The sequence below is a fragment of the Canis lupus genome, chromosome 9 (genome assembly GCF_011100685.1).
Source record: "Canis lupus familiaris isolate Mischka breed German Shepherd chromosome 9, alternate assembly UU_Cfam_GSD_1.0, whole genome shotgun sequence".
NCBI classification, from domain to species: Eukaryota; Metazoa; Chordata; class Mammalia; order Carnivora; family Canidae; genus Canis; species Canis lupus.
The window spans coordinates 19279776-19348693 of NC_049230.1; the positions used below are offsets into that span (position 1 = coordinate 19279776).

A 68918-nucleotide genomic window follows, 5' to 3' on the forward strand; every position below is an offset into this window, starting at 1 on the left:
TAGGCGTATCAGCCATTTGTTCTTTTTTATTGCCGAGTAGCACTGTTCCTTGATGATGATGTACCACAATCTGTTTACCATTCCCCTGTTCTGGATGTGTGCATTTCTACCCACGTCTCCTGCCCATGGACAGGTTCCTCCCTCGACGTACCTGTCCAACCCTCTACCCGTTAGATTCCGCCGGCCTCCCAAACAGTTCTGCACTTTCATACCCCAGCCTTTGCTTGTGCTCTTCCTTCTCTCTGGAATGAGTGTCTTCTACTCCTGCCCTGTAAAATCATGGGACTCAATTCTGGCAATTCCTCTTCTGCAAAGCCTCCCCAGGCCCCTTGCTGCACCGCTTTGGGCTCCTTGGATCCTCTCTGCATCCAGTTCCCTGGCAGTCCTCATCTGCCTACGCACCAGGCCCATCATCTGATGATGATCGCTTACCTGTTCCCATCCTTGATTGTGCATTGGAATCATCTGGACAACTTTCCAGCTACTGTTGTATGGCCCCGCCTCTAGAGTCTTTACCTTGTAACTGAGCATCCACTCCATGGCAGACACTGCCTTAGGTGCTGGAGCCCCTAAGAGATAAGGGGCTATCAATAAGATATAGTCACTATCTTCAAAGAACTTCACAGTAGTGGGAATAGGTGTTTGTTGAGTGGACTAATGAATATTTCAAGAAATGTCTATCAAGATACTATCTCGTGGAAATCCCTGTTGGAAAGAGTAGGAAGTTGTCTCCTTGGATACATATTTTGATAGAGTTGGAAGGGGATTCAGGAAGATAGTTCCAACTCCCAACTTCCCATTTTACAGATGAGAAAACCAAGGCCAAGTAGCTGGGTGTTCTGACCTGGAGGAGGAAGGTAGTTTCTGAAAGCCAGAAGGCTCTTGCATGAGGGCATCCCTGCTAGCTGCTCTAAGCTGTCAAGCCCAGTATCTGATGCCAAGTTAATAAAAGATTAGGACACATTAGTAGAAGTATTTTAATCAAATCTAGATAAATTCAAGATTACAGGGATGCACGGGTAGGTCAGTGGTTGAGTGTCTGCCTTTGGCTCAGGTCATTATCCTGGGGTCATGGGTTCGAGTACCTCATCAGGCTTCCTGCGGGGAGCCTGCTTCTCCCTCTGCCTATGTTTCTGCCTCTCTTTCTCTCTCTGTGTGTCTCATGAATAAATAAATAAAATCCTTTTAAAAAATCAAGATTACACTAAGCTGTGATGGATAACAGCAAAGGATCAGCTAGAAAGATTACCAATTGATTCTAGATGCTTATTTCTCTTAGTGCTGCTAATTTTATGCATTGTCTCAAATTAAGTCAAATTTAAATGCTATTTAAGTTCAGCAGTTTTTTTGAGTTATCATATTTTTGTAGATTGGAGAATAATTTATGGAAAATGAAGCAAGTTTCTTTACCAACAAAGCCTGCTAAGCGGAGCTCTGCCATTTGCTTGCTGTGGGATCCTGGACAAGTCATTGAACTCCTCTGTCCTTTAGTGTCTTCTTCTATGAAATGCTAAATGAAAGCTAAAAATAGTACCTATGAAGTGAGGCGCGACATTTACTGAGGCCACACAACCTGGGGTGAAATCCCAGCTCCACCACTTAGCATCGTCACACTAAGGGGGCGAATTGCTTAATCTCTCTGTACTCCAGGGGTAATAGTATTCCGCACCTTGACCAGTTGTCATGAGGATCAAAAAAATATATTCAGACAGAGAGACTGGAACTGCGTGTGGCTGAGCTCACACATGGCAGCGCTAGTGTGGGTGATGGTTAGAACACAGAGTGGCAGCCCACATTGCTGGAGAAGGTTCTGAATTATGAATAAGCTGTTGGAAGATCAAAGAATGCAGATTACACAGTGGGGTGAACTGACCAAGCAAATGCTCCAGATACAGTGGAAAGAAAAGATCTACCCCATTTCTCCTAACTCCATATCATCCTTCCTCTTTCCCCAGGAAGAATGGAATAGGGTCCATTGGCCGGCTGGCTAAGGGAGTGAGAGGCTGGGGCACATCCACGCTGTCAGAGGAGAATTCTTGTGGCAGGCCTTCCCGTGACAGCTCAGGACAAGCAGGCTTTGCGCATCAGCTGTGACCCTGAAAGTAGTGACCTAGGAAGAGCATTGGACTGGAACACGAGGAGGCTTTGGGTTTGAGGGTTTGCCACTGTGTGTCCTGGAGCTGTATACCATGATTGCTAGGGTTTCTTTGAAATTCTACTTTACTATTAGATTCTCTGTGAGCCAGGTTTAGGGGAAGGGTAGAGAGAGGCAGAAGGAATAAAAAAAGGAAGCTCTTGGGGTGCCTGGGTGGCTCAGTCAGTTGGTTAAGCTTCCAACTCTTGATTTCAGCTCAGGTGGTGATCTCAGCATCATGAGATCCAGCCCCGCATCTGGCTTTGCGCTGGAGCTTGGTTGAGATTCTCTCTCTCCCTCTCCCTCTGTTACTCCTGACACCCTGCCACTTGTACTCTCTCTCTTTCTTTCTGAAAGGAAGAAAGAAATAATGAAAGAGAGAAAGAAAGAAAAAGAGAAAAGAAAGAAAAGGAAAGAAAAGGAAAGTAAAGGAAGAAAGAAAGGAAGGAAGGAAGGAAGGAAGGAAGGAAGGAAGGAAGGAAGAAAGGAGGAAAGAAAGAAAGAAGAAAGAAAGAGAAAGAAAGAAAGAAAGAAAGAAAGAAAGAAAGAAAGAAAGAAAGAAAGAAAGAAAGAAAGAAAGAGGTACTTGGCTGGCTCAATTGGTTAAGCATTTGCCTTTGGCTCAGGTCATGATTCCAGAGTCCTAGGACTGAGCCCCGCATCAGACTTCCTGCTCAGTGGGGAGTCTGTTTCTCCCTCTCTATCTCTCTCCCTCTGTGTGCTCTCTCTCTTTCTCTCAAATAAGTCAGGAAAGAAAGAAAGAAGGAAGGAAGAAAGGAAGGGAGGGAGGGAGAGAGGGAAGAAGGAAGGAAGGAAGGAAGGAAGGAAGGAAGGAAGGAAGGAAGGAAGGAAGGAAGGAAGGAAGGGAGGGAGGGAGGGAGGGAAGCTCTTTAGAGGGCCAGGAGGTCAGAAAGCAAGTTGACTGGATTCAGGTCTGTGGGCACAGAGAATAGGAGAGGAAGGACAACTAGGAGAATGGGAAGCCCTCCAGGAATCGGTGCCATGAGGTTGGAAGGAAGGGGAGGATGTGTGCATATGTGTGTGCGTGTGTGCATGTGTGCGTGTGTGCATAAGAGGGAGGCAACCACCACAGGAACTCAGGTTTATTCAGGCTGAGAAGCTGGCTGATAGGAGCTCACATTCCAAGAGTATCATTGGGTTGAAGATTCAGTTAGGGGAGAACAGAACTTCAGGACTCAAAGTCATGCACAGTCTTTGGAGAAAATCCATTTGGACTCTTGAATTATGGCAACTGAATTTTTGATCGCAAGGAATCAGGGATTGGAGGGTGCTAAGTCACTCTGGTCAAGCCCTCCTCCAAAGAACTAAGATCTTTAAATAAATAAGAGAGGAAGAAAGAGAGGACAAGGAACAGATTGGCAGTGGGCTGTGGAGGAGGGTTCAGGAAAGAAGATGGTCAACATGAGAAGGGCTGCGAGGGGCCCAGTGAGTCTTTCAAGGTGCTTGAGAGGTGTCCGCCTCCATCTCCTAACCCTAGTCCCAAAATCACAATGGGAGAAGCAGGTTGGGGCTACTGGGGTGGGTGCTCAGAATCCCACAGTGGCAGAAACCAGCACTCCCCTAGCTCACACACATGCATGCACATGTACAACAGGCACACACACATGCACACAGACCCATGCAGGCTATATGTGTAGACACGCGTGCATGGGCATAGATATAGCATGCCATTCTGTGCACCTGTACGTACATCCACATAGACACACAAATGATCACAAAGACACTAGTGTGCACATAGACACTGCCACCTGAGCACCTCCTTTTGCCAGCCTCAGTGCTCATCTTTGAGTGGGGCAGGGGATGTCCAAGAGGGGCATGTCCAGGGTGTTCCTGCCATGAGCACTCACCATGTCCCCCACTCCCCGCACCTCCAACATAGACACTGAGACCCGCCACACAGGACCCACACACTCTCAGTCTGCTGTGTCTCAGTCTGCTGGGTGTCAGGTGACCATGAGTCTTCCTGCACTCTGTACTGATGGCGGTGATGGGGGCAGCCCCTCCCCCAATGGCTCTAACCTGGAGAAGGGCAATGGTGGTTGTGGGAGGCAAAGATGATTGAACTTCTCGCCCTCTCAGGGCCCACCTGCTCCCCACAGTAGCACAGGGCAGGCAGCTGGAGGTTGAAAAGCCAAAGAGTGTAGAGCCCTGTGGGATGTGTAGAAGGTCCCCCACTCCACCCTCAGACACCTCAGAGAGGAGAGGTGTGCAGCATGGGCCCAGCACAGTTGAACCTCAGAGCAGAGGGCAGCAGAAGATTCTGGTGGGGAGGCTTGAATCTGAGCAGTTGGCGCCAAGCATGGCTGTTGAGGAGGGGGGAAGCTATTGCTGTGTGTGTGTGTGTGTGTGTGTGTGTGTGTGTATGTGTGTGTGAGGGACAGAGAATGGCTCTGGGACTGGGACCTCCCTGCATTCCTGGGAAGGGGACATGGCCTGGGTAACCGGGCTCCCTGCCATGGTTCACAAAGCAGTTTTATATGGGTCATCCCCTCCTGATTATACGGAGTCTGTAAAGTGGATATTACTCAACTCAGGCCAAAGGACTTGCCTGAAGTCACCCAGCAAGCTGCCCTAATGCTCTCCACAGCCTCTGTCCCTGTCCCTTCTGTCTCTGCTCCAACCCACTCTACAAGTGCTCCCTTGGCCCAGGGCACAGGGGGTGGGAGGCAGCATGGGGTGTGTGCGCGTGTGTGCATACGTGTAGGCACTCCCGCACACGCAGCCCTCTTCCAGGTCAGCAGTTCAAGTGGGGACACTCGTCCCTCCTTTTTTTCTGTCTCCAAACAACAACCCAAGAGCCTCACACAGTCCTCAGGGCATACATTCCCACCATCTAGAGCCTCCCTCCACTCTCTTCCCTTTGACCCCTCATCCTGGCCCTGTCCAGGGCCACAGGAGCAGTCCAAGGCATAATTGGCTTGTGAAGGTCTCCAGCAATGGATACTGGGTTATTGGGGTGGCTAGCAAGACTCTCTCCCACTCTTAGGGTCTGCATTGCCTTTTGCAAGCTCATCCTCACTCTGATGATGGGCTACCTATTCCTGGTCCCCTTATACGGTGTTCACAGCAAAGCCCTTGGCAACTTGGTGGGGGAGGGCAGTGGAAGAAAAAGACGATTAAAGTGCGTGTCACAGATAGGGCTGGGCAAGATGCCACTAATGGTTGTGTGGGCAGCGGGAAGAGGACATACTATCCATACCAGATACCTGGGGATCCAGCAGCCCTGGGGTGGACCCCTGCCTACCCCAGGAGGACCTGAGGTCAGTTATGGGCACACCAGATGTCCAGAGACAGAGACTAAACACCCACTACCTAGATGGCACCCGGCTAGAGCCTGTTCAACACAGACCCAAAGGGCAATTGCATTTATGGAGCGCCTTCTGAGTGCCTTGCATTGTGGCAGTCACTGCCAAAGTGGAGGGAGTTATTCCCATTGTACAGATGAAAACATTGAGGCTCAGAGAGGTAATGTAACTGGCCTAGGACACACACATCACACACGCACATATACAGGCAGTGAGAGTTTCAAACTTTTTTTTTTTCTTTTTTTTTTCTATTGAGAGTTATAGCCACTAGGAAAAGTTTCCAGAACCAGACTGGCTGGTTGCAGGGCTCGGGGTTAGAGCTTGTGGGTGTAGACAGACTTGGGATAGCTGTTGGCGGCACCTGCTGGCCATTATCGCGTGTGCAACATGGCTTTATTCACCGCCAGATCTGCAGGGAAATTCAGAACAGCAGCTTTGAGTTTTATTTCTCTCCGTGTCCTGACTCCCAAAACCCTGGGATGAGCATCCACCAGAGGAAAACCTTAATTTTAGGGGAAGCAGAGACACTCTGCATCCTTGTGATCTGAGGAGGCAGAGAGGAAGACTGAGCTAATTACAGACCACAGAGGGAGAGGACGCTATCCCCCCTTCACCCCTCCCCTACTCTCCTACACTCCCACGCCCCCACAGGACGCGCAGCCTCGAACTGCCATGGGATGCATTTTGAACCCCTCCTACCTGCGTCCCTTCTCAGATACTCTATTTCCCATCAGTAGCACTCTCATTCCTTGGGGCCCACTTACTGCGCCTCTGTTAAGACATTCGCCTATACCACCAGAAAGTGCTTTTTGTGTCTGGCACTGGGCGTCTCCCCCACATCCACCCTAGACTGTGAGCTCCAGGAGATTAGAAGCTACTGAACCTGGCACCAAAGCTGGTATCTTAGTATTACTGAAGCTGGTACCTTGTCTGAAACAGAAGAGGAGCGTGGTACTCTGCATCAAGAAATTCTTCTCCCCACACCAGAGCCTCACCAGGCTCTTGGGAGAATCAAACAATTTATCGGCGGTAAGGTCCTGAAAAGATGTGAGGGGCTGGCATTCTGTAAGACCCTTTTGGAGAGATACTTGTTGAATGACTACAAGGGGATGTGTGTGGGGGAGGCAATTTGTAAGAATAAAAATTGGATTCTGGTGGGCCAGAATCTGGGATTCCATCTTGTCTTGGGGATCCTGAATGGAATTGAAGATTTGCTGTAGGTTGCTATGGCATAATAGTTGTCTGATTGAAAAGAGGTAATTCATATTTCAGAGGGATTCAAGACCCTTCCACTTCCCAACCAAATGCAATTAGCTGAGTGATTCTCAGCAATTAGCTGAGGTGAACAGGTGACAATGGAGGGTAGCCTTCATAATAGAAAGGAGACTTTTTTTCTGAGTTGGATTAGGAGGATCTTCCAGTTTGAGGGCTGAGGAGGTTGCAAACAGTGTGCTCCCCCAAGCCTTGGATTGGAAACAGAAACCTGCAATTCCATTCTCCACCATCTGGGGTCACTAACTTTCTTCTCCTCCCTCAGTAAGGGGAGAGAGCAGGGAAATGTCAGGCCTTTCAGCAGTTTGGTCTGGTTTTATGCTTTCACCTGTATTTATATGGCCAAATTTATGCCTTCCAGAACTCAGAGGTGAACTGAGTCTCTTGTGGTCTTTGGAATCCCTCAGTCCCCCGCTTCCTGGCTGGATTCCCAAATCAAACCCATTTCTGAGATTTCTAAGCAAATGTCAGGATGCAGTCCATTTCTCTCTCTCTTTCTTTCATTTTTAAACAGATTTTCTTTGGGGGATGCCTGGCTTTAGAGCATGCTACTCTTGGTCTCAGGGTCATGAGTTCAAGACCTCGTGTTGGGCATGGAGCCTACCTAAATATAATAAAAACAAATATTTTATTTTTAAGTAATCTCTACACCCAAAGTGGGACTCAATCTCACAACCCTGAGATCAAGAGCATCAGGCTTCACTGACTGAGCCAGCCAGGCACCAGGATCCATTCCTGGTTTTAGGAGCCTAGCTAGCAAGAAAGAGGAATAATCTCTGCATGTTCTGGAAGGCAATCAAAGGGGGTGGGGGACACTGAGGTCAGAGAAGTATTGCAGCTGGCCCCATATGCTAGGCTGTCTGAGCCGAAGGGTGGTCTCCAGGCTGACCCTTCGAGTATCCACACTGTCTTTCACAAGCAGGTCTGTGGTGGAGCTGGAGGAAGCTGGATGAAGGCAGACACTTAAGTGGGTTTAACACTACTTCTTGGGATCCCTGGGTGGTGCAGCGGTTTAGCCCCTGCCTTTGGCCCAGGGTGCGATCCTGGAGACCCAGGATCGAGTCCCATGTCGGGCTCCCGGTGCATGGAGCCTGCTTCTCCCTCTGCCTGTGTCTCTGCCCCTCTTTCTCTCTCTGTGTGTGTGTGACTATCATAAATAAATAAAAAAATAAAAAAACTAAAATCTTAAAAAAAAAACAACAACACTACTTCTTGAAATGGAACTCTGAGGAAGGATAGCAAATTACTTCTTTCTGTATTCTGTAGACAGGGGTATGGACCAGCTCTCCCGTCTAGACTTAAAATAAGATCTGTGGATGCCTGGGTAGCTCAGTGGTTAAGCGTTTGCCTTGGCTTGGGTGGTGATCCTGGAGTCCTGGGATGGAGTCCCGCCTCGTGCTTGCCGGGAGCCTGCTTCTCCCTCTGCCTATATCTCTGCCTCTGTGTGTCTCTCATGAATAAATAAATAAAATCTTTTAAAAAAAGATCTGGAACTCCCTCTCAAAGACGTTTCCTCGTCTTTGCAAATTCTTCTAGAGAGCCGGAATCCAGCTATCCACCATCCGAGTCCTTGGAAGCTGCCGCTGAGTCTAAGACCCTGTGGGGATGGGTCTCTGGCGCCTTTGGGGATCTCCCTAAACTCCTCCTGTTCCTTTTCCCAATTGGGAAACAGGATAACGGGGGAAGGTGAAGCACGCCCGGAATTGAAAGGCGGCTCTAAGCTGAGAGAAGGGAGCGGCGCGATCTTTCACCATCGCCCTTTTAAGGGATCGCGGGGCGCCGAGGGCCGCTAGTGGGAACAAGTGCTGGCCCGTGCTGCCCCGAGTGGAAAGCGAGCGGGGGGATCTTGGGCTGTGCGGTTTCTTCCAAACCACCACCTCCCCGCCTGCCCTCCACCTGCACGGAAAGGCTACTTTCTCCGGCTTTTCCCGCGACAGCCAGAGCCCCCTCCCTTCCTCTGGGCTCCCCGTCTCCGCCCCCTCGCGCAGAGGAGGCCTCGCCGCTTTAAGAGCCGGGGTAGCGATTGACAAGCAATAAACGCGGAGCGCCGGGCTGCGCTGGAGCCGCACCGAGCCGGGGGCTGCCCGGGGCGCAGGTAAGCGCCCCCCGACTCCCGGGCCAGCGCCCACCCCCAGGGCCCTTGTTTCCTCTTCGTCCTGGCACAGCACCTGGGGGCCGGTTTCCTGGGTCGGGTCTCCCCGGGCCCCTTCGCTCAGCCTGGTCCCCTCCCTCTCGCCGCCGGCCTCCCTCCTTCCTCCCCGGCTCCTAGAGAGAAATCAGAGCCCGCTGCTCCTGGCTGCTGGCCCGCGCGGTTAGGGCTCCAAGCCGGCGAGCTGCGCGGGGCTCCGGGACCCGCGAGGCCTCTTCGGGGGCTGTGCGCATTCGGGGGACTCCGGGGCCCGGCATTACGTAAGAACCGCGCTGTTCGCGCTTCCGGGGTTGGGGGCGCGAGACAGAGGTTGCACGGGTCCCAGTGGCCCCCCGCGACCCCCTTGGGATGCCAACACCTTAACCTTCCCCGGGAGGGGTTCTTGGGAAGAGGGGAGCGCTGCTTCTTTCTCCTCCCTGGCTGTAGGGGGGGCGGGTCGTGGTCGGGGACTAGGGTTACGGTTTGGAGACCTGAGAGGGGATCGGTGCCAGGAGCGAGGAGCCGGGGTCAGAAAGTTAGGTCAACTAAGGGGTGGGGGCGGGGAGAGTGAGGACGGGAGCGGGGGGCATCCATTCAGTGACCTCATCCCCCGGTCTCCCGCGGGCGCGCTCGCAAAGAGCCTTCTTTGATGGCTCGCAACACGCCCCCCTTCCCCCAGGTCCTAGCGCGCAGCCAGTTAGGGCCCGGCTCGTGGGGCCGGGGGCTCTCCGATGGTGGGGTGCGTGCGGGTCCGCACGTCTCTAGACCCCGGTCCCTCAGTCTGTCTACCCCTCCCCTTGACCGGTCGGTCTTCAAAGCGCCTTTGTCAGACCTTTCTCTCCAACACCTCTTTGTATGCTTATTAGTGGAGGGGTGGGTGGGTGGGAGGTTGCAGGAAACCTCCCGCTTTCGCGCCGGGGCCGCATCACCTACGGACCCTGGGTGGTGTGGATAGTCTGGAGGTAGGGGTGAGAGGACACCCGAGGCCCAGGCCTTTGGAAGCCGAGGTGCCCGTTCCCAGAAGCCTGGGCCCCGGACCTTGGCCCACAGCCAGACTGGCTTGCCTGGCACTGCTGTTCTCATGTGGGCACAAGCCAGGCCCCGCCCTCCCAGAGGCTGGGGTGGGGGTGGGGAAGAGCTAGCCGATGCTGTGGGAACTGATTACCCAGAGAAAAACCCAGGCAGGCTGGGCAAGACTCCAGGGGACAGGATCCTCCCAGCCTCTTCTCACCTTCCAGTCTCTAAGGAAGGAGGATGTCTGGAGTCCCCTCTGCCAGTAACTGACTGTCAGGGAGAACAGCTCCAGGTTTCAGGTGGTCAGGACCTTGGATGAGGGAGGAGGGAAGGAATAGGGACAGCAGGGGGCGGCACAGGGGCACTGGCTGGCACAGTAGATCCTGGGCATTTCTCCCAGCCTGGGTGCTAGCCCGACAGGGGATGCCTTTCTTTTCCCTGAAAACTCCTTTCTTCCATGTCTTTAGGGGAAGATCCAGAAAGAAGGGGAGTCATCTTCAGACCTTTGGAATTTCTGCTACGTGAGCTCAGGTGACCAGCTCTGGCCTGAGGGTGGAAGGGATGGAACTAGAGAGGGTTTTATCAAAACCTGGTGATGGTCCCTCTGGGAAGAATCCTTTTTTTAGGGGGAGGTGAAGTTGTGGCTTCCTACCCCCAGGGCCCAGCAGGCATTCAGTCCTAAAGTGGGCACTGCCAGCTGCTTTCCTCTTCTCCCCCACCCCTGCTGTGAGCCACTGCCTCTTGTTGTCATGGCAACTGGGAATTAGGGTTTTCTCCTGCAGTAAGTGCCCAGGAAGGCAAAGGGAAGAAGGGTAGTGGGGTCTCCCCTGCACCCTCCCCTGGAGAATAGGGAGCACCCTGTTTCCTTGTCCCAGCTCTGGACTGAGAAGGGGCAAAGGGAGAAAGAGGAAGTCAGAGAGGCCTCGGGAAAGTATGACTTCATTTCTGTAGGCCAGCCAGATGAGTGTTTGTTGAGCATCTACAGTGGCTAGGTTTGGGATCCAGAAGCAAAATAAAACAGATGCAGTTCATGACTTCATGGAGCTTACAGTCTAAGAATGCCCATCTTTCCTGCTTTGACTCAAGTTCTGGACTCTTACCACCCCCAAAATAAATAAAGGACAAACAGCAGGCAGAAACACAATTTTTTAAAAAGAGTCATAAAACCGGGGATCCCTGGGTGGCTCAGCAGTTTAGCTCCTGCCTTTGGCCCAGGGTGTAGTCCCAGGATCGAGTTTCACATCGGGCTCCCTGCATGGAGCCTGCTTCTCCCTCTGCCTGTGTCTCTGCCTCTCTCTCTCTCTCTCTCTCTCTCTCTCTCTCTCTCTCTAGGTCTATCATAAATAAATAAATAAAATAAATAAATAAATAAATAAATAAATAAATAAATCTTAAAAAAAAGATATATACCTTAAAAAATAATAAAAGAGTCATAAAACCTGGATTTTCGATGTAGCTCCCTTTATTAGCTCTGTGACCTTGAGCAAAGCAATTAACCTCTCTGATCCTCCAGCTCCTCCTCCTTGGAGAAATGGGCATGGAATACCTGCTCTTCCTGCTTCCCAGGACTGTGCATCATGCAGTCTCTGGGGAGTGCCCTGATCCTGAGGGGAGGCCCTTCCTAATTCCTTCTGCATTGCCTTGCCGTTGTGCTTTCTCATTCTTTTCTCTCCCTTTCTCCAGGAGAGACATTTCAGAGCCCTTGCAGACCTCACCATGCCAGTTGCTGCCACCAACTCTGAGTCTGGTAAGAAGGGGCTGAGGATGTCCGTTTGTATCAGTAGCTTGGAGAGTGCTGGGCAGGGACTTAAGGGGGGGATAGTAGCAATTCAGACATGGCTGCTCCATCCTGCCACTCAGCCTTTCCTTCGAGCAGCTTCTATGGCCTGGCTGCACCTGTTCCAGGTTGGGGCTGGAGATATAGCACAACTCACCTCCATGGAGGACAGGGGCATGCAATGCCCCAGAGATGATCCACAGTATTGCTGGGGGGTGGGGGTGGGCAGTGGCCTGGGGCCAGGCTGGTTGGTGAGATGGCCCTTAGGACCTGGCCTTTGGAAGATGGCTTGGGGGTGGAAGGATTGTAGTAGAATAGCCTGGGGCTGAGAAGTCCACCATGCTGTGCCCACCAGATGGGTGGAGGAAAGCAACATGTTTGGGAGATGGGGGTGGTGTGCTCCCTGGGGTGCAAGAAGCTGTATTCGGAGAATGCTAGTTCAGGAAGCCTGGATTTGCTTCTGTGGTAGGTCTTAGGCAAGGAGCAGGTCACCCAGATGAGCTAGGAAGTCTCAGGACCAAATTACTTAACTCTTTGGAACCTGTGTTTCCTCTTCTATAAAGAGGTGGATATGAAACTCTAAGTCTATGATGGGGAAAGGATATTCCTATAATTGGAGTATTAACAGTTACTGTGCTGTGCAGCTGGGTTATTAACTCAATTAGCCTGTGACCTTGAGTCCTTTTTAGGACCTAGGTATTCCCATTTGTAAGGTAAGATGATTGGACAAGAGAAGTGTTCTTAACTTTTCTTGGTCCTGGATCCCCTTTTGAGAATCTGATAGAGCTGTGGGTCCTCACCATAGACAAATGCTTCTGTGCTCAAAATCTGCATTCCACTCTGGGGGTTCATGGGCCCTGGTGTGCATTTGGGGACTTTCTTGGTGAAGTTAGGAGCTAGGAGCCCTAATGCTGCGATCCACTCTGGTTGAGCTCTGAATCGTCTGACATTGCCCTGCCTGGATGCTTCCTGCCCGTGTGTGGCCCCTTCCTGTGCTCTGGGCACTGCTGCTGCCTCTGCAAGATGCTCCAGGTCTGCCAATTTAGTTAGAATGACTCTCCTGTCTGAGAAAGTGAACCAGGAAAGTGAAAGCTACTCTAAGTGGGCCAGACCCTACACTGTGACACCCTCATCCCCCAAGAAAGGCCTTTTCTCCATGTAGTAGAGGAACTGTAGTAATGTCCCCCAGCTTTGATGGCCTTAGAGGGCTCAGCATCCCCATCTTGTGTCCAGCCTGCTGACTCCCTGGGCTCTTCTGCTGTTCCAGTCTGCCTGGGCCCCACTGTAAGCTGCTTAGGGGTTAATTAAACCCATCTCTGAGCCTCTGATTAAGGGCCTCTCAATCTGGGGCTATCCAGTAAACCCATTAATAGTGCCTGGCAGGGGTGTAGAGGGAAGAGAATTTGACTTCTCTGCTGCAGGCCACTTGATGGGTGCAGTGGGGATCAGGCAGGGAGTGGAGGCCAGGAACAAGGGTATAGGCCTGCTTCCTCTGAGGACTCCTGGGGCCCCTGATCTCCTGGGTGTTACGCCATGGCTACTTCTGCCTTCTTGCATCCAAAGGAAGGAGGACAGGAACAAGCAGCTTAACCTCTTGGATCCTGAGTTTCCTCTTTTATAAAGGGATGATGTGTGACCCAAAGGCTATGAGTCTCTTGGCCCTTCCTGCAGGTGGCCCTCTCTGCCCACCCTAGTCTAGATTGGCTCTTAGCCTCAGAAATCTAATGATGGGTCTGCTGCTTCTCATTTGGTGGCCATTTCGGCTTCCTACAGGCCAGACAGCTGTGCTACCGCCTCTGGGGTCAGGGTCACCCTCCCTCTCCCCACTCCCTTCCCGGGGAGATTCCAGCTTTGGGATCTGCAGAGTAAAAGCTAACAATTCCCTTCCCTATGGATCAACACGAACCTCCACATTGTGGAGGGGAGATGGTGTGAATGTATTCTTGCAGAGACCCAACTTTACTTCTAGTAAGTCGAGGGCCCCTTTCCTGAGGGTTGGGGATGAGTTGGGAAATATGTGGGCTATGGCATCAGCAAGTTCAGAGAACTTGCCTCTTGAGTCTCCAGACCTATAGCTCTACACTCTCTTCCCTCTTTACTCCACTTCCTCTTTTCTTGGAATCAAGGCTGGGATGTGGACTGTTTTGAGGTGGAGCTGTCCCTTTAAATTTCTCTTGCATCCCAGGGTTAATGTCCTGGTGTGTAATCCCTCCTGCTGCCATGGCAACCAGGGGTGCGTTCCGACCTGGTGCCACTCCTCTGGGAATGGCTGTCTGGTGGCAGCAGCAGCTGGCGTTGTCCTCATGGGTACAGGGTATCAGAGGAATGGAGACACTGGGTTGGGCTAACTGCCAAGTCCTTTGCTCCTGCCCACCCATGTCCCTGCTGCGAGAATGCACCTATACATTTTCCCTTCCAAGATGCCCGACCTGCCCACCGGGCAAGGTCCCTAACCTAAGGGGAGGAGCTAAGGAGAGGTGGGGAGGGGAGGGGCGGCTGCTGAGATGTGGGGTCAGACTGTGAGGCACCCCCTCCCAGCCCAGGGGGGTGTCCCTCCCTACCCCTCCTTTTCCTCCCTGCCCGCCCATCTCGGCTCCCCATGGCTAGCAGTTAGGGGGAGGCATTTGGGGCTTGAGGTATTTGCCCCAGGCCACAGGGGTGTCCCAGCTCCGGACAGAGCACAGAGAGTCATTCTTGGGCGCTTCCTTTGATCCTGAGGGGGGTCATCGTAAAGGAAACGGGGCCTGGAGAAGGAACATAGAGTGGAGGTCTGCGGGCAAGAGGAGGAAGTGGCACGTGTGTATTAGAGGAGAGGCTTCCAGAAGAGGGGGGCGGGAACAAGCTGGGGCCAAATCCCCACCCCGCCCCGGTTTCCCCCAGCGGGGCTGTGAGAGGAGGGTCTCTGAGCACCCGCCGCGGTTCCGAAGGGGCAGCAGAGTTACCCCCCTGCTCCACAAGCCTCCCCTCAGCCGCCCCTCCTCACTCCCGCTGGTGCCAACACGGGGTGCGGTGGGGTCGGGGACCGGGCGCCGCGAGGACCGGGACTCTCCCACCGCCCCACTCTCAGCCCTTGTACCGCCCCCTCCCCACCGCGCGGCGCCCGGCGGGGCTCTGGCCAATCAGCGAGGCGGTCAGGGAGACCGAGCCTTGCTATTGGCTGATCCTGCAGAGGGCGCTCCCCGAGTCCCGCCTCCTCGAGCGCTGCCCCCGGCGGGCTGGGGCGGCTGCGACCGCTGCGTGGAGGCTACTCCGGGAGCCCCCGAGCCGGGGGTGGGGGCAGCCATGGCGGGCAGCCCGGGCAGCGAGGCCTCCTTGGAGGGTGTATCCCTGGGCTCTTCGGAGGAGGCCGATCTCCGGAGGGAAGGTAGGGAAAGGCGGGGCGGGGAGGCTGGGGGGAAGCTGGCCCCTTCATCCGTCCTCCTACCTCGGGGTTTGGGCGTCCGGAGAGGGTGCCCTGGGAGCCGGCCTGGGCAGAGGGCATTGACGCCCCCGGCTCTGTCCTCCTTCAGGGCTGACAGGTTCGTGAGTCTGCAGGTGAGGATGGCTGGGGAGGGTGGATCCTAGACACCCTGGCGGAGTGGGAAGGGTCCCTGCGCTGGCTTCTTTCCGAGGCCATTAAGGGCCTTGCAGGTGTCTGATCAATACCAAACCCAGGCCTGGGCAGGAGGGGTCTAGAGGGTGGGTTTGATGTTGTTTCTGGAGAAGGTGGAGAGGAGGAGGAGGGGAAGAGAGGGTCCCTGAGCCATGTCTGCCTCTCTAGTTTCAATGGCCCCTCTTCCCCATTCCTATTCCTCCCTGGAGGAGGGGGTTCTGACAAGAGTGGTGAGAGGGAACCAGGGACTGTATCCATCCCACCACCCTCCACGGCTTGAGTGCTGTTATGTAGATACAGGCGTGGGTGGCTGGGTGGCAGAGTAATGATAACCCCTGCCCATCTCTGCCCCCAGCTGGGCACACTCTGCTCCTCCCTTCCTCCCTGTAGAACCTGCCACAGCCAGGAGCTCCCACCTCCGTGGGTGCTCCATGGGTAAAAACAACCCCTACCTCAGATCTCAGCAGCCATTGCGGTGGCCCAGTGTCAGGTGATCTCATGTACTTGGTTGTGTCCCATGGCTGGCTGAGGGTTTGCTGATCCCTGGGTTGACTTAGACTAACGTCTGACCTTTGGTGCCCACAGTACTCCAGGGTGCCTATCTCCCCAGCTCCTGTCAATATTCTGGGCCGCAATTTTGGCTTCCTATGATCTATATTAACTTCTCAATGATAATGGGTCAGTCTCTGTCAGAGCTGAAGGGCCTGTAGACACTATCCAGTTCCACCCACCCATTTTACAGGAGGGAAAGACTGAGGCCATTGGGGAACCCTGACTTTTGAAAAATCACACAGGATTAGTCATGCTTTTTACTGTCATAGGCTGTAGCCTCCTTCATGGCCGCTTGCTTGACTCTGGGCCTATACTCAGGTACACGCTCCAAGTACTGTCTCTCATATCCCTTAGCCCTTTAGATGCAGGGGGCTGAATCCTGAGACTTCCGCCCATCCAGAGGTTGCTTGAGGCATCTATGGTTCTCTGGCTCAGGGTAGAACCTAGAAACTGACAACTGCTCCCCACCTCGGAGTCCATTTCCTGCTTCCTAGAGCCTCCCACCTGCCCAGGCATTACCTAGGGCCTAGAGAATAGGCCAAGGAAACTGCCCTCCTCCTTCACCCCTAGACCAGGGGCCTGGAGTGCCTGTGCTGCACACGGGGGGCAGTGCTGCCGGAGAGGGACTGTCTTCTGTGGGACACAGGGTAGGAAAATGGGGTTGCTATGTTGTGTTTTGGTCTCCTGTGCCCAGCTGGTACCTGTGTCTCACTGCCTGCCCCTTCTCCCCAGCCATGCAGCAAGTTCTGGACAACCTGGGATCCCTCCCCAATGCTACAGGAGCTGCAGAACTGGACCTGATCTTCCTTCGAGGCATTATGGAAAGTCCCATAGTAAGATCCCTGGCCAAGGTATAGTGTTCCAGGGAGGTGGGCATAAGGGCACTGTGCCTAGGGAGTTTATGGGGTGTTGGCCATAGGGTGCCTGGAAGTGGGGCAGGTGGCACAGAAGACCTGTAGAAGGGCTCTCCATGAATATCCATGCCCAGGTGATGAATGTGTGTGACTGCAGGTGGCGGGCTGTCCCATGCCTGGCTGGTGAGAGTGTGGACATGCCCCTGTGGATGGGTGTGCCTGCCAGCTTGTGAAGGGTGTTACTGGTGAGGGGTGGGCATGCCTGTGCATTGGAATCTCTAATACACAGTTTGTCCTGCCTGTCCTTCTACCTTTGGGCATTTTGTGCAGATGTCTTTTTAAGATCACCTGCCACGCATCAGGTGGGGGAGAAACTCACAAGAGAAAGTTATGAAACAATTTGGTAATGGCCATGATAGAGGCAGATGCAGTAGGCATTTTGGGAATATAAAGGCCAGATGCCTAACCTGGCCTGGGGTAGCCAGGAAAGGCTTCCTGGAAGAAGGGCTACTTGAGCTGAATCTGGAATACTGAGGAGGAGGGGGAGGGCATTTGGGGCCAAAGGAAGAACTTGAGCAGAAACAGAGGTGAGAAAGAGCCAGAAGTATGTGGAGGACTGTAAATGTTGGTGTGAGGCTGGAGCTTCAGGTATGAGATAGAGAATGTAAGCTGCAGAGATGCTGACAGGGTGTGGAGGGAACTGGGGGCTGTGCTGAGGGCTTGGGGCTCATCCTGTGATGTCCTGTGAATGACATGGAGCCTCTTGTGGGTTTTAAGCAGGGGTGTGATGATACAGTGTTTTAGGAGCATCCCTCTGGCAGCACATGGAGGATGGTTGGAGGGTCATGGCTGGAGCTGGAAAGACCAGAGTTAGGGATGACTCTGAACTAGACCAGTGGCAACAGGAGGGGAGGATGAAAGAAGTATTTAGGAAGTGAATTGGCAGTGTTTGGGGTTTGGGTGTGGAAGGTGAAGGATGGGGGTAGCAAGGCACCCAGGATTCAGCACAGGGGAAGTAAAAGGCTGGTGCCACCCCGGGCTCAGAGGTGGGGTTGGGGGAGTAAGGGTGGGGTAGAAAGTTGCCCCCTCCCCTGGGATGGAGGCAACAGAGTTGTAGGGAATCATGTCTACTTGCTCAGATTTTTCCAGAGAAGGGGGCAGTTGTCTGCTGGAAATTGGGGATCAAGGTTGAGCAGGACCATTTGGAAATGAAGATTCAATTAATTGCTGAAAGGAGAGGAGAGGGACCCCACCAAAGCCAGGGAGCAGGATTGACAGGGTCCCAGATGGTCCGTGGCAGGTGTGTGACTTTCTGGGGTGGGGTGATTCAGTCCCTGGATGTTGGGAGTAAAGGAAGTGGCTTTGGGTCAAGACTTATGCTGGGTGTGGGCTGTGGAGGCTGAGATGCAGGGGAAGGTGTGACAGAGACAGGGGAGAGGGAGCAGCTCAGAGCATCACCTCTGGGGCACAGGGTGGGGGGGTTGGGGGGGTGTCAGGAGAAGACAGAGAGGCAGGGCGAAAATGGAAGTGAAGGCCTGGGGGCTCCCTGAGGTCACAGAATGTCTGGGGAGAGAGTGGATAGCTGGAAGAGAAGTCAGAGGTCAGAGAGAGGGAGGTGGGAGGTTTCCAAGGAGGACAGCTCTGGGGCGGGGGTGATGTGACAGTTTAGGGTGTGGCTGTAGTGGACTGGGAGGTCAGTGATGTTAAGGAGGCCCAGAAATGGTAGGTTTGCATGTGGGATGGTGTTGGACCTAGGGTACAGTGGGCATTGGGGTGGGAGAAGACTGAGGCGGGGCCCAGGGTCCCAGGGAATGGTGGTGGGGTGACCAGGAAGTTGGTGGTGACGGTGATGAGGCAGTGGGAGAGGGTGGTACAGCCAGGTGGCAGCTTTTCCACAGGGTAGGGATGGGGACTGGGTCACAGGACAGCTGTGGCTGGCTCTGTCATAGAGTGTGGAGGGGGACCAGGAGAGGGTCCAGGCCCCACCGGAGGGGACACCGTGTCCTGGAGACACAGCCTCGTCATGTGGAACGTTTCATCTGTGGAATGGCTGAAGCTTGGGGAGGTTGCTAACCACGGAGGGTGAGAGTGGAATGTTCTGGAGAGGGAAACAAGCAGACTTGGGGGAGCGGATTGGAGAAAGGGAGAGTGCTTTTCATTCAGTAGTCAAAGACCATATTCATGTATTAAACATAAACACAAGGAATCATGCATGTTTCAAACAAAGAGAATGTGAGCAGCTCCTCAGGGGCAGGGGTGTGCCTAGGGCCTAGAACAGTGCCTCACACACAGTAGGTGCCCACTGAATGTTTGCTTAATGAATGAGTACAAAGAGTATAGGAGAAAGCCTACCAGTCCTCTGAGTGTCATCTCCAGGATGGGAATGCTGGCCATATTGTCTTATGTTCTTGCTATTTCTTTGGGTTTTTGTTTTGTTTTTTAGAAGATTTTATTTATTTAATTGAAAGAGAGAGAGAACAAGCAGTGGAGATGGAAAAGCAGGCTGCCCATCAAATAGGGAGCCTGACCCCAGGACCCTGGGATCAGAACCTGAGCCAAAGGCAGCCGCCCAACCGACTGAGCCACCCAGACGCCCCTTGCTATTTCTTTGTAAGACAGAAGTAGTATGATGCAGCTAGTGACTCTCTTTGTCTCACACTCGCTGCTTTCTCTCCCCGCAGGTGACTGCTGGCTTGGGGTTGATGATGTCCTACCCCCTGAATGTTTGCCCACCTCACCTACAGATGTATTTAGGTGTAAATAATCCACCCCTATGATAGGGGCTTTTAAACTTTCTGTAATGGGATAATAGCATGAGCCACTTAGGTTTGTGAGAGTTCTAGTTAAGGAATGTGATTATTGACATAAGTATAGATGTAGACACGGGTAGATTCGTTTTAACTGTTGTGTGGTGTTCCCATATATGAAAGAGAGCCCGGTGTATTTATTTATTGCTTCTCCTGCTGAGAGACAGGTATGTTGTTGTTGATTTGCCTCTACTAAGGACTTCCTCACAGTCCTCTGCTTCTGCACACTGTGAGCGTCTCTCCAGGGTGGACACTTGACCCTCCATACCTGTAACCTGCCAAAGCTGATTTCAGAGTTGAATTTGTTAGACCGCATCACCTCTGGGGCACGTGAGCTGTTGCCTCTACAGTGAGACAATGAGATAGGGAGCTTTCCCGATAGCAGAACCACAGGGTTGGAAGGCGCCCTGCAAAGCACCACTGCCCCCATAGTGTATTCCGTGTCTGATCCACCCGCCAGCTCTCCAGTGCGGAGGACTTTGTCACTCCCTCAGTCATCCATCTTCGATTTGACGAACGTCTAGTGCGCGCTCACCGAGTACCCATGGCAGTGCTAGGGCCCTGGGAATGAGCTATCAGAGAGTTTGTTCTCCCGAGGGAGCCCCAGTCTGTTACCCTGGTATACAGCACAGCTGCACTGAGAAGTTATTGATGAGTGGATCAGATTGTAAACATCAACTCCCTTCTCCAGAATTGTTCTTAGAGATGAGCTGGTCAGAATTGCCTCCCCAAGGATTCCCAGGAGGCTTCTAGATGCATAAAGCACAAGAAAAGGTAGCATGGACCTTTCTTTGATACTGAGACTCCCAATAAGAGGCTGATGGGCTAAGGGCACCCTGTGGCTTCTCTCCATCGAGCTGTGAGAGGAGCAAGAAGTGTTATCTCCGTAAAGGCCTGTCTGAGCTCAGTAAGAATTGCTCCCGTCCCTGTACATGTGACTCTCTGCAATGGAATTTTGTCACTTCCCTCATCAAAAGATAGAGTTTCTCCACTCTTCAGTCTGGGCTTGACCACATGACTTGCTTTGGACAACAGGACTTACTTTTCACTCCTCATTAATTTTAGTGATTATAGGTACAGAGATACGTTTCTAACCTAACAGACGAAGCACTTGGATCAAAGATCTAGTTGCAAAAGCTTGGTTCTCCTGGTGCAGTGGCCCATCCACTCAGGAGTAGTCAAGCTGGAATTGCCTGGAGTAACTATTAATCTCCTTCTCTTCCTCCTGTGGAGGGAAGCTTGCCTTTCCTCTGGGGCTGTGCAGATAGCATGGGAAGGGCTCCTTCCGCTCCTCTCTGGGCCTGAGGGGACAAACCCAGAGGGTAAAGGCTCTGGAAGGAAGTCAAATCTGGCCAACGGATCGTAAATCCAGGGGGTTGGCTGCAGACAACAGGTGGCAGCCCTAACAACCGGGTGACATCTGGATCCAGCAGCAGGTGTTCCAACAACAGGCAAGGCTAAGGTGAGGAATCCAAGTCAAGTGACATTCAGAAATTCAGGCAAACCGTTACAGTGGGGACATCTGCCAGCTGGAAGGCCTGTGATCTAATCCATATGACACGAGGTAGAAAGAACATAGGATTTGGAGTCAGAAGAGTCACTGGCTGGCTGTGTGGTTTTAGTGTGTCTGATAATCTTTAGTTATTTCTTCTGAAAAGTGGGGATAAAGATGTCTCTCTTTCAGAGTCATGGTGGGGATGGGGAAAGTCATAGATGTAGAAATGCTTTTCAAATCATAAGGAGTTGTTACGAAGCAGTCTTGGCCGTTGGACCGGAGTTCACTGGGAGGACTCCACTCCTGTGATAAGGCCAGGGTGAGAGAGTTGGCAAAGCAAGATAGTGTCCTAGAAGAATGAAGGATGAGGTGGGTGGGGGAGGTCACTGAAATAGAGACTCTGACCAAGAAACATGACAAATGGAAGCTACAGTGGTGGGGAGCTCAGTATATCATCCAGCTTCTGCTGCGTAACAAACCACCCACAATTTAGTGGCTTAAAACAACCATGTTTTATGTCTCATGATCTTTTTGATGGCTTGGGTAGTTTTTCTGGTCTAGATTGCTCAGTTAGGGCAAGGTGTTCTAGGACATTCCCATTCACATGGCTGGTGTCTCTGGTGGGAAGGCTGTGATGTCTAGGATGTGGTCTGTGATGTCTAGGTGTGGTCTCTCATCTTCTAGGGAGGGGTCCAGTCTCAGCAGCATGGGAAGACAAGCCCCAAGTCTCAAGCATTTTCCAGTCCTCTGCTTGCATCACGTTTGCTAATGTCCCATGGACCCAAACAAATTACATTGTCAATTCCAGATAGAAGAGTCACTTTACCTTCTGGCACACCATTCTCTGGGACTTTTTTTTCCAGTGTTTGAGCTATTTAATTATGAGCCTAGGCTTCAAATGAGAATTCCTTGTCTTCTGCAAGATCAGAGAGGTTGGAGTGGGAGGGCAGAGGGAAGAGCTCTCTAAGAAGTGGCTGTGTGGCATTTCTGCTTTTGCAGTCTGCTTACAGCTGTGGATCAGGAGCTGATAGATTGGGGTTCAAGCACCAGCTGCACCATTAGCCAGCTGTGTACTTGGTCCAGTCTTCTGGTCTAGAATAAACTTGAGTCCCTGCTGTGCCAAAGATGATTTTCCGAGCAGAATTCAACAAATAGTTCCCACAGAAATTCAAAACCACTCTCCTGGTAGTGGGGCCTGGTGCATCTAATACTACAGGGTGTGCACGTACCAAGAGCATGCTTTCTAAAAATAAGTGCCTGGATAGTGGCACCACAGCAGTGGAGGCGCTCAGGAGTCAGGAAACTTTGACCAGAATCCCTGCTGTACACCAATGAGTTGTGGACTGTGAAGGAATTCATTTGACCCACTCAAGCCTCAGATACTTTATTGTGAAAATGGCCTTGAGACTACTAATCTCACAGGGTCATTGTGATGTTTAAATGAGATATTTTGCAAATATGCTGCTTTACCATTGAGCATAGATGTACCCATGGCCCAGCCATTTTGTTCCCGGGAGAAACTCTTACACGTGCACCAGGAGATACAGACTGGAATGTTCATAGCAGCACCATTCACAATGGCAAAAACCTGACATGACCCAGCTGCTCTCACCCAGGAGAGGAGATGAATAAAATGTGGCATAATCGCACAAATGGAATATAATATAGTGGTTAAAATGAACGACCATGATGGGAGGGAAAAGAATGAATTATAGAAGAATAATATTAAGTGAAAACTAGTAGGTGAAACAAAGTGAAACAAAGTGAAATGAAAAATGAGAGTAATTCTTAGCCAAGTAATAGTGGGTAAAAAAAAATAGTACGGAAAATAATTTTTCACTTACTAATGTTAAGTGAAAAAAAATCGGGTCCCCAGGAATTATGTATAGCACAATTCCCTGCTGTTTAAAAAAAGGTAAAAATAACTAAAAATGGTATTAGTTTTAGGAATATGTACAATACAGAAATACAATAAAACTGTAAAATGGGAAGCTAGAGCATGATGATCACAGGGAATCAAGATGGTGATTTCTGGGAGTGGATGGGTGGATGGTGCATGTGGTTTTAGATGTAGGATATTGCCAAGATCCTCATTTATGATTTGAGTGGTGAGTTCTTAGATCCCTGTTATGCTACTACAAAAATGTCTAATTCACTACCAACTCACTAAAAAGAAGCCATGAGCAAACCAATATCATGAAACACGGATAGGGTTCATCCACTTCTGGGTTTTCAAAGTCCCAGAAAAGTGTGTTGCAAATTATAGTACATGTTAGGTGTTCTTAGCACTGGTCACTCAGCTGTTTAGATCATCCTGCTGTAGTGTTTCTTTCGTTTTTGGATGATTGGATGCTTAAATTTTCCTCTGGGCTGTGAGGGTTGAGCTTGGAGAGCTGTGCTTTTATATCTGTGGGTAAGAAGCCCAGGGCAGCCACAGGAGGATGAATGGACCAGCCTGCAGGGAAGGATCATTAAGTCAGAGATGGGAGGTAAGCAGCTTGGGAGTGGCCCTGGCTTCGGCTTAGTTAGGTGACAGCTCCTAGGGACATTTGTTTTCCCCATCAGTGGAGCAGAAGATGCTGAAATGGGTGACCTTTGTGCTCATGTTACCAGGCCATGGTAAGATGGTCGTGTCCCTGAGTGCCTTTGTTTATTCTTGAAACATAGTTGCTGGGCTCCCAGCATCATCCTAAATGCTGGTAACTGAAGCTTGGTGGGCTGTGCTGAACTAAATGACAGGATCACATAGGTTTTGGTGGAACCTTCCGAGGCATGCCTCTAATGTCAGAAGAACCTCAGGGTGTAGCTGGTTCCTGAGTGCTACTCTTTGCCACTTCAATTGTCTGTTCCCCCAGCAGGAGGGCTATGCCCATCCAGGCTGTGGGAGTACGTCTGAAATGCTGCACACCTGCCAGAGGACGGTTTAGGTCACTGTGGGGCTAACATGCCTCTCCCCCGATGTGTGATGATCTTCACCCCTGTTTGGGGAAGAGAAGACAGAAAGAAGCTAGTCTTTATTGAGCACCTGTTAAGTGCCAGGCACTATCTCACTGAATCCTCAGAATATCCCTGTGAGGTGTTATTAAAATCTTCCCATCTCATGGGCTTGCAAAACTTTCTATCATGGAAAATTTCAAAAATGTCTTCCAAACTCGCATCATCCATTACTTTACTTCAACATGTAACAACTCATGAATAATCTTGTTTTATCCATACCTCCACCTACATCCCTCTTTCCTAAGTTATTTTGAAGCAAATCTCAGACATAATTTCATCTGTATCTCAGTACATATAGCTAAAAGATAAATATTGTTTTTTTTAAAGACTGTATTTATTTATTCATGAGAGACACAGAGAGAGAGAGAGGCAGAGACATAGGCAGAGGGAGAAGCAGGGTCCTCGCAGGGAGCCTGACGTGGGACTGATCCTCAGACCCCAGGATCACGCCCTGAGCTGAAGGCAGATGCTCAACCGCAGAGCCACCCAGGCATCCCAAAGATAAATATTCTTAAAAAAAAAATCATACTACCATCATCACACATAGAGAAAAAAATTTTTTAAAGATTTTATTTATTTATTCATGAGAGACACAGAGAGAGAGGCAGACACAGGCAGAGGGAGAAGCAGGCTCCTCGCAGGGAGCCCGACGTGGGACTCGATCCTCAGACCCCAGGATTACTCCCTGAGCTGAAGGCAGATGCTCAACTGCAGAGCCACCCAGGCATCCCAAAGATAAATATTCTTTTTTTTTTTTTTTCCAAAGATAAATATTCTTAAAAAAAAATCATACTACCATCATCACACATAGAAAAAAAATTTTTTTTAAGATTTTATTTATTTATTCATGAGAGACAGAGAGGCAGAGACACAGGCAGAGGGAGAAGCAGGCTCCATGCAGGGAGCCCAACGTGGGACTCGATCTTGGGACTCCAGGATCAGGCCCTGGGCCGAAGGCGGCACTAAACCACTGAGCCACCAGGGCTGCCCCACACATAGAAAATTAAACAATAGGGATCCCTGGGTGGCGCAGCGGTTTGGCGCCTGCCTTTGGCCCAGGGCGCGATCCTGGAGATCCGGGATCGAATCCCACGTCGGGCTCCCGGTGCATGGAGCCTGCTTCTCTCTCTGCCTCTCTCTCTCTCTCTCTCTCTCTGTGACTATCATAAATGAATAAAAAATTAAAAAAAAAGAAAATTAAACAATAACTTTCTGATGGACTTTTAATAAATGGTATTAGGATACCTGGATTGTCATTTAGAAAGACATCAAAGCAGATCCATACTTATGCCATACATCAGAATAAACTCAAAGCAGATAAGAGATGTAATGTGAAAAAAATAAACCACATATATTCTAGAAGAAAACATGGATCTGTGTGTGAGGAAAGCCCCCCGTCCCCCCCCCCCACTTAAACAAAGCCTTAAAATTCAGATGCATGTATTAATAAATTTAACTAAGTTAAAATTTTTTTGTATTGACAAAAAGCCATAAGCAGAATCAAAAGACAAGCTAGAAGGGAAATATTTGCAAGAGGTATCACAGATAAAGGGCTTATCTTTCCAAAATAGAAAATATGTTAAAAATGAGAAAAAGAAAAAAAGAAACAAGACCTGATAGAAAAATTGGCAGGAGACAATTTACAGGAGAAGATATAAAGATGGCTCTTAAACATATGGAGGGATGCTCAGCTTCACTCAATAAGCAAAATGGAAACCGAGTCTCACTGAGAGATTGTTTCTCATCCACGTGATTGGCAGACATTTCGGGGGCAAGGTTTCAGGGAAGTCTCTCATCCAATGCTGGTGAAAGGACAAAGCAGCCCAAGTCCCATAGAAGGGGGTTGTCAATATCTAAGGAAATTATACTTGTATCTCCTGCTTTATCCAGGAGTTGACATGGAAGGCTTCTCTACAGATAGACAATAGCTGTGCTGAGTTATTCACTGCAGCTTTATTTGCAATAGTAAAATATTAGAAACAGCTTAAATACCCATAGGATTGGTTGAATAAATTATGTTACACAGTAAGTCAAATATAGTAACTAAAAATAATAATAAGGAAGATCTCCACATAGCAGCATAGAGTGATTTCCAGGGCATATCGTTAAGTAACAAAAAACAAAACAAAACAAAACAAAAAACAAAAAAAAAAAAACCAAACCAAGCCAATTAAACAAACAAACAAACCTCAAGGAATCAAAGAGTGTGTATAGTGTTCTAGCTTTTATGTAAAAAAGAGAAATATTTACTTATTTTTGTGAAAAGAAATAGAATAAACCAGAACTAATGAAAATTATTACCTCTAGAGTAGAGACACAGGCAGAGGAAGAAGCAGGCTTCCAGTGGGGAGCCCAATGCAGGACTTGATCCCAGGACCCCAGGATCATGACCTGAGACCAAGGAAGATATGCAATCACTGAGCCACCCAGGTGCTCCCAGAAAAGGAAATTAACCCTAATACCTTTTTTAAAAAAGATTTTATTTATTCATGAGACACAGAGAGAGGCAGAGACATAGGCAGAGGGAGAAGCAGGGTCCTTACAAGAAGTGCCATGCGGGACTCGATCCCCAGAGCAGGATCACACCCTGAGCCAGAGGCAGATGCTCAACCGCTGAGACACCCAGGCATCCCAACCCTAATAACTTTTGCTCACAATCTTCTGACTTTATACCCGATGTGAGATATATTCTTAGCCACCAGCCTCATGTATTTATTTAAATACTTAAAATGAAAATAACCCAAATGCTGATATAAAATTAAAAATTCAGTTTCTCAGTTGTACTTATCATATTGCTCAACAGCCACATGTGGCTCCCACATTGGGCAGCACAGATATAGAACATTCCCATTAATGCTGTAAGTGTCTATTCTGAGAACAAAAAGAACTGTAGATAAATCTTGATTCTTAAGTTTGTGATAGGTAGTAGCAGTAGTTCAGCAATTCTGAAATCTTTCTGAATATTATAGGACAGAACAAATAAGTAAATATATTAAATGTTATTGGGAAACAAATTCTCACTGAGGGAGAAGGGAGGTACAAATATGGAATGGGAGAAGATGAGGAAAATCCTGCAGTTAGATTTTAGTTGGAACAATCAGTATTGATTAATGGCTTTTAAAGAAGTGACACCCCAGAAGCATTGAGTACCAACTGCCCTCATCTTGGTTTCTAAATTCCCTGCCGAAAGGAATATGAATTCCTAGGAGAAATTGTTGAACCCAGACCTGGGATAGGGAAAGTACAGGATGAGCCTGTGGCAGAAGGAAGAAGGTGCTCAAGGACTGATGGGGAGATGTCAAAAGGACACAGGTGTGTTTGGGGCTCCCACTGCACAAATCTGGGATAAATTGAGACAATGAAGATAGTGATGGTGATGGTTTAGAATACAGAGTGAAAAGAATCCATAGTGAGACAGAGAGGGGGGTATAGGCAAGAGGGAGGAGGGGTGGGAGAGGGAAAGGACAAGCTCTTTCTTATAGTAGAATGCCAACTAGTAAATGTAGAAGTAGTAACAGAGGTAGAAAATCACCATTTTGCAACCTCCCATTTAAGAACTGACTGGGGCACCTGGGTAGCTTAGTCGATTAAGTGTCCAACTCTTGATTTCAGCTCAGGTCATATCTTAGGGTCATGAGATTCAGTCCTGCGTCCATCTTTGTGCTGGGCAGGGAGCCTGCTCGGGGCTCTCTCTCTCCCTCTTCCTTCCCACACTCCCCTGTTAAAAAAAAAAAATTTGATTTACGCAGGAGTCATGAATAAATGCTAAATTCATCAGTGAAAGATTGTTGGGGAGCAGAATAGTCACATGGTCTCAAGGCATGGGAAAGACACAAGATCACTTATGTTTAGAACTCTTGCCAAAATGATTGGCCTGAATTTAATCATGGGGAAACTATCAGAAGATCCAGTTGTGGGGCATTTTACAAACTACCTGCCTGAACTGTAAAATGTCCCGAAAGAGCAAAAGCCACTGGGATCTGGTCTAGATGAAAGGGAATAAAAAGATGTGACAACCAAAGGTAACACATGGTCCTTGATGAGATTGTCCATCAGAGAAAGAACAACAACAAGGAACCGATAAGGATATTTTTGGGACAATAGCTAACATTTAAATAGAGGACTATTAGATGATATGATATCAGTGTGTCAGTGCTGAACTTCTTGCGTGTGATAATGGTATTTTGTCAATGTGGCAGATCTCCTGTGTGTTCTTAGGTGATGTGTGGCTGAAGTACTCTGGGGTGAAGTGATTTATTTTTCAAATGACTCAGAGAAAAAAAGTCTTCACTTATATCCCTGAAATAGCACTCCTTACTTCCTGACCCAACTAACATAACTGTCCCAGCTGGGCTGGTCTCTGGTGAAAGCTTCCTTTCCCCTTTTTGAAGCATAAATAAAGTCATAAAGTCCAGAGTCAGTAGAGCAACAAGTAGGTACAGTGCCTTCTCTTGATACCATGGACAATTGGCCCTTGAATGACACGGGTTTGAACTGTGTGAGTTCACTTATGTGTGGATTTTTCTCAGTAAAGATAGTACAGTCCTGTAAATATATTTTCCTTAATATTTTCTTTTCTCTAGTTTACTTTAAGAATACAGTGTATAATAATAGAACATACAGTATATAATAATAGAACATAGAAGATATGGTTTACCAACTTTTTATGTTATCCATAGGCTTCCAGTCAACAGTGGGCTATTAGTAATTAAGTTTTCATGAAGTCAAAAGTTACATATGGATTTTTTTTGACTGTGCAGGGTTGGTGTGCCTAATGCTGATGTTGCTCAAAGGTCAATTGTGTTGATTTCTTATCCCCTCCCTCACTGGGAGCACTGGCCTCAAGGTCTGGAGACCCAAGTTTGGGTCCCTGTGACCTCCACCTCCCTGGCTTCCTCGTCCTGGGCTACAGGATGCCCAAGACCATGATGTCAGGTAGAAGAAGCTGTCCTTGAATTCACATGCTTATAAGGTCCTGGGGGGTGGGGTGGTGGTGGTGGTGCTGGGGACAGCTTGATCATTTTAATGGCCCTCTGTGACAAGAGGATGGGAATGAAGGATTGTCCTTTGTATTTTCCCTTCCATAAACTGGATCCTAGTCTTCATTTTGGGGAAATAAGGAAACAGCAAGGTGTGTCTGCACATGAGCGAGCGTGCTTGTGTCTGGGTGAGTGAGGATCTGATGTAATGCTGAGGGTGAAGTCTGAAGTCAGGATCTGAGCTGGTAGGGGACAGTATTTGGTACCCTAGGGTTCTCAGGGAGCTTCAGGTGTCACCTGTTCTGTCCTTACCCTCCAGGCGCACGAGCGGCTGGAGGAGACCAAGCTGGAGGCGGTGCGGGATAACAACCTGGAGCTGGTGCAGGAGATCCTTCGGGACCTGGCACAGCTGGCAGAGCAGAGCAGCACAGCCGCAGAGCTGGCCCGGATCCTCCAGGAGCCTCACTTCCAGGTTCCTGCTCTGGGGTGGGGTGGTGTTTGGGGCAGGCTGCCCAGATGGGGGCTGGCAGGACGTTTCAGCAGGGATGGGAAGGGACCATGGGACATGGTCCCTCTCTTTCCACTGCCTCCTCAGTCCCTCCTGGAGACCCATGACTCTGTGGCCTCAAAAACCTATGAGACACCACCCCCCAGCCCTGGCCTGGACCCCACCTTCAGCAACCAGCCAGTACCTCCAGACGCAGTACGCATGGTGGGCATCCGAAAGACTGCTGGAGAGCATCTGGTGAGGCTGCTAGGCAGGGCTGGAGGTGGGATCTGGGGTTGGGGAGGGCACTGAGAATAACCAGTGGGGACCAAAGCTGGTCAGGAAAGGGCTGAAGACCAAGATGGGACCAGCTTTGCCCAGGGACGGGCCCATGCAGCCCCAGGAGACCACAGACACGGTGCATCCGAGCTGCACACATGTACCAGAACCCTCTCCACTCTGCCCCCCTCTCCCTCCACAAATGCCCCTCTAACTGAAGAATTTGGGCAGAAAGATGGGAGAGGAGGACTCTGCGAGGCCGGGGTGGAGGGGATGAGGATGGGAATGGCGGGGCTTCTAGGAGACCCATCTGAAGATTCTGGCTTGGAGCATCTGGGGCCTCATCATACCTGCTCTCTGTCCCCCAGGGCGTGACGTTCCGTGTGGAGGGCGGTGAGCTGGTGATTGCACGCATTCTGCACGGGGGCATGGTGGCTCAGCAAGGCCTGCTGCACGTGGGTGATATCATCAAGGAGGTGAACGGGCAGCCTGTGGGCAGCGACCCTCGTGCGCTGCAGGAGCTCCTACGCAGTGCCAGCGGCAGCGTCATCCTCAAGATCCTGCCCAGCTACCAGGAGCCCCATCTGCCCCGCCAGGTGGATCCCTCCGGCCCGAGGGCCAGGAGGCAGCTGCCAGGGTCACAGGCCCGGGGTGGGAGGCCCCATCTCCCACATGCTCGTGCATTAGCCCCAGTCTTGGGCACTCATACGCACATGTGAGGGACATGCGCACATTTAAGGCCTGGGATATACATGTGAGCACCTGTTTCAAGGCAGCCCTAGACCAGCCTAAGTGTACTGGGTGCGCGCATGCGCAGTGTCAGGCTGCGGCGTGGCCTGTAGGGCTGCCGCCTGGTTGGTGGACGATGGGGATCTGGCTGAAGTCTCCCTTCTCCTGTTGGCTCCCTCGTCATCTGCCAGGCCCCCCTGTTCCAAGCGGAGGGTGTGGGTGGACTGAGGGATCCTGCATTAGGTGCCAGGATTGTGTCCCTTCCCCAGCGATCCTGCCTTCTCCTCAGGGGATGAGTCCCTGGCCCCAGGCCTGAGCAGAGGCCCCATCACTCTTGAGTCCTTTTGTTCTAGATGGAAAGGGAGGCTGGTACCAGAGAAGTGGCCGGGTGGGTCTGGGGGCATCATTCCTCGAGAGGGGCAGTGCCAAAGCCTCTTTCATCAGGGTAGGAGGAAGATGTGGACTGGGTGACACACCCCATTCCCTCAAGAGGGGGAAGTGGTGGAGGGGGGCTGGTCTGAGAAGGGTACTGCCCTCCAGCCTTCCCTTCTTCCCTTGACGCTTCTCTAATCCTCCATGCAGGTGTTTGTGAAATGCCACTTTGACTATGACCCTGCAAGAGACAGCCTCATCCCCTGCAAGGAAGCGGGCCTGCGCTTCAGTGCTGGGGACTTACTGCAGATTGTAAACCAGGATGACGCTAACTGGTGGCAGGTGAGTCCTCTGTGTCTGTCTCCAGCTGTGGTTTGTTGGGGGTTGGGGGTGGGTGGGTGGTGAGGGCCTGGGGAAAGTATCTTCTCACTCAGGCAGATCTTGGTCCCATGTCCATTTCAGGCATGCCATGTAGAAGGGGGCAGCGCTGGGCTCATCCCCAGCCAGCTGCTGGAGGAGAAGCGGAAAGCCTTTGTCAAACGGGACCTGGAACTGACACCCACCTCAGGTAGGAGGGTCCCCCATGTAACCCCTAATCTGGGATCTGACACAAGCCTGCCTGGCCTCACTTGCCCATCTCTGTGTGGCCAGGGACCCTATGTGGCAGCCTTTCAGGAAAGAAAAAGAAGCGGATGATGTATTTGACTACCAAGAATGCAGGTGGGTGTTGGAGGCCCCTTCCCTGTCCTGTTCCAACATGGCATGCTCACTCCCTCCACCTGCCTTGACTGGTGCACATGCTGTCCTGGTGCTGATGCTGCCAGTCAGGTCCCTAGGCCTTGCCTCCTTCTCTCCACTGCCCCTGGCCCCAGCCCTCTAATCCTTGGCCCCTGGCCCCACCCATGCCACCTGAGTAGCCTGATGACGCTGTCTCCCTGTGTTCAGAGTTTGACCGCCATGAGCTGCTCATTTATGAAGAGGTGGCCCGCATGCCCCCCTTCCGCCGGAAAACCCTGGTGCTGATCGGAGCTCAGGGTGTAGGCCGGCGCAGCCTGAAGAACAAGCTCATCATGTGGGATCCAGATCGATACGGCACCACGGTGCCCTGTGAGTGGGAGCCTGGCCCTGCTGGGTGGGGAGCAAAGAGCAGGGGCTGCCCTGGGGGCCAGGGCTGGGTCCACGTAGGGGGGGGGGCCTCTGCTTGGGCATTGAGTCAAGCAGTACTTTTGGATGAGGTGTGGGGGTGCACCCTCTGCGGGTGATGGGGGAACTGCAGGCTGGAGAAGGTTTGGGAAGCGGTCCTTTGCAACTGCGGCCTGGGTGGGCTGGGCAAGCCTTGCCATTCCGTCTCTCATGTTCCACTTGCTAAAAGCCCAGTCGGGAACCCATGTGAAACAGGGCCTCATGTAGCCTTGTGGAAGACAGGGCTTGTTGGTGACAGAAGCAGGGGGTGGTGAGAGCTCCTGGTTGGGAAGCAGGAACCTGAGTGCTGAGCCCAGATCTGCTTGACCTTGGTGTGCACATTGCCCTCTCTGGGCCTCAGCCCCCCATATGAGAGCACTGGGTTGGAGCAATGAACCCTGAAGGTCCTCTCACTATGGACATCTCCGATCTGTGTGCGTGCCAGTGGGGAGGGTGAGGGTACGTGTGTGGGAAGGCAGCCATGCTGGGGAGTGGAGGGGCCACAGGACCCATGGGCGTGTGTCCGAGGTGGTGCAGCCTGCCTGTGCTCATTCAGCCCCTCCCCCCCAGACACATCCCGGAGGCCCAAAGACTCAGAGCGGGAAGGCCAGGGCTACAGCTTTGTGTCCCGCAGCGAGATGGAGGCTGACATCCGTGCTGGGCGCTACTTGGAACATGGGGAATACGAGGGCAACCTGTATGGCACGCGTATTGACTCCATCCGGGGTGTGGTTGCTGCCGGCAAGGTGTGCGTGCTGGATGTCAACCCCCAGGTACTACCCCAGCCTACTTGTTCTCATCCTGCCCACATCCCTTCTGGACATTCTGCTGCTCCCCCAGCACTCCCCACAGATCTCCAGGCACTGGTCTCCCAAGCAGCCGCCATGGAACCCCTCAACTACTGCTAGGGACCCAACCCACCTAGAACCTCTTTCTCAGCGTCCCAGGCCCCCCACTCCTCTAGGTGTCTCTAGTTTTCCAGTCCCCAGCCACCTACCAGCTGTTCTTCTACTGTTCATCTTCAGGACTCAGGTCCTGGGACCCCAGGTACCCTTTCTGCACCATGCCCAGGTAGCTGTTCCCCCAGCTATCCTTCCCCCCACCTTCTAGGATGTCCGTGGGGATAGACTCCCCCATCCCCTTCTTTTCCTGCAGGCAGTGAAAGTGCTGAGAACAGCTGAATTTGTCCCTTATGTGGTGTTCATCGAGGCCCCTGACTTTGAGACCCTACGGGCCATGAATCGGGCTGCACTGGAGAGTGGGGTGTCCACCAAGCAACTCACGGTGAGGGCTCTGACGTGCAGTGGGAGGAGTCTGGTGGCTGCCTTGGGGGAGAGGACAGGCTAGAGCTGATGAGGGGAAGAAGGTGGTGTTGGGGAAGTGGAGAGGAGCCTACCCTAGGTACTAGTGAGGTTGGACTTGCGATTCCCACTTGATAGGCGTGGAAACAGGTCTGAGCAAGGAAGTGAAGTGCCCAAAGTCTCACAGAGTCAGGGATATGGCTAGCCTGGGGTGCGGGAGCTTTTGCCACGCCCACAGCTTTGTCCATTCTGTGGGGACAGAGTGCTTGCCAAAGGGAATCCAGAGGGCCAGTGGGAGATGTATGGGCAGAATGGGTCAGGTGGGCTCAGGTTGTTTACAGCTGGAGGGAAAGTCTGAAGGGAAGGAGGAAGCTGGAGACTGGAAGGCTGGCCAGAGGATGACTTAGCAACAGGGAGGAGGCAGAGCTTGGAGAAGAGGCTTCAAGTCAGGTGTTACAAGACCCCAGGGCACCTACCTCCCCACCAGCCCCTTGAACAGCCTTCCCGGGTAGTTGTAGGGTTTGCGGAACTCTGAGCTCAGGGGTCCATCTGCTGGCCACACCTGGTACTGCAGTTCTCCGGCCCCAGGTCAGAGCTCTGCTTGTGCCCTGAGAAGGACTGTCTGGGCTGGGCTCCCTACTGAAGTCCCCTGGCCACAAACATAGACAACTGGGGCCACTGGGACAAGGCTGGACTAGCCCTAGAGCTTCCACCTTGGCTTATTTAAATCAGCATTCAAAGTTCCCTTCCCACCCCTGCCTGGCAAGCTGGCCAGCTTTGACTAGGTGTGGGGTGTTGGTTGGTGGCCCCCCAGCCCCTGGGATTGCCCTAGTAGTGGCACTCTTGGGAAGCATTTCTCAGGCTGCAGAGGTAAGGGCGCCTGGTCAGAGTGGAGTGAGTACTGACTTTGGAGTGAGGCAGGTTCTGTGCTGCTGATAACCAGGTGACCTCTCTGTATCTCAACTTTCTCTGTTAGAAATTGGGAATAATTAGCCCCACCTTGCAGAGCTGTAGTGAAGATTATGTGGGTTGCAATGCAGTTAGTGCCATGCTTGGCATGCACCAAAGGTTATATCCTTCCTTCCTCTTTTCACCCATTTGTCTGTCCGTGGTTGCAGGAGAGCTGCCTTGGGTTGTGTGGGGAGGAGCTCCTGTGTCCCTGGCCAGGGAGTCAGTACCCCATCTGGCTGGGCTCTGGGGAGGGCAATAGAGAGGGGAGGTGGCAGATTTCCCCCGATGATGGGGTGATGGGGACACTGATAGCTGGGAGGTCCCCTTGTGCCAGCAGGAGGCGGACCTGAGGAGGACAGTGGAGGAAAGCAGCCGCATCCAGAGGGGCTACGGGCACTACTTCGACCTCAGCCTGGTCAACACCAACCTGGAGAGGACCTTTCGTGAGCTCCAGGCTGCCATGGAGAAGCTGCGGACGGAGCCCCAGTGGGTGCCCGTCAGCTGGGTGTACTGAGACTGTTCATGTGGACCTCACCCCTCTGGGTTGTGCCCCAGAACCCTGAATTCATCCCCTTCCCCAGCCATGACCCCCAGCCCTGATCCTTAGCCCTGATCCCTGGTGGTCTGGCTCTCCCTGGGTGACGGCTCCTAGCAGGGCCTAATCTGGCTTCAGCACAGATGCGTGTACTGCCAAGGTGGTGGGTGTTCATGGGGTACCTCTGTGCCCAGGTGCTGCCCACTCCCGATGCCCACTGGCCTCCAGATGTCCCTCTCTGAGGGCCAGGCTGTGCCCAGGAGTGTGTCAGGGTCACCTCTGTAATGCTCAGTCCAGAGAAGAGAAAAGCTGCTATGGGGCCATGTGGTCGGTAGGTACACTGCCCCCTGCCACCTCTCTCCAGTCACCTTTTCTCCTTGGACTAGTAACACCCTCTCCATTCCTGGGCTCCTCCCACCTCTCACCCCTGTGGCCTGGGAGCAGGCCTTGGGCTGTTTCCACATGGTCCCAGTAGCCAAGCAGTCCTGGGCTATGGTGCCAGCCTGGTGCCATCCTGAAGGCTGGAGGAGCCAAAGCACGAGCCAGCTACCACAGCCAGGGAGCAGTGCCGTCCCAGCTCCCTTGTAATGAGGCGGGGTCCTACACGTGGACCCTGCCCTGTCCTTCCCTCATCCACAGCTTTTCACTGCCGAAGTCTCTCCACAGACTTCTCTGATGTGCCCCGGACAGGTCAGCTCTGCTCCCCGCAGGGCAAGGTCAGCAGGGGTTGGTGGGCTCAGCGAAGGTAGGGGTGAGCTGAAGCCTGAGCCGTGTGACAGGGAGCCTTCTACTACTGACCATGGCCCACGATGGGGCACATCTGGGCTCCCTGTTTGTGACCATTGTCCATGTTGGTCTCTCTGGAGGGGTCCAGGTGGCCCGCTCACATCAGGTCTGCCTGGGTGTTTGAGGGGCTGAGGATGCGTGCAGAGGGGAGCTTGTGAGCTGGCCATGGAGCATGTGGCTGGCAGAGGACATCTGTGCTCTAGGCGGCTCCTTGTTGTTCAACTCCAGGGGGCGCTATCCACACTGTTCCTGCCTGCACAGCTTCTGTTCCACAGGCTGGGGCACCTGGTCTGTGTCTGTACTGTTAGCGTGTGTGTCAGTCTTGGTTTTGGGAGAGGAGAAGCGAAGGGTTGTTTTGCTTTGGAGGTCACTCTTTGGGGCCCTTTATGGGGGTTCCCCATCAGCCCCCATTTCTTATGAAACCCTTATTCCAGATTCCAGAATCTTGACCCCCCATGTCTTTCTCCCCTTTCCTATTGTCACCCCATCCTAAATGACACCCTTGAGTCCTTGGGGAGGACAATTGTGTAAAATAGGAGAATCTCTTTTAAGAATGCCGTCCTCGACTTCCCCAGGCATCTGGCCCTTGTCCCTCTCTGTGAGCCTGTCTGGGGTGAACCTGTCCTTGCAGGGACCACCCCCTCATCCCCACCACCTGCCCCTGTGCTTCCCAGTTCTCTGAGTGTCTGATCCGACTTCGCTGCAGGTTCAGCCCGAGCTGGCCCCTGAACCACTGTGTGCCCATTTCCTAGGGAAGGGGAGGGAGAAGAAACAGAATATTTATTACAAAGTTAGAAATATATTTATTATATTAGGGATCTCATTTGCATTTGCATAAGATATGCAAATGAGATGTCAAGGTCAAGCCTGCTCCCATCTCATTTGCATAGCTCTGCATCCACTATGCATTCGCCTTTTTACTCCTCTTTTCCCTCAGTTCAATTCTTCCTTGCATCACCCTTACCCACAGCCCAAGGGGACCAGGAGGGGGAGGAAAACCGGTTGCCGCTCTCCTGCTGGTCAGAGGCAATGGTATCCTTTGCCAGTTCCCACCTTACCTGGGGCACTTGGGAGTAGAAGCAAAGAAGGCATCTTCAGATGCAGCCCCCCCAACCCTTGGTCAACCTCCAAAGTCCCCTGATGGAAACAGCATGCTCTGATGGGGGTGGAGGGAGCTGGGGGCTGGGCATCTTGCTGAGGAGTTGGCTCCTGGCCCTGTAGGGCAGATCTCCCGTGTTGATGCTGTTCTGGCACCTTCACATCTAGTGATGCCCTGGAGGCAGGGCTGGGTCCCCCCTCTCCTGTCTTCATCCCTCCCTGAACTGCATCTTACCTCCCCTACACAAGCCCCACTCCCTGGCCCAGGGCTGGGTCGGAACAGGTGTCACCCACCATGTTACCTCTCTGACCCTATCCTCCTTCCCTGGCCGCTTGCATTTGAGGAACCTCGGGATAATGAGGACTCTGCCCCGCATTGTCCACACTCCGTGCCAGCCCTGTTGCCTTTCCCCTCTCCCCTCCCTCAGCTTTTGCTCTGACTGGTTTTCTTTCTTTTCCTTTGATTAAATGTGAAAACAAAGGCTTCTGGGCTCTATTTGTCTTTGGTTGGGGCCTGGAGGATGGCTTTGGTACAGGGTGAGAGTGGGGAGCCCAACACAGATGATCTGGAATGAATGTCAGAGTGACTTGTCTTGTGTCCAGTGACGTCTTCCAAAATTTCCCATCCCACCATTCCATATGCCCCGTCCCCAGAAGATGCTCATTCTAAATGCTTGTCCAGGAGTCTGTGAGCTTCGTGGGGGGCCAGGGGACTCAGGGACTCCATGGTTAGTCCATGCCACTTCATTCAGAACTTGCCTTCAGCAGGTCCTTGTGTGTGTGTGTGTGTGTGTGTGTGTGTGTGTTTAAAGATTTTTTATTTATTCATTGAGAGAGAATGCACACAAGCAGGGGGAGAGGCAGAGGGAGAGGGAGAAGCAGACTTCCCGCTGAGCTGGGATTCTGATGTGGGGCTCAGTCTGAAGACCTGGAGATCATGACCCACGCCAAAGGCAGACTCTCAACCATTTGAGCCACCCAGGCGCCCTGGTCCCTGTACTTCTTAGGTTCATCCTTTATAAAAATGTCATGGACTCTCCCAGTGCTAATGCTGGGATTGGTTCTAGGCGTTCAACAATACATGCCATAGAAAGCTGGTTGAAATGTCACCTAGATGTCACTATGGGTGTGTGTTTGTGTGTGTGTGTGTGTGTGTGTGTGTGTGTGTGTGTGTGAAATCTTTCAAAGTTAAGGCATCAGCCTTCCTTCCCACCTTGAATTCTTCAGGGGAGGCCAAAATGTTCACTGAGGATTCTCAGCAGGGGACTTTAGTTCTTCCCTTCCCCCCCCGCAACTACCAACTGTGGAACTGGCTTTCTTTCTTTGATTTCCTGATGAACGTGGGGCCGACTTCACTGGTGATTTGGAGACAACACAAGGACTTATGTCTCTCACCTAACAGGTCTGACAAGAATTTAGAATTGAATATTAAATACCCTAACTCTGAAATGTTCTCTGATCATTCCCAGCACACAGAATATTTTTCTGAGGAGTTGGCTCCTGCCTCCCTCCGTGTTGCTGTGTTGCTCTTCATGTCATCTTTTTTTTTTAAAGTAGGCTCCACACCCAGCGTGGAGCCCAATGCAGTGCCTGAACTCACGACCATGAGATTAAGACCTGAGCTGAGATCCAGGGTTGGACACTCTACCAACTGAGCTACCCAGGCGCCCCTCTTCCTCTCATTTTTGAACCACCTTCTTCCGGTCTCCGAGGTGTCCTTGGAAAATGGATATGTCATGATCTTACCTAGCAACCCCACGCTTGTATCTTTGTCCTAATCTAGTGGTTCTCAATCCTGGCTGCCCATTAGAATTGCCTGAGGGTTAAAAAACAAACGAAAAAATAATTTCCTGGATTCTACTCCAGATCTATTAAGTCAGAAGTTCTGGAAAGGCTGATTACTATAACTAACATAGTTGTTTATCATTATTGTTGTTATTGTTACTGTTATTTTAAGATTTTAAAAACATTTTATTTATTTGAGAGTGAGCACAGACAGAGAGGGAGCAGACTCCCAGCTGAGTAGGAGAGCCCCACATGGGGCTCGATCCCAGGACCCTGAGATCATGACCTGAGCCAAAGGCAGATGCTTAACTGACTGAGCTACCCAGGCATCCCTAAGGTTTTTATTTTTAAGTAATCTCTGCACCTAAAGTGGGGCTTGAACTCATGACCCTGAGATCAAGAGTCGCATGCTCTTCAACTGAGCCACCTGGGTGTCCCCAACACAGCTTTATTATTAATTTCTTGCTCACATCATATTTGATGGGAATTAGGTGGCACTCCTCTCAATGACTCAGGGATCTAGCCTCTTTCCATTTTTTTTTTCTCTTTCCATTTTTGACATCACCATCTTTAAGAACAAGCTCCACAGGTGTCATGGAAGAGGAATAGAATGTAGGAAATTACTCAGGAATATTATGGACTAGGCCAGTCAGTCCGCTTCCATTGCCCAGAATCTAGTCACGTGGCCCTGGATTGTTGCAAAGGAGCTTGGGAAATGTAGTCTTCCTTGGTACTCAGGAAGAGGAAACAGAATCTAGCCAGCCTCCACTAGGCTAGGAGTGGAGTTTCAGAAGCTATGTTTTAAAAGTTCCCCAAGTGAAAAAAAAAGTTCTCCAACTGATACTATGTGTAGCCAAGTTTCAACCACTGCTCATCTATTTTCATCATATCTTTGGGAGTGGAGGAACTCTCCTTTAAGCCCCAAATTAGCATCTGGATAGTATCCTATTAAAGAGAGTTGAATTTCTTTTCTTTTTCTTTTTTTAAAGATTTTATTTATTTATTCATGAGAGACACGGGGGGGAGGGGGCAGAGACACAGGCAGAGGGAGAAGCAGGCTCCATGCAAGGAGCCCCACATGGAACTCGATCCCAGGACTCCAGGATCACTCCCTGGTGGAAGGCAGGCGCTAAATCGTTGAGCCACCCAGGGATCCATAAGAGTTGAATTTCTAAAATGAATTCTGCTACCAGTTTTTTTTTTTTTTAATTCTTTTCCCTTCCTGGCACAATAGCATATGGTTAGTAAGGCAGAAAGGATTCTTAATCATCTTATAGTTGGGTAGCTGACCTACAGAGGTGATGAGCTTTGTCCAATGTCACACAGAAAGTCATTGGCAGAGCTGGAACAGACCCCTGGACTCCTGGTTCTCAGGCTGGCGCTTTCTATCCATGTGCTGCCTCCCAAAGATGGAAGGGGATTGATAGAGTCCTGGGTGGGGACACTCAGGCGAGGAAGGCACTGCTGGAGGAGGAACATGGGATAAAAAAGGGAACCATGAGGGGGGCGTGTGGGCTATCTTGCCATCCCCAGAGTCAACTCTGGAAGAAATCCAGGCAACTTCAGGTGGTTGAGGGTATCAACAGCCTAAAGCTTACTGAGCTCTGGCCCCTCCTCCCTGGGGACTGGGTTTGGTGGTGACCCGACAGCTCTGGGAGAGACCTAGCAGGCTGTGTAAGGGAGCAGGGAGGACTACCTAGCTTGTCCCATTGATCTATTTATCTAATCTAATCTAATCTAATATCAAGATTTTAATTATTTAGAAACTTCTATGTTTTACCTTCTGGCAAAGAAGGTTTCCAATTACTCTTTTGATCAGTAATATTTTTCTTAGTAATATTTTCTTATTTTTTTTAGAAAATGAACTCTAGGATCATTTTTTTCAGAGTACACCCTTTTCCTATAGGGATCCTAGCTGGAATTGCATGAAATTGGGTGATTCATTCATTGGGAAGAATTCTCACTCTTCATTCAGTCTTTCCTGCAGGACCACGGTCTGTCTCCCCTTTACTTGGGTCTCCTTCCAGCCCAGGGCCCCCACATACCTGTCTGCCAAGCAGCACTGGTCAGACTGGCATAGTCTCCAGCCAGCAACGGTCTGATACCAAGGAGAGCACTGTGACTTTCTTATAAAACAAAATTCTTTCCTTCAAAAGGACTGCCCTTGATCCCAAGATTCTTCTACTCCCACCCTACTCTTTGGGTTTTAACCATTTTAACGGTCTTCTTTTTATAAAAAGGATGAGATACTGAATTTTTTTCTTGTTTATGGATGTATAAGCTGACAAAATATATTTTGGAAGTGTTATTGATCCGTGAAATCTCAAAGTTTGGATTAGATCTCTCATTGGGTTTCATTACACAGATGCCCTGCATTTTGTTGAGTATTTTGTACTGGGGTTGCTATTGTGAACAGGGTCTTTTTATTTATTTATTTTTCTATTACATCTTTTTTTTTTTTTTAAGATTTTATTTATTTATCCATGACAGACACACAGACACACACACACACACACACACACAGGCAGAGACACAGGCAGAGGGAGAAGCAGGCTCCATGCAGGGAGCCTGACATGGGACTTGATCCTGGATCTCCATATCACACCCTGGGCTGAAGGAGGTGCTAAACCGCTGGGCTACTGGAACTGCCCTCTATTACATCTTCTAATAAATCATCCAGTTGCTTAAAAAATTATGGCATGGAACCTTAAGTATTAATTCAACACCATCTTGTGAGCATCATTGAATAGGGCATTGTCCCTACATCCAGAGGCCTAGAGTCTAAGGGAGCAGAGAGGACAGCAGTCTCCATCAGGATGCTGTGATAAGAGCACAGAGCCCCCCCCCCCAAAAAAAAGAGCACAGAGCCCCAAGAAACTGCTCTTTGATCAGATAAGCCTGAGGAGGCGTCACAAAGCATTTCCAAGAGGCTATGATGCTGGAGTAAATTCTCAAATTTAAGGTAATGTTTGATAAGCAAATGAATGAATGCTTATCTCACATTGAAAAACTACTGGGGGTACCTGGGTGGCTGAATTGCTTAAGCATTTGCCTTAGGCTCAGATCATGATCCCAGGGTCACTGCATCAGCCCTGCATCAGGGGCTCCCTGCTCAGTGGAGAGCCTGCTTCTTCCTCTCCCTCTGCCCACACTCCTGGCTCGTGCTCTCTCTTTCTCTTGATCTCAAATAAATAAATAAATAAATAATCTTAAAAAAAAAAAAAAAGAAAAACAATTGGCATTTTGGTATTGGGGATATTGAATTTTGGTGCCCACTATGGAAGCCTCATCTGAGTGTGTGTGTGTGTGTGTGTGTGTGTGTGTGTAAGGCGAGGGTGGGGCAGCGGAGCTTCTGCTTAAGGCACAGATCACCTAATTCTCATCTACCTTCCATTCACAATTTTTAAAAAATATTTTATTTATTTATTCATGGAGAGAGGCAGAGAGAGAAGCAGGCTCCATGCAGGGAGCCTGATGTGAGGCTCGATCCATCGATCAATCCCAGGTCTCTAGGATCAGGCCCTGGGCTGAAGGCAGCGCTAAACTGCTGAGCCACCCAGGCTGCCCCATTCACAATATTTTTTTAAAAAAAGATTTTATTTATTTATTCATGAGAGACACACAGAGAGAGAGAGGCAGAGACACAGGCAGAGGGAGAAGCAGGCTTCATGCAAGGAGCCTGATGTAGGACTCAATCCTGGGTCTCCAGGATCATGTCCTGGGCCAAAGGCAGGCGCTCAACTGCTGAGCCACCCAGGGATTCCCCCCATTCACAAATTTTTAATTTAATAAGGGAACACCCATTGCCCTTAGTCTGTCAGCCTATTTTGGCTTTGGGCTATACTTAAGACAACTTAGAATTGCTGGGATAGAATAGGGTCCTTATTTTGGCCTATCTGGGGGCTGAGGTGTATCTTCACATACTTACTTTTTTTTTTTGGTATTGTATTTATTTATTTGACAGAGAGAGAGCAGGAACAGGGGGAGCAGCAGGTAGAGGCAGATGGAGAAGCAGGCTCTCCACTGAGCAGAGAGCCGGATGTGGGACTCCATCCCAGGACCTCAAGATCACAACCCCAGCCAAAGGCAGACATTCAACCACCTGAGCCACCCAGGTGCCCTGTCTTTACATACTTACTTAACGCAGAGAATGAAGCTGTGTTCTCCAAAGAGGGGCAAGAGAACAGGAAGGAATGAGAATCTTCTAAGCCAATCTCAACTGTGCCGTGCCTTTTTCAGCTCGTGTTTCTTCTCTGCTAAATGAGCTCTGCAGTCAGCATATGCACGGCCTCACTTATGCATTGAGACTCTGAAGCCCTGTTTTCTTCCTTTTTTTTTTTTTTAAAGATTTTATTTATTTATTCATGATAGACACAGAGAAAGAGAGAGGCAGAGACATAGGCAGAGGATGAAGCAGGCTTCATGCAAGGAGCCTGATGTAGGACTCGATCCCGGGTCTCTAGGATCACACCCTGGGCTGCAGGCAGCGCTAAACCACTGCACCATCAGGGCTGCCTTGAAGCCCTATTTCAACTGCTTTCCAAACATATCTCTTCCTGGGCAAGCCTCTTAGCAATTTCCCAAGATCCAAATTCATAGTTGCACGTGTTTGCCATTCATTCTCTCTGTGACCCTCCAAGAACCTGTGTACTCCTCAGGACACTGTGGCATTGTTTATGTGGCTGCTCCTCTCAACCCAATAACCAGAGCTCCTGGAGGGCAGAGGTCAAGCTCTCTTATCCTTCGGTACAAGGCTTAGTACAATTAGAATCAACCCTAAATCATTTCTTTGAACAAACGAATACAATTAACTGAGGTACATTTATTGAGATTTACTTCCCTTAAAAATGTACCAGTTGGGCAATAGTCTTTGAACTTTTGAACAGGAGAGGGTCTTATAAGATACAGTGTGACTCCCTATTTTACACAACGGAGGTGGACCCTGTGTGCATAAGCTTTGAACCCTGTAACCTGTTAGGGTTAGCTAACAGAAGCTTAATTCCTTTTATCACTGCTGGCTTAGCCAATTTTCAGCATGCATTCATGATAAAGGACCTAGAAGCATCTGGAAGTATGATATTTCTGGGACAATACAAAAGGATAAAGGTAAATTTGGCCCCAGTTAGTAAATGGTATGAAACTTTAAACACAGACACACACGCAAACACTCCCAGCTGTAGCTGCACACCTGGAATGGATCCCGTCCACTACAGGAATGTTTTGAAGTACTTAGTAATTTCAATAATGGCTGTAATAGTTATAAAATAACAGATTGAGAGCCACTTTCAGGACTCTTGCCTTCAGTAAATCAGAAAATTATTTTATGCTAAAGAATCAAGGAGAAAAAAAAAAAAAAGAATCAAGGAGAAAAGCTATTGCAAAGTGAGGCTGAGCCTGACAGTCTGCGGAGGGTTGCCAGAAGACAAAGCTGATGATTATAGAGGTCTGCTGAACTTGCCTAGTGAAGGACATCTCTTGGGTGGCAGGAATCCAGCTCCTGAGAGCAGCCAAATGTCCTCAAAAAAAGACCATGCTGGGGTCACAGTGCAGTCTGGGAATCAGATGTGGCAGGTATGGGGCATGAGTGTGCCCCTCTGACCATCGTCCCTGCCTAGGAAGGAGAAAGGGCCATGGAGACAGCATCTGGATGTGGCTTATATGTTTGCCCTCTTTTTTCACTTTCACAAGTCTTGGCATAGAGCCTGACAATTTAACAAATTCTCTAAGCATGTAAGTCCCACCTCACCCATTTTTTTCCCCTAAGACGTGGTCTTCCTTTCAGAAACAGATCTTCTCCTGGTAGTTGCCCATACACCTGCCCTCCTACTATGCAGTAGAGGCTCAAGCACTGATCTGTGGACCATTTCATCTGGGACAATATGAGGAAATTAAGAACAAAGCAGAAAGTTTATCGTTAAACTGAATTTATTTAAGTTTAAGAATTATCATTTATTCTGATGTGGTGATTGTGAATTTTATTTTATCACATGCTGATGTAAGAAATGCCATCTTTTTTTTCTAACTTGAATCAAATCTTTCCCTGAGTCTTTTCTCATCAGAGTAGAAAGAAATGAAATCTCAATCCTGTTTCAGAGGGCTTTGTCCTTTTTGTGCACTCACACAAAGATCTAAGGGACTTATGTAGTGCCTGGAAATGGGAGTCAGAATCACTTTAGGGAGAGTGGTGAACAAGGTACCAGTGTGCTTTTAAACAATGAGATTGCACATAAATCAAGTTTTATTGTGTTGCTGAGCTTGTGGGAAGGGAAATATCCAAGAGGCATGGTGAGTGGACAGGAAAGGTGGAGTTACCCTAAAAGGCAGATGACAATATTAGCATCACATTTGGAAAATTAAATATAAAGCCAGGGGGATCCTGAAGTTCTGGTAAAGTAGGGATCTGGGAAGGGGCTACTCAGTTCCAAGATGATACATATCCTGGACCCTGACAGATGCAAATACAAATCCTTTCTGGGGGAAGGTATCATCGATTTCAACCCCCCAGATTAAAATCCATAGATGGAAGTCATCCAAACATGAGCTCACACTGTGAGACCACAAAATACAAAGGAACAAACCACCACGCGTGATAGTTAACATAAACAACTGCATATTTATATCTCCAGGGACTTTTGATGTTAGGCACAAAGTGTAAACTAACTGTGTGTGTATAAAATATTTAATGGAATAAAAGATGCATTACAAAAATTAACAAGCAGCAGGACTCTAAGATGACCAGTTAAGTTTAAAAAAGAATCATCCAGAACTTTAGAAATAAAAAATACAAGGATGAAAATACAAACTAATTGTGTGTGTGTGTGTGTGGGGTTTAACAGCCAATTAAACATAACTGCATAGAGATTAGTAAATCAGAAAGCTGTCCCCTAAGTACTTGGACCTGCAGCATAGTCAGCCCTGAGAGCTTGTTAGAAATGCAGACTCTTGGGCTCCACCCAGAATTATTGAATCAGAATCTGACGTTTAACAAGATTCCCTGTGATTCGTAGGCATGTTCAAGTTTGAGAAGTACTAAACTGGAAGAAAGTACATAGACTGCAGAACAAAGAGATGAGGAGGAGGGAGAGGTTAAAGAGGGCAGTGATAGAGTCTAGAAAAATTTAATTCTGGTCAGTGGTGAGATTAAAAATGTTAGAGCACAGATAACATTTGAGGAGAATATCCTAGAACGATGAAAGGCATGAATTCACATATATAAGAATTTACATCAAACAAGAAAACCAAATAGTTCATGGCCAGGAGTGAGACCACAGAATATCAAGTAGACAAGTAGAAGAGCAGTCTATGTATTTTGGTGTGTAAACATAAAACAAGGTGTTTCAAGATGAGGGGTTGCAAAGTGACAACTGGTAAAGGAGCGGTCTTTCTCACCTGCCTGGAAGACACAACTGAGCCTGCGCAGTGACAACAGTGAGCATGAAGGGAGTGAACAAATGTCTACAGAGGGTACTTGAGTATCTGATAAATCCATGAAAACTTGGAATCCCAAGGATGCCAATCCTAGGTTGCCTTGGAGAGAGCTGTGCCTCTCAAAAGGTATCAGTCTATTTAGTTGGCACATGGTCTGAAAATAGGCAAAGCATACGAGTGGGATGACCTGGCTGACCACTTCCTGGTCCCCAGGAAGCCCTGGCTGCAGCAGGTGACAGGTGGAGAGGACAAGAAGGTTCTTTCCCCGCTGGGCAGCCCCAGTTCTTACCACCCTCCCCTGAAGGATTTTTCACAGGGTGAACTTTTGGGGTCTGACACCACTAAGACTTGTTGCTCCCTACCTTCTCCAACATCTGGGCATACACTCTGCCCAGATGCCAGGCAGAGACCCCAGAGCTCACACCGGAGAAGGTAAAAGAGCTTACCCATCCCTGGGGCCCTGGGGGGTGCTGGATGGCACTTTCTGGAGAGTTTCCCTTGTTTTATCAGACCTGCTCTACCTTGCCCAGCCCTCTAGGCTCACTGCAGGGGCATTCCTGAGTGGTTTCTCCTGCCATACCCACAGCGACAGGGGTAGAGGCTGGTGAGGACTTTGAGAAATGCTGGTTGGAAGGCTCTGGTGGGAGTGAAATTGGTTCTGTCATTTAAGGAAGCAATGGGTATAAGTAATTTCAAAAATGTTTACACCCTATGACCTGGCACTTCCACACACACAAATCCTTCTTAAAGAAGTCTGCAAATGCAAATAAAGCCTTGTGTAAAGACTCACCATGCTGTTATTTATAATAGCAAAAATAGAAACAAATATCGAATGAAAGAGAATTGAAATAAATGGAAGCACAGTGAGGAAATATCACAGAGCTGATAAACATTTTATTTATAAAGTTTGGTAAAATATGGAGAAATGTTTATAAGAATTAGTGGGGGGATGCCTGGCTGGCTAGGTCGGTGGGGCATGTGATTCTTGATTGGGTTGTGAGTTTGAGCCTCACATTGGGCATCGAGATGACTTACAAATAAAAAATTTTTAAAAAGCATTAAAGTGGGAAAAGCAGGATCTAAAGTTGTATATGCAAAATAATTTGTAAGAGAGAACACCAGTAAATGATGTGAAGGGAAAAAAAAGGAAAAGAAATGCAACAAAATGCCGCAGTGATCACAGTGATGGTCTGGAGGAGTGGTGAGCCTGAGTGAGTTTTCTTCTCCTCCTCCGCCTGGATTTCTAACTTTTGTATACTGAGCAACCACCCATTTCACTTTTTAAAGAAAGTTGAAAAAGAGAAAAAAAAAAAAAAAAAAAGAACAGTCTTCTTATTCTATCCCCTCCCCCTTCCCTCTCCAGGGGACCAGCCTCAGGGTCATCATTGGGTTCCTGCCCTGTCTCCTCTCTCTAGCCCTGTAGACACCCACCTGCACCCAGTACTTTTCAATCCCTCCCTAACCCCAGCCCACAGGCAATTAACCCTTTCTCAATGAGGAAGGAGCCAAGCTTTTCTCCAGCCTCCTTCCAAAGCCTAGGATGCATGGCTGGGTGGGGAGCTGGGAAAGACAACGCCTCCCTGCCAGTCCTGGACTCACCCCTTCCAAGGTGCACCTAACCTGGGCTTGGACTCGGATGGGCCCAGGAAAGCCCCCAACTGGGTCATGGTGTCGTGGGCAGAGCAGCCCCTATTGTGTGTGTGTGTGTGGGGGGGGGGGGAGGCGGAGCAGGTGGGAGACCCCACACACCAAATGTAGCCTCTAAACTGGATGAACCTGAGCCCACTGCTTCTCAAATTCAAGTATAAGAGCCACCTGACACTGTTAGAAATGCAGAGTTGTGGGGCCAGCCCCAGAGATGGTGTAGAGCCCAGGAATCACATTTTTAACTAGCTTCCTGAAGGAGTGGGATGCAGTCACATTTTGAGAAATCAGAACCTTGTCTATCCCCTGGCATGCTCTTCCTCCTCCTCCTTGCACACTTATGCAGGAGAAAGTGGTGCTGAGTCAGGATGGAAGGGAGAAGAAAGTGGGGGTCTTTTGCTGGGTACCCCGGTGCAAGGGATCTCTTGTAGCAGATACAAACTCAGACCAGATCTCCTGAGCCTTGCCTGGCTCTGGCGAGCTCCAGAGGCTGCCCGCCCCGCCCCGCCCCGCCCCACCCTGCCCAGGGATGTGAACATATTGAGGAGGTCCCAGTCTCCCCACTGGAACTGTGAGGCCACCCCCTGGGGCTGGCCAAGGCTTCCAGGTCAGGCTGGGTGTGCAGGAGGAGAGCCTGGGGAGGGTTGGGGAGAGCCTGGGGAGGGTGGGGGAGAGCCTGGGGCCTGGCAGGTGAACTCTGAAGCTATAGCGGAAATTGATTGGAGTTAGTGCAAATCTAGCCGTTCAGATTCCCGGCAGGCTGGCCTGGGGGCACTCTTGCCATGCTAGACTGAGATGAACTTTGAGAAGCAGAGCTCCTCCTCCGACATGTGGAGGGGAGGCCCTGGGATGATGTTCTCCTCCGGGTCCTGCAAAGGCGCTTCACTTTCTTCTGAACTCTGCAAAGAAAAAGCAGTCAGGGGTTGAAAAGCAGAGCGCAGCCGGGGGTCTCCAGGTAGGGTCCACCCCAGCCTTTCCCACAGTTCTGGGCCTCTGTCCATCTAAGGAGCACAGACCAACAAGGTCTTCCCAGAACCCCCAAACTCTGATTCATGCCCTCACCTCTTTCCAAACATCTTCCTCCCGGACACCCCCAGAACACCCTCATGGCCTCTGGCTAGGTTTTGCCTGCAAGTGTTGGAATCCTGCCAGCCCAGAGCTCTTTAAACTGTGACTACCAAACTATTCAAGAACTTTCTGGATGGGAAAATGAGGATGTAAGTTCGGGAGTCCTGACTCCCGAATGAAATGGCCTGCGCCTATGGTTATGGTAGGCGTAGGTGGGCGGATGCAAGGGGCAGTGTTCTGGAAGCGGATGCTGAGGAAAAAGGCCCCCCCATCACTTCCCTGCATTGTCAGAGAGGAGCCAGGGTAGGTGACTCCAGATCCCCGGCGCCCTCTGTTCACACCTGGCTGAGGCACTGGATTTCTGTGCATGGGCTGGCGGCGGGCTCTGGGCTGGCGTGAGGCCCAGAAGGCCCTGTGGGGTTGATCACGGGGTACTCCAGCGGCTGAAACAGAGACTTGGTCAGAACAGCCCCGTTCCTGGTGGCAGGGATGGTCCACCCGCCCCAGCAAGGGGGAGCCACGGGAGAGCACGGGATAGGGGGAAGAACACAGGCTGTGGAGTCAAAGCCCCTCCGTCCTATTTCCTACATCTCAGAGTGACCTTGGGCACCCACTAACCTCTCTGAGGCTCAGTCTCCCCAGCTGTAAAATAGGGATAAGAATTTTACCCTCAAGGTTATCACGAACATTTGTGGTAATGTTTTATTGCTCGACACCTGGGAGCTCCTGGAATGATTCATTCATTTTCACTATTGTCACTTCTATCTTTAAAGCAGAAAGAATGTGCAGGCTGCAAGTTCCTGGCAGGCCCCGGGGAGGGCAGCGTCGAACACCTCAAAGGCTCACCAGATAACAAACCACAGAGAAAAAATTCTTTATAAGTCATAAGCCTGAGCACCCTCTTCTAGGTCGGATAAGGAAGCCAAGGCCAAGCAAAGAGAGGTAGGTAGTCCAGGGTGAGTAGGAGCCATCTCGGGACCAGCAGTGGGGCAGAAGAGGCTGGAGCCGGCCTGGGGCCCCCAGGCAAGTCTCCCAGGTGTCCCCGCCGGCAAATCCCGTGGCTCGATGGGCACTGAAGACAAAGAGGCTCCTGTTTTCTGGACATCTACTGGGGTCTCATCTCATGATTTCCCAACCACAACTCCGTGAGATGGGGATATTGCAGCTCAGAGAGGTGAGGTAACTTGCCAGATGTCACACAGCTACCAAGTAGCTGAGCTGCCACTAGGACTCGTGACCATGTGACCTTAGACCCAAGCTCTTTTCCAATCCCATGCTACCATCCTGGCAGGGCATGCCGCACACTTCCCTTTGTTTCAATGTCGCTCGTCCCCTAACTGCCCCCTCTGCACCTGCTTCTATCACTGCCCTAGCTGAAGGGGGTGGGGCAGAGGTGGACATCTGAGCCCTCTCTGGTGACACATTCCATCTTACAGGAAAAGCTGAAAATCAGAGCAGAAATCCTCAGCAGGGCTGGGGCTGGGGGGACGAGGTGATGAGGGAATGGGGTGGGGTGAGTGGAAGGAGACTTCACTTTCAGTCAGGGCCCTGGTCTCTCCTAGTCCTTGCCTATGGTGAGGACACAGCAGAGCCGGGGCCTGATCAGGACTCCTGGCGTCAGGTCGATTCCCCATTCATCCCATCTTAACAGCTTTCTGATTTGGCCCCAACGCAGCCACTGCTGACCGCTGACCACTGGCAGCCACAGAAGCGTCCCCTGCTCCCAGGTGACTGAATTTGAGGAAAGAATCTCATGGGGCAGAGACCAAACCACACATGCAGGCAGTGGCCAGGACCACTACGCTACGTCCAGGGCGGCAGAGTGGGTCCCTCATTGGTCCCTCTACCCACGTCATGGGCCATGGGCTGTTCCAGCAACTGCGGAGGCATTTTCTGTGTTGTTGAATATACAAGACGTATTAGGAGAGCCTCTGTGTCTAGGTGCTAGAAAAATAGCAGGGGATCAGGGAAGCCCAGTACTCCCACTTGCGCTGTTCCAGGAGCCCTGCTATCCCAGGTTCATGGATGGAGAAAAGTTCTTTCTTCTGAGTCTAGGGGAACAGTCTTGGGCTGAGCAGGTGGCTCCATTCCTCAAACCCTCCACACTTCGATGTGGCAGAGTGGGAGAGGCACAGGGCACTGCTGCCAGCCTCACAGACTGGATTAGTTTCCCCAGCTCTGCCTCTTTCAGGATGGGTCTCTCTGGGCATATTACTTATGCTCTCTGAGCCTCTATTTCTTATTCTGTAAGAAGGGGGTAATAATAGCACCTACTTCGTACAGGAGTTATGAAGGTTCTGTGACATGGGTAAAGCCCCTGGCACACAGTAGGTATTCCTTAAAGAGTAAAATGAGAGCTTCTTGAAATAGCTCTCTGGACAAGGGAAATGCTAGTCTGGGCCCTCATACTTCCCTCTGAGTTTTACACCCCCCTGGGGCTCTCTGGCAGAGCCAGGAGAATGCCCCCTTCCCTCTTTCACCTGAATGTGGGCAAAGAAAATCCCAAACCCTTAAAATTCCACCTGCAGACTCTTCTAAAAACTACAAAGGCGCCAAAAAGGAAATATGCCAAAAGCTCTCGATTGGTCATGTTCACAGCATCTTGTCTCTGACCCTCCCCGCAAGGGGTCAGCCCCCTTCCCAGCCCCTGGGGCCACAGGCCCTGCATCCCTTCCTGCCCCTCCCACGTGAACTGGGACAGGGACAGGTTCGGCAGGCAGGAAGCAGTCCCAGGCAGCCCTTCCTGGGTGGGCAGGGTGGCGGCAGCGTGGGCAGAGGGGCTGGTGTAGGTGGTCTCTGCTGGGCCTCCCCAAGCAGTGCAGCACAGCACAGAGGTTCTCCCTCCCGCCCCGTCCCCCTTTTAGAGGGCAGGATGTGCCCTAAGATGCACAGCCTGCACAGTCAGGACGCTGGTCTCTGGAGGACAGTGGCAGCCCCCCTCCCCATCTGCGTCCATGACCTTTATCTCACTCCTGTCTGCTGCCTCTGGCCTTGCTGGGCTTCCTGAGACAACAACAGCTGCTTCCTAAACCAAAGCCCAAAACCCCATTCCTGCCCTAGCCTCTCCCCAGGGGGATGGGGCCTGAGTCTTTTGTCCTCACTGGCGCCAGGAAAGAAGGCAATGGCAGCTCCCCTTTCCTGCCCTCTCAAGTAAGAGAATGAAGTGGAGGCATCTCTGTAAACAGCTGGGGGGTGTGGGTGGGGGAAGCGAGGCAGGTGGGGCTTGTGTCCTGAACCTGTGGTTTTGCAGCCCTCCCAAAGCCCAAAGATCCCTAGGATCCAGCTCTGACAGTCTCTGACAGTCTCTGATTCTTAAAGCAGCGGATGGGGGGTGTGGGTGGGATAGGAGGGCGCTTAGCCTGGGGAAGTCCCTGCCTGGCACCTGCTAGGAAGTCAAAGCGAGAAGGGCCACTCTGTTGGCTTTGTACCCTGTTGGCTTGCAGAGATCCCCCAGAGATGGGAAGCAAGCCCTGACTGTCGGACAGTCATAGACAACGCAGTAGGGAAATGCAGAGACAGGGCCCAGGAGTCCTGATGTCCCGCCCCACAGGGATCCGAGCTTGGGCTTCGGCAGGCTGCCTTCCTTACCGAGTGTGAATGTGAGAGGTGGACCTTCTCGTTCCTCTGTGTCTCTGCGGCCAGGTGAGCTGAAAGAGACCAGCAGGAGTACCCTGAGGCCAGGAGCAGCTGGGAGCAGCCCACTAAAGCTCCACAGAGGTGGACTGGCCCACTTGCACTTGGGAGTGGGGGCTTCCCAGAGGGAGCAAGCAGATGGGTCAGGCAGGCAAGCTGCTTGGACTTCTAGCTCTGTTCCAAAGCAGTGATTCAGCCTTTTTGGGTACATGGAAATCTCCGTGTGTGGGCCAGAGACTGGCTGGGAAAGTAATTCTAGGTGCTAAGGTCATTGCTGCTTCTTTTTAAAAAATTTTGTTTGAATTCATTTTGCCAACATATAGTATAACACCCAGTGCTCATCTCATCATATCATTGCTTCTTAAACCTCAGTGTACATTACAGGATCCTGGGACATTCTATGAAAATGCCGATTCTAACTCGGCAGGTTTGGGTTGAGGCCTGAGGGTCTTTTAACAGGCTTCCAGGGAACGTTGCTGCTACTAGCTGGGGACCACAATTCAAGAGGCAAGGGGCTAACAAGTTCTGAGGTCTTGATCAAGAATGCTCCCTCCCTGTGTGCTCCTCTGGGCTCCTCTGTGGTGACAGGGCCAAAGCTGACATTTCTTCCTGGGGGCCACACAGGGAGAAGTCAGAGGCAGGCCCAGGATGCCCCCGCCCCGCACAGCCATCTGCAGTAGGAGAACACCGCCAATTTGCAGAGTGTTTGGCACACAACTTCCTGGTTCCACCGCTTCCTGGTTGTGCAAACTCAAGGCAAGTTGCTTAAACACCCTGCCTTAGTTTCTCCCCCTGGAAAATGGGGACACTTGTAATGAGTAGTTTCTAATGCTACAGTATGGAGAGCATTAGAGGAGATAAAAGCAATAACAGCTACACAAAAATGCCTGGCACATGGCAGCTCCTCTGATTTATTTTTCGGCCAACCCTCTCAACCAGTGCTGTCTGCCAGAGTAGCCACGAGCCACATCCAAGTGGTGACACGGGAAGCATGGCTGCTCTGAATTATACCAGGTTTTAAAGGCTCCACAGGGAAAAAAATGTAGAATCTGGAAGATGTATCATGAATATTTTTATATTGATTCCACATCCAGATGATAACCAAGTTAATAAAGTATATTATTAACATCTCTAGTTTCTTTTTACCCTTTCACATGTGACTTTTAGAGAAGTTTAAATTGCATACGTGGCTTGGATTCTATTTCTGCTGAACTCGTATTCTATTTCTGTTCTATTTCTCCTGTAGTCTGTATCTGTGATCCCAAAAAGCCATGGCTCAGGGAAGTTAGGTGACTGGCCCAAGGTCACACAGCTTAAAAGGTAGCAGAGCTGGGATTTGAAGCCAAGTCCTGACAGGAGTTGAGCACCTCTCAAGACCCCGAGGCAGGTGTTAGGTCATAGCATTTATCCTGTTCAAGAGCTTAGTCTCTATTCCTGGCCTCTCCACCCCTGGCCATAGCAGTCACCCAAGGAACTGTACCTGCAGAGGCTGGACGTGGATTTGCTGGGATCAATAGGGACAGAAGTGATTGATGAGCTTGGATAGATGGGAGCAAGCCAAGAGCCCCCACTCTCCCATTTGCACATTTGAATTGCTTTTTCCTAATGCTGACTGACCTGTGGTTCCCTCAGATGGGAAGAGCAGGGCTCCTGGTACCCATATCTCAAATGGACACACTGACCCACAAGGTCTCGGTGGGGTGGTCGGGGGACTGCAGGTCTCAGCAAGGTCCCTGGCCTCCCACCCCGTCCAGTCTACTTCTGCTCACCTTCCTTCCTCCAGCGGAGCAGATAGCTGCCAAGGGCAGCCAGGCCTGCGGCCAGCAGAAGAGCCAGCAGCACCAGGACAGGGGCCAAGATGCGGACCATTGGGATGGAGACTCTGTGGGCGAGACAGAAGGAGCCCAGCAGCCGTCAGCAGATGTCAGTGGCATGCTGTGCACCACAGCATTCTTCGTATGCATCCCGGCCATGTCCCTTGTCTTTCCCAAAGAGATCAGAGGGCACCAGGGACCACGGCACCTGGTCAGTCCTGGGGGCAGGCACCCAGCCCCCACTACCTACCCCAGGAAACACTTTCAGCTGGGTCTGAACTTGGCAGTAGTTACCTGGATGCCTCAGGCAGGGAAGCCTCAGCCAGTGACTGAGTGCAGGTATAGATAATCCCCAAGAACCAATCCTTCAGACCAGGGCTCCAGTGGGGTAAGAAAAAACATATATTCATGCTTGGCACACGGTCCAGAGCAAGATGCACAGGGCCATCTGGGCCACTGCCCCTTAGGCTAGTGCGGGGAGAGGGCTGGGGACCTTCCACCTCAGGAGGGCCTATGTGTCCAGAGCAACAGGGCTGCTGGCTGGGCAGTGCCCATTGTTCACTGCTCAAGGGCCCTGCTGGGGGGGCGGATGGGGCCCAAGTCTGTGCTATAAGCTGCAGCCCTAATAGGGGGCTGTGTTTGCCTAGAGGAAGGAGTTGCTCCTCACTTGCTCCAAGGCACCTTGTGTTTTGGGGATGGCCTGAAAGGTGACCTTGGTCATCCGAGGCTCACCTAGACACAGAGCTGCTGCTGCTGGGGGCCAGAGTGGTGTCCTCTGCTGAGCTGGAGTCCGGCCGTTTGGAGAGGCGGGAGGTCCCTGCATGAGGAGAGGTTGCTTCATGAGGAGAGGTCTCCGCATACGGAGAGGTTCCTGTGTAGGGGTAGCTTCCTGTGCGCGGAGAGGTTCCTGTGTAGGGGTAGCTTCCTGTGCGCCCGTATGGGGAGGTCCCTGCGAACGTAGGGGCCGAGGCTGAGGCCCCTGTCTTCCCCTGCTTGGCTGTGGTGACTGTTTGGTGGAGACCAGGAGAAGCTACAAGTCCAAAAGCAATGCCTCAGCACTTTCTCGGACCCTTGCATCCCAGCATCCCCAGACCTCTGACCCTTGACCCCTGAACCCTAGCCTCCCCAGGACCAAATTCTCATAATATCCCCAGCTAAAGGACACCCAGGGAAGCAAACAGAGGCCTAGATGAAGCCACTGTGGGGAAGCTGACTGTAACTCGGGCACGCCTCACACCCGAGCATAATTTTCAGCCCCTTGTGGTGCCCGCTGACTGAGTAATCACACCCCTGTGTCCACTCCATGGCCCATTCCAGCGGCCATGCAGCACACACAGGCCTCCCCCTACAGTCCTGACCAGTCATTACCTCGGGTCACCACACGCCCAGCCTCACCATCGCTGCCTGAGCAGGCCTTGACTGCTTTCAACAGCCACAGGATCAGCAGGGCAGGGCGGCGGGGACAAGTTCAGAGGCCAGGGTCCAAGGGCCTACCTTTCCTGCTCACCCCTCCAACCCCAGGTGGAGCAGACAGGACACAAGCCTGCCGGTGGGGCTGGGCCTCCTCCCTGGGCTCTGCTGCTGCTTAGGTGACCCTAAGCCTTGTGACCTGACCCCCCCCCCAGGGCCTGATTCCTCTGCTCACAGTACAGCTCCCAGGCGCTGGGAGCCACGGAGTGCAGTATCTGGCTACAGGCAGGCACTCACGGGATGTTGCTTTATAGGGGGGTGGGGGGAGAGACAGAAAAACCATGCACTCACTTAATTCTGGGGGCTGAGTTTGCCAAGCTTTTGCCTTGGGCTGGAGGCTCGTGGTAGCAAGAGGCTGAAATGAGGGAGTGGGGGAGGGAGGACAGCAAGGACCTACGGGAAAGGGAGAGGCTGGTCTCAGGGGAGGCCAGGATCGCCACTCTGAGCCAGGTTTTCTGCCCGGCTTGCAGCCAGTAGCTGTCCTGCCCCCACCACCCCATTCAGATCTCCACCATCATCTGCCCCCAGTCACTTAGGAGCCACGGATGGTAGATTCTAGTGGGTTGCTGGTCTCCCCGGTCCTGCAGTCCCCTTGGCCTCCCCCTCAGCTCAGACCTTAGCTTCCTGCCCGCCAGCCTGCTCTTCCACACCACTCTTTACACCAACGCTGCTTTATCTCTAAAATACAGACTGGATCCCGTCACTTCTTGTGTCACGACACTCAGTGGCCCTCACTGCCTATAAGCTGAAGCTCGAGCTTCTTACATGTCTTTCAAAGCCTTTTAGACTCAGACCTCGGTGCACCGCCTTGGCCTCACTTCTCCACCCTCCGCGGCACCTGCCATACCTCTATTTGCCCTCTATTCCCAATTAAGTGAGTGGCCCACCCGCCTCCATGCCTTTGGCGTGCTGTTCCCATGGGTGCCATGCCTCTCCTCTCCACCTCCACCTAACACACTTCTCTCTGTCCTCAAGTGCTGGTTCAAAAGCAGCCTCTCCACCACGCCTTCCCCAGAGGAAGTGGTCCCTTCTTCCCGAGTAGCCAAAGTTGAGCCTGCTGCCGGTGGTCTCCCACTGCCCTATGCCGCACCATTGTGCACCAGTAGATGTCTTACTGGGTCTCCCTGAGAGGCTGGGAGGACAAAATGCCCAGCCTCTCTGCGCTGTACAGGGGGCACAAACGTGGTATGATGGATCTTCCCCCCTACCCACTGGAGCTGGCGAGCTCCCTGACTCCCCAGGACCCCTCGGTCCCCTCCTCGCTGGAGTGCCATCCAGGACTCCCTCCCTGGCCCCATCATTCTCTTTTCTAATATGAGGTCAGGTTTTTTCTGATTTGTCTGAGTAAAGGATCAAATCTTCTACAAATAAAGAGAATTTATCTTTTCCTTTCTGATATTTATACTTCTTTATTTTGTCCACATCTCATGGCCTAGAGCCTCCAGGCAATGGGGAATGAAAGAAATGATAGTGGATACTCTTGTCTTGTTTTGGCCTTTCTAGAAATTCTAATCTTTCTCCATATTCAATGGTGTGCCGCAGACGGCTCACACTAACTCTGGAGAGCGAACTGTTCACTCTTCAGGAATTTTGTGAGCTGGTCGTTAAACCATTAGTAGCTGGAAATTGCTGAGGGAGGGGGCATTTAAACCACAGAAACTGGCAAGCATGGCAAATCGGAGCTTCCCCAGCTAAACCTTCACCAGCACACCACTGCCATTAGCCTTTATTTTCTATATCCCAAATATCATCCAAGAAAGGTCAACATCTGACACAGGATAACACAATAATGCATGTATCATACACAAATAAATGATTATAAATGAGGTCAAAATTTAAGAGAGCCTCAAATATAGGTAGAATTGATCCTCACTAGGTAAGAACAAAGCTGAATACTGATAAGAATCAGAAGAGATCAGATAATCTTGTAAATAATGGACAACAGGTTCAATATGGTTACAATGCTGCTGTTATTATTTGGGGAGCTAATTTCTATTTCCTTGAATTAAAATAAAGATCGACGGATGTCAGGGATCTGGCAGTGGGGATGGGGTGGGTCCCAGCCATGGGGCCAGGAGAGGGAAAGAACAGACACCAAAGTGAGAAAAAAAAAAAAACCTGGATTTGAATCCTGGCTTCATCACCTCCTGCCATGAGACCTCGGGCAAATCATTTCATCTCTGTAGCCTCAGGCCCCCATCTGTGAAACGGGATACAAAGACCTGCCTCACCCTCACTGGCCGGCAGACTACAGCTGCCCACTCCCCTGGCCCCTCTCTGACTTCTCTCTTCTCAGCTCAGCGGGTCCAGGTGGGATTCTGGGCATCCGGAAAGATGCTCTATCCTGAGCCAGAGTCCCCTAGTGTCCCTGAGCTCAATGAGCTCTTCCCTCCGAGGTTAGATCCCAGGCCCTCTTTGCACCTGCCTTTGGGACTTCAGGATCTGGGACAGAGAAGCAGGAAGGGAGAGCTGAGGCCACCAGCAGGGTGAGGCCAGTGTGGCCACGGCTGGGGCACTTGGAGTGGGCCTGGGATGCATAATCCTGGCCTGCAGAAGCCTCAGGAATATCTCACACTCCCAAGAGGGAGTCTTTTTATTCCATGGGATGTCCATCTTGTCCCTAGCCCATGCGCTTTCTCTCCCACACCTGGGCGAAGAGGAAAGGCACTGAGCATGGAGTTCCACAGATCTGCGCGGTGGGACCTCGCAGAAGAGCAGCTGGGGCTCATGCTGCCCCACCTGTTCTCCCGTGGCTGCTGAGCGCTTGACCGGCATCATCTCACTGAGTCCTTGAGCCCCTCGATGGCCTTGGTACAAGCACTACACTTCTTGGCGATGGGGAAACAGGGTCTTACACTGATCGCCACCCACCTGTCCTTCTTCCCCTCTGCATCACCTGTCCCCCACCTGGGGGAAGGAGAGACATTTGTTACCTGGAAAGACAAGCAGGGAGACCAGGAAAGACTCATCTCTGCCCAGTTTGGAGACCCCACAGAAGTATTTCCCGGCATCCTGCAGGGTGAGTTTCCTCAGGGTCACGCTGAGTGTGAGTGTCTGGGGGCTGTCTTGGATGGACACCCTGCCCTCCGTCGTCTCCTGGCCGTCCTCTCTTGCATAGATGGTGTTAGAGCAGTGGGAGACAAAGATCCCGCGCTCCCTGCACCAGTACTTGCTATACGTCTTCAGCTCCTCCCTGTAGGTGCACTGCAGAGACACGGTGTCGCCTTCAAACCCACTGATCTCCTTGGGGCCCACCATGGCTCTGTAACCTGAAACCATAGCAGCGCTGGAGGTCAGAACTCCTTGGATTCAAGTACCAGGGTCAAGACCAGAAGACTCCTTCTCAGTCACTCCCTTCTGCGGCAGGCCTGGAAGAACTGGTGGTCCCTTCCCCATCAAGAGAAACTGGGACAGGGCTGTTGCTGTTTCCCTAAATCTGGTGTACTGAAATGAAGGGTGGTGATGGGGACGTTCTAGACTCAGACAGCCCAGAGTTTAAATCCCAGCACTGCCACTTAATAGCTGTGTGAGCTCAGGGAAGTTGCTTGCCCTCTCTGGGCATCTGGGCTTTCCCAATTACAGTTGATGATGACAGTGTCCTTCCTATTTTATTGATCTTAAGATGCTAATTATAGGTAAGATGCACCATGATTTTATATACAATTTTAAAAAAGCATTACGACTTGAACAATTGTCTTCAGTTACAAGATATATCCTGATGTTTGATGTTAAAATTAAAAAAAAAAAAAGAGGCAGACCTGTGAACTGATGAAACAGAATCATCCCTTATGTCTCAGGATTGTTACGAGTGGTACAGTAGGGGTGCGAGAAATATTTGCAGAGTTTGCCATGGCAACCACATAGGGGGTATCTAGTCTGCCTCCAGGCTGGGTGCAGAGTAGGAAAATAAAGATGAGAGAGGTAAAGCCTCCCTCATAGCCACCTAACCATGACGGGTTTGGAACCCAAAGGTCTGGGAGAAAACCTGGCTCTGCCTTCCAGAAACAGCAAATGCCTGCCCCCTCTGCAGGCTGAGGACCAGTGCGGCGGCGAGGCTGGGTCACAAAAATGAAAAGTAGGTTCAGGAGGGAGGTCCTCTCCCCGCCAGCTTGGGCATGCGCCCCACGCCCCTCCACCACCTCCCTCTCCCGCCCCCATCTCACCTGGGAGCAAGAGGCAGCCCCACAGCACAGTGAGGGGCCACATGGTGGGCGCTGGACCTGCAGGAGCACACGCGGGAACTGGGAGCTCCTCTCGGGGCCACGGGGGACTCTAACTTCCTCCAGGGGCACGAGAACTGCACAAGGAAGTGGGGGAGGGGCCGGGGAGGTCACCCCTCGGCGCACAGAGGGAGGCGCCTCTTCCATTCCCTTTACCGACTGACCCTCCGCTCTGGTGAAGCGCCCAGCGGTGTGCCGCGCCCCCTCACCCCCACCCCCTGCAAACCACCCAGGCGCATCTCGCAAACCCGTGCCCCTTGGGTCTTAACCATGCCCACTGCCATGCACTCCAGAAGGTCTTTTGCAGAATTCAAGGTGTACAAGCATGAAAACATTACATATTGGCTTTTACGAACCTTTAAGTGATTTAGCTTTTCCTTCCATTGTGAGTGTTTGCAGTGCCTGTGACTTTTTCACAAAAAAAAAAAAAAAAAAAAAAAAAAAAAAAAAAAATCATGGGTAGCCCGGGTGGCTCAGCGGTTTAGCGCCTGCCTTCGGCCCAGGGCGTGGTCCTGGAGACCCGGGATCGAGTCCCAGGTCGGGCTCCCTGCATGGAGCCTGCATCTCCCTCTGCCTGTCTCTGCCTCTCTCTCTCTCTCTCTCTCTCTCTCTCTCTCTCTCTCTGTGGCTCTCATGAATAAATAAATAAAATCTTAAAAAAAATAAGACATTGGCACATAGGGTTGTCGCCAATAACTCGAAATATCGTATGTACTCCTCAGTGTAAAATAACTAGTTACCAGGTCTGCCAATAGGGCTGGTGATTGAAAGCATTGATGAAGCCAATGCATTACTCTATCACACACTTAAAAATATTCTGATGACCACTTCAATACTATTGGCTTCCTTTTAGGCGTCTGTATATTATTTTATATATTTAAAAGACGAGTATTCTGAGAGGAGGTCCAAAAGCTTTACCAGGGGCAGTGCCCCCTCCTCCGCCGTCGCTTCCCGGAGGACGCAGTACCTGCTTTCGGCCACCGGGCGGCGCTGCGAAAGGAAAGGAGGGAAGCGGACGGGCTGGGTCGAGCGGGATACCTGGAGCCGCCTGCAGGCCGCGCTGTAAGGCTGGCCTCCCCAGCCGCTTTAAATTGGGCATTCTAGAAAGCGAATTAGCAATTTTCTTATCACAGAATTGGATCCTCCTTTCAAGGAACAAAACACACACGCACACTAGAGGGAGCCCTGACACATCATTTTTCAAAATAGCTCTGTCAGCGGTGGGCAGGGGGCGGGGGTGAGGGGAGGTTGATTGGAAAGTTCATACCGATGGCAAGCAAAATTTTACACAATTCAGGAATGTTAAAAAATAAAAATAAAAAAGAGAGACACCTGGGTGGTCCAGTCATTGAGCGGCTGCCTTCGGCTCAGGTCGTGATCCTGGGATCCTGGGATGGGGTCCGGCATGAGGCTCCCCTGGGAGGGGAGCCTGTTTCTCCCTCTGTCTGTGTCTCTGCCCCTCTCCCTGTAAAGCCAGGGCTGTTTGGCATATATGGCTCCACATGTACAGGTGGAATTTTTCTCACATAGTGGTTTAATGTTTGAAGCATTAACTCAGTTCTGGGAGGGGAGATTTTGTGTGTGTCTGTGTGTGTGTGTGTGATTCTGGCAATGTGAGGAGACACCCTCAACTTCAGGATGACTAGGGGCCACTGCTGGCATGGAATGAGCAGGGGCCCTGGGACCTGACTCCATCATATGTACAGACTACAAAAGGTAATCAGTATTGCAGTTTTAAAAAGACAGATTAAAATAATATTTATTCTAGACTTTGATTGTTATCTCTCTTTTCTGTGTCTGTCCGTATACAGAATAAATTCTGATCTTACTTTTCTTAAATCCCAAGTTATATATTTTCAGCAGGGGCAAGTATCTGACACTTCATTATGTTTTCTAGTGTCATGGGGCCCCAGCACTGACATTTTGAAATATGTGTTATTTGGTTACAAATTGTTTTCCTTTTCTTTTTTTCTCCTCTGTTATAGTTCAGGTATGGCATTGTGATTTTTTAAAAAATTAAGTGTACGAGAAGGCCTATTATTTATGGTTGTCATTTATGGAGAGTAAAGGAAGTGTTACCAAAAGTTGTATTTTTATGAAGACGGTGTTGGGTCCAATAAGCATCATCCCTGTTCTCTTCACAAGTATTTGACGTCCTTCCCTCCACCTTCCCAGCCGCACACCTAGCCAGGAGCTGGACTCGAGGACCCCATTAGAAACAGATCATCAGGGCAGCCCCGGTGGCGCAGCGGTTTAGCCCAGCGGTTTAGCACCGCCTGCGGCCTGGGGCGTGATCCTGGAGACCCGAGATCAAGTCCCACGTTGGGGGCTCTCTGCGTGGAGCCTGCTTCTCCCTCTGCCTGTGTGTCTCTCTCTCTCTCTCTCTCTCTCTGCATCTCTATGAATAATGAAAGAAAGAAAGAAAGAAAGAAAGAAAGAAAGAAAGAAAGAAAGAAAGAAAGAAAGAAAGAAAGAAAGAAAGAAAGAAAGAAAGAAACAGATCATCAGGCCCCAAAGCGGTGCATGAGTTGGGGAGGAGGGCCTAGAGCAAAGCATTGGCGTGGGCATCGCAGCTAATCCTACCCCGTAGGGTATATGAGGGGCAGGGGACGACCCCCTGATGGGTTTGGGGATCTGAGGAGAGCACACTTGTGTCCTGCTTCCTACCTAGAGTACTGGAGGTGCTCTGCCATCATAGGATGGGAGACCTCCCTACCCCAACCTCCAGATAAATCATAGGATGGGAGAGCAGTGGGGAAAAGGGGCTTCTGAACACGTGGCTCTCTGGCAGCCTCATCACACCCGTGAGCCTGGGGGTGCCATGGCTCGGGTGATACGATGAGCAGCAGACCCAAGGAGGAAGGAACAGACACACTGAAGCCCGCAGGAAGTGGAGAGCCCAGCGGATGCTGGCAGAAGCGGGTCATGGCAAAGGCTTCTCCCTCCTTTTCTAGGCCCTGATGGTAATTAACAACCTCTGGGATTTAGAACCATCTTAGGGAGAAAGGAGAATGAGGGAGAACTTTCAAGTTTACTGGGAGGCATCTGAGAAAACCCGCACTGAAACAGAAGTCCCAGGTGTGGGGTAAGGGTTAGCAAGTCCTGTTAGCAGGGCAAACAACATCTGGCCAAAAAAGATCCCAGCTTGACAGTCACCTGGCTCTGGGTTCCCCCCTGGATTGGACTTGTTTGGACTGAGTCACTTCCACTGATCTAAGATGGCAATTTGTTCCTCTTCTATAAGGGTTTCTCAACATAAGCACTACTGACATTTTGGCCTAGATGGTTCTATGTTATGAGAGTCCATCCTGTGCATTATAGGATGTTAAGCAGCATCTCTGGCCTCTATCCACTAAATGGGGGTAGTCTCCTCCTTGCCCCCTCCAGTTGTGACAATTAGAAATGTCTCTAGACATTGTCAAATGTCCCCCTGGGAGGCAAAACTACCCTGGGTTGAGAGCCACTGCCTTAGATGATGACTGAATTGAGGGAAAAAAAAATAAAAGGAGACTGCAGGCGTCCCCCCGCAGTGGGGCTGGGGCCATCCCTGTCACACCCGAGCTGCAGAGTAGCCCTGCCCAACACACACTCTGCAGATGAGCCAGCTCCCGGGAGAAAGAGAACAGAGAGCTGGGTGATACATGCCTTGTTTCTCCTTCCAAATTCATTAAGGAAATAAGCAAAGGAGTGGAGAGAGACCAAAGGTGCTATACCAGTGGGCCTCTCTCTTCTTGGAAGGAAATGTCAGGAGTGGGGGTGAAGTGTCCCCCACAAAGATGGATGAGCTGAGCCACAGGCTGGAAAAAGCCTGCATCCCTGAATCACCGCTTGGGAGAAAGCTGCCCCGACAGCTCCCAAGTCTGCAGCAGACTTGGCGTGAGCAAGAGATAGACTTTGTTTAGCCACTGAGATTTTATGGCTTGTTTGTTGCTGTGTCACAGCCTAAACCACCAGAGAATTTGTTTTCTCATCCACATCTCATTCTCTAGCCCACCTACGACTCCCCCATCCCCAGCCGGTTGCGAACTCAATCCTTCAACCTCCTCCACTGAAACAAATCTGAAAACTCCTTTTGAGATTTTTATGTTGACTGAGTGGTGGACTTTTTTACTTCTAGGAATGATGCTGAGATGAGGGGGGAGAGCAGCAAAGAACACGGAGTGATTAGGGCCATCCTCCGTCAGAAGCTGGTTGAAACAGGCATATATGCTAAAATCTTTGCAAAAACTCTGAAAGCTTAATGTAGTAGTGGGATACCTTGGATCGGATCCCAGAATAGAGAAAGGATTTTAGTGGAATAACTAGTGAAATCCTAATAAAGTCTGGAGTTTCATTAATAATAGTATACCAATGTTAATTGCTTCGCTGTGACAAATGTACCAGGTTATGTAAGATGTTAACATTAAGGGGGGGCAGCACTGCTGGCCCAGCAGTTTAGCGCCACCTTCGAGTCGCATGTCGGGCCCCTGCATGGAGCCTGCTTGTGACTCTGCCTCTCTCTCTCTCTCTCTCTGTGTCTCATGAATAAATAAATAAAATATTTTTTAAAAATTAGGGGGAAACAGAGTGAAGGATATTCAGGTACTTCCTGTACCATCTTTGCAACTTTCCCATAAATCTGAAATTATTTCATAATATAAAAGTAGTTTGTTTGTTTTTTTGTTTTCTTTCTTTCTTTCTTTCTTTCTTTCTTTCTTTCTTTCTTTCTTTCTTTCTTTCTTTCTTTCTTTCTTTCCTTTCTTTCTTTTCTTTCAGCAAGCAGTGAAGCATCAATATGAGTGTGAGAGGTTATCAGGCCAAGGTCGACAAGTAGAAACCCAGAAAGATGAGCTGAGTATGCAAAGCACTCTTGTCCTTGAGAGTATTTACTGATTAAGAAGCAGCAGCAAAGGGGATGAGCTAGGAATCTATGTTCCCCCAAAAGTGGGGAATCTGGTATATGTTTTTTATCACATTAGGCTAGAACCCCAAACAGCTGCACTTTTAGACAAGGGTCAACTGCAAATAAATGAAGCCATCATGGACTCAGCCTCTTGCCTTTGAGGTGTCTCCGGAAACCTCAAGCTTTAAACTTGATTTTAAAATGGTCCTGTTCTGGCAACACCCTCCCTACCCCAACCTCCAGATAAAAAGATACCAATGAAAAATCCTTTCTGGAGGAAATAGCATCAGCCTAAGTAAGTCTCAAGTTATTTTAAAAATTGTTTTTGCAAATATAATCCAATACACCATTGAAGACAACCAGCTGTGTGAGGAGGCAAGACTCCATCAGCGAGAATGGGCAGAGGTAGCTGAGCAGGGAAACAGACCTGCGGAGGCTCCAGATGTTGAAAATACAGCAGGAACAGCCTTGACACAACAATTCTTACTCTGTTCAAGGAGGTACAAGTCAAGCTTGAAATGCTGAGCAGATGAGTGGAAAATATACAAAATGACATAGCAGATCTGAAGGATATAAAATTCCAGAAGTGAAAAAAAAATGTGACAATTAAAACAAAGAATCCAATGCATGAGGTTCAAATTAGACACAGTTGAAATGGTCAGAGTGAACTGAAAGATATGCCAGAAGAAACCATCGGAAAAGGGGTGCATGGGGGGCACAGTCGGTTGGGCATCTGACTCTTGGTTTTGGCTCAGGTCTTGATTTATGATCATGGGCTGGAGCCCCATGTTGGGCTCCATGCTTAGCATGGAGTCTGCTGGAGATTCTCTCTCCCTCTTCCTCTGCACCTCCCACTTGTGCGCTCTCTCTCTCATAAATAAATAAATAAATAAATAAATAAGAATAACTCTATCTATCTATCTTAAACAAAAGAAGATGAAGAAGAAACCATCCAGGAGGAAGCACAGAGAAATGAAAGGATGGTAAATAGAGAAGAGGAGGTAAGAGAAACGGGGAATAAAGTGAGAATGTCCAGCATGCAGTTTATTGGAGACTCAGGAAGACAGAAGACAGAGGATGTGACTATGCAGTCATGAAAGAAAGAATTGCAGAGAAGGTTCCAAATGTGAGAAACATGCGGTATGTTCTTTGATATGTGTGTGTTTCCTTTTTCTTTATTTTTTTAAAAAAGGATTTTATTTATTTATTTGACAGAGAGAGAGAGAAAGAGAGAGAGAGAGAGAGTGCACAAGCAGGGGGAACCACAGAGGGAGAGGGAGAAGCAGGCTCTCTGATGAGCAGGGAGTCTCAAGTGGGGCTTGATCCCAGAATCCTGGGATCATGACCCAAGCCGAAGGCAGACACCTAAGCAACTGAACCACCTAGGCAACCCATGTGTGTGTGTGTATGTGTGTGTGTGTTTCTAATATGGGGGTGCTAGAGGTCTGCAGCCCAGGGAATGGGCCCCACTTGCCTGGGTTCAAAGGAGGTATGGTATGGACACCTAATGGGTGACAGGTGGCATAGTAGAGTAGTGGGGGGAAGGCTGGTCTTTTCATTAAGTAGTAAAAGAAGATTATACTGAGTGAAGAAAACCAGGTTTACAAAAGACACATTGTATGATTCCATTTAGAAGAGTTTACAAACAGGGATGCTTGGGTGGCTCAGTGGTTGAGCATCTGCCTTTGGCTCAGGTCGTGATCCCAGCATCACGCAGGGAGCCTATTTCTCCTTCTGCCTGGGTCTCTGCCTCTCTCTCTGTGTCTCTCATGAATAAATAAATAAAATCTTAAAAAGAAAAAATCTTAAAAAGAAAAGAAACGTTTACAAACAGACCGAAGGAATGGTATTGTATTAGGATACATACACTTAGATGGTAGAACCAGAAAGCAGAAGTCATGACTACAGAAGTCAGGGCAGTGTTTGAACTTGTCATATGTGTGTGGGGGGTGCCCAGGATTTCTGGGGCCCCCGGTTTATTCCCCTCCTCCAACCTCCTGCCAGTGGTGGCTTCACGAGTGTTCACTCTTCACTGATTTCTGGAGCTGCCTTATTTGTGCCCTTTCCTGCATGCACCTCCTATTTCACAAATCCAAACTGTGTTTTTGAGATGGAGTAACAAAAACAACACATAGGAAAAAACAAGTAGTTACAAGTACTTCCCCTTGTTCTCCTTGAGAGGTGACTAGGCTGAGAGCTCCCTTTCTTCAGACCCTTCTGACTCACCGCCTTGATGCCTGACTGGGAGGGAGCCCATTGCTTCTCTTGGAATGAGTCCTTGCTTGCTCCGGGGTCTGGGCCAAGTGCCAAAGCAAAGGGGGCAGACCTGTAGCCTCCAGGGTTCTTGGCGTCACCTCTGTGAGGATCGCTGGCATCCTGTCTTTTTTAGAGTTGCTTCCTCTCCCCTCCTCTGCCTATAAAGACAGACCCTAAGTCATTCATTTCTCCAGCATGGAGGTCCTCTTCCTGTGCCATCTGCAGTGACCTGGCCCGGTGAGGCCACCCCACCTCCAGGGCCCTCAGCCATCTTGGTCAATTCTGCCCTGAGTCACCTTCTCTGTCCTGGGTGCAGGCCTCTCCCCAGCTCTCCAATCCAGACTCTCATCCACCCAAACATCCCTCTCTTTCTCTCTCTTCCTGCTTTTCCTTCCAAACCGTTTGCCCAAATATCCCCTGGGCTAAAAGGATAGGTACATATACACATTTTGGTAAATAATATGCTAAATGGTCTTCCAGAAAGTTTGCATCAATGAACCCTCCTTCCAATGTAAGCCTGTTTATTTCCCTACAAACTTGACTGCACTAGATGTCAACAGACGGACACATTTTTGTCTCAGTAAGGACATCACTTTTTATTTTGGTTTAGAATTCTTTGATTATGAGTCAAGTTAGGCATGTTTTTGTATGCTTATTGGCTGTATCTTTTTCTTTTGTAGCAAAGTCCTTTTTTAGCCATTTTTCTTTTATTCCATCTTATTGATTCGTGTGATGCTCGTAAATTAAGGTATTTAACTATTGATCATGCTGCATACCATATCCTAACATGTTACCAATAATATTTTTGTCCATAAAAGTGTTTACATTTCACTTAGTCACACCTATCGTTTTCTTTATAGATTTGGGTTTGGATTTTGGCCTTCCCTCACTCCAGGATTATAAAAATAAATCCACTGGAGAAGTATTTTGGTGTGCGAAGTGAGGTGGGGATCCAGCTTTTTTTTTTCTTTTTGCATAAACAGTAGCTAGTTGTCCCCACACTATTTTTTTTTTTAGTAATTCCTCCCCCCACACTTATTTATAATGTCATCTTTCTAAAAAGTTAAATTACCATATACATGAGGATTATTTCTGCACTTTCTAGTCTGTTCTATTTGTCTAGCTGTTTCTTCGGTACTAAACTTTAGAAAGTTGTTTTCAAGTCAGAAATGTTTCATATCGGATGGGGCCACCCATCCCACTCGGTTCTATAACTCTTCTTTTCCAGAATTTTCACCAGTGCTTATTTTTCCTGATGAATTTTGGTAGCATTTAAAAAGTTTCCTCTGAAAATCCTTTTCATACCTTAATTGAGATTGCATTGGGTTTGGAGAAGATTTTAGAGCGAAATGACATATTTACGATAATAAGCTATCCTTTTCTGTGTTTTTTGAGTTAGTCTTGGTCATATATGTGCTTTACTAGTGTTTTAGGGGTCCCTCCCTCTTATGTATCAATAAGTATTCAATCTTTAGGTTACTCTCTTAGTTTGGAATTTTTTCTTTCATTATACTTTATTTATTTCTGTTCATAGGAAAGTCATTGAATTTGTAATAGGAATTGCGAATTCCGCTCTCTTAATCTCCTCAGCACTTCTATTTATTTTAAGATTTTTTTTTTTTAATTCATGAGAAACACACAGAGAGAGGCAGAGACATAGGCAGAAGAGAAGCAGGCTCTCTGCAGGAAGCCTGATGTGGGACTCGATTCCAGGACCCTGGGATCACGACCTGAGCTGAAGGCAGACGCTCAACCTCTGAGCCACTCATGTGTCCCAGCACTTCTATTTCTATTGTAGGCCAATTATTTTGAATTTCTAGGTATACCACCTGTGCTGCCTCCTTCTTTCTAGTATCTATGCCTACTATTTCTTTTCCTCATCCACTCATATTGGCTGCCACACCCAGAGCGATGTTGTATAACTCTGGTGGCGATGCCAGACACCCTGAAGTTTCACTGTTGTGTTCATGCACATTTAGGGTTGATATGGCTTCTTGGCCACCTGATTCCTTCTCATTATAAAATATCCCCTTTTATCCCTGGTAATATTCCTCGTTTTGAGGTTTACTTT

The 68918-nt window shown here is 50.2% G+C and overlaps 2 protein-coding genes across 9 annotated transcripts; one reads left to right on the forward strand and one right to left on the reverse strand.

Moving 5' to 3' along the window:
• Window positions 1-8519: 8519 nt before the first annotated feature.
• On the forward strand, window positions 8520-37129 carry MPP2 (membrane palmitoylated protein 2). Of its 5 annotated transcripts, none has more exons than XM_038547179.1 (14): window positions 8520-8827; window positions 10342-10405; window positions 11558-11621; window positions 16528-16628; window positions 29247-29399; window positions 29523-29672; window positions 30062-30289; window positions 31005-31136; window positions 31257-31362; window positions 31446-31514; window positions 31740-31901; window positions 32547-32749; window positions 33132-33260; window positions 34566-34742. In XM_038547179.1, the coding sequence occupies exons 3-14, from the start codon at window positions 11591-11593 to the stop codon at window positions 34740-34742; spliced, it is 1641 nt and encodes a 546-aa protein (XP_038403107.1). In that variant the 5' UTR covers window positions 8520-8827; window positions 10342-10405; window positions 11558-11590. The 5 variants fall into 5 exon arrangements, with proteins under 5 accessions (XP_038403107.1, XP_038403106.1, XP_038403108.1 ...); XM_038547178.1 differs by having other exon boundaries at window positions 8523-8827; window positions 16528-16646; XM_038547180.1 differs by lacking the exons at window positions 8520-8827; window positions 10342-10405; window positions 11558-11621 and adding an exon at window positions 13932-14447 and having other exon boundaries at window positions 16528-16646.
• A 9603-nt stretch (window positions 37130-46732) lies between these two features.
• CD300LG (CD300 molecule like family member g) lies at window positions 46733-59860 on the reverse strand. Of its 4 annotated transcripts, XM_038547183.1 has the most exons (8): window positions 59653-59860; window positions 58423-58758; window positions 55781-55882; window positions 54752-54836; window positions 53975-54087; window positions 52161-52219; window positions 48914-49015; window positions 46733-48403 (listed from the first exon to the last, which is right to left on the reverse strand). In XM_038547183.1, the coding sequence occupies exons 1-8, from the start codon at window positions 59693-59695 to the stop codon at window positions 48290-48292; spliced, it is 954 nt and encodes a 317-aa protein (XP_038403111.1). In that variant the 5' UTR covers window positions 59696-59860; the 3' UTR covers window positions 46733-48289. The 4 variants fall into 4 exon arrangements, with proteins under 4 accessions (XP_038403111.1, XP_038403109.1, XP_038403112.1 ...); XM_038547181.1 differs by lacking the exon at window positions 55781-55882 and having other exon boundaries at window positions 54752-55049; XM_038547184.1 differs by lacking the exon at window positions 55781-55882 and having other exon boundaries at window positions 59653-59857.
• Window positions 59861-68918: the final 9058 nt, after the last annotated feature.

Excerpts from the sequence above, each read along its gene's own strand:
- MPP2 (XM_038547176.1), top strand. The coding sequence starts at position 14,934 with ATGGCGGGCAGCCCGGGCAGCGAGGCCTCCTTGGAGGGTGTATCCCTG. Across the intron at positions 30,290-31,004 it reads AGCCCCATCTGCCCCGCCAG|GTGTTTGTGAAATGCCACTT; the intron begins GTGGATCCCTCC and ends TCCTCCATGCAG. Across the intron at positions 32,750-33,131 it reads TGCTGGATGTCAACCCCCAG|GCAGTGAAAGTGCTGAGAAC; the intron begins GTACTACCCCAG and ends CTTTTCCTGCAG.
- CD300LG (XM_038547181.1), bottom strand. The coding sequence starts at position 59,695 with ATGTGGCCCCTCACTGTGCTGTGGGGCTGCCTCTTGCTCCCAG. Across the intron at positions 52,220-53,974 it reads GCTCCGCTGGAGGAAGGAAG|CTCACCTGGCCGCAGAGACA; the intron begins GTGAGCAGAAGT and ends GGTCTCTTTCAG. Across the intron at positions 49,016-52,160 it reads ACCTCTCACATTCACACTCG|CCGCTGGAGTACCCCGTGAT; the intron begins GTAAGGAAGGCA and ends TCTCTGTTTCAG.